General features: G+C 58.1%; 3 protein-coding genes and 2 long non-coding RNA genes across 6 annotated transcripts; 2 read left to right on the top strand and 3 right to left on the bottom strand.

The window, feature by feature from the left end:
* Window positions 1–222: 222 nt before the first annotated feature.
* Window positions 223–2,065, top strand: LY6H (lymphocyte antigen 6 family member H). Its single transcript, XM_038555729.1, has 4 exons — window positions 223–242; window positions 360–483; window positions 1,138–1,257; window positions 1,555–2,065. The coding sequence occupies exons 1-4, from the start codon at window positions 240–242 to the stop codon at window positions 1,788–1,790; spliced, it is 483 nt and encodes a 160-aa protein (XP_038411657.1). The 5' UTR covers window positions 223–239; the 3' UTR covers window positions 1,791–2,065.
* A 10,555-nt stretch (window positions 2,066–12,620) lies between these two features.
* On the top strand, window positions 12,621–17,636 carry LOC106559659. The gene is made up of 4 exons (XR_005368345.1): window positions 12,621–14,438; window positions 15,310–15,900; window positions 16,007–16,062; window positions 16,184–17,636. It is a non-coding gene; the product is annotated as an uncharacterized LOC106559659 (long non-coding RNA).
* Window positions 17,637–22,259: 4,623 nt separating this feature from the next.
* On the bottom strand, window positions 22,260–25,296 carry LY6L (lymphocyte antigen 6 family member L). Its single transcript, XM_038555067.1, has 2 exons — window positions 25,035–25,296; window positions 22,260–22,994 (listed from the first exon to the last, which is right to left on the bottom strand). Exons 1-2 carry the CDS (start codon window positions 25,294–25,296, stop codon window positions 22,774–22,776), a joined length of 483 nt encoding a protein of 160 aa, XP_038410995.1. The 3' UTR covers window positions 22,260–22,773.
* Window positions 25,297–43,420: 18,124 nt separating this feature from the next.
* Window positions 43,421–46,666, bottom strand: LOC119864622. The gene is made up of 2 exons (XR_005368344.1): window positions 46,197–46,666; window positions 43,421–43,902 (listed from the first exon to the last, which is right to left on the bottom strand). It is a non-coding gene; the product is annotated as an uncharacterized LOC119864622 (long non-coding RNA).
* Window positions 46,667–56,688: 10,022 nt separating this feature from the next.
* Window positions 56,689–60,178, bottom strand: LY6E (lymphocyte antigen 6 family member E). 2 transcript variants are annotated; one of them, XM_038555714.1, is made up of 4 exons: window positions 60,067–60,178; window positions 58,194–58,299; window positions 57,685–57,804; window positions 56,689–57,595 (listed from the first exon to the last, which is right to left on the bottom strand). In XM_038555714.1, the coding sequence occupies exons 2-4, from the start codon at window positions 58,243–58,245 to the stop codon at window positions 57,375–57,377; spliced, it is 393 nt and encodes a 130-aa protein (XP_038411642.1). In that variant the 5' UTR covers window positions 58,246–58,299; window positions 60,067–60,178; the 3' UTR covers window positions 56,689–57,374. The 2 variants fall into 2 exon arrangements, with proteins under 2 accessions (XP_038411642.1, XP_038411643.1); XM_038555715.1 differs by having other exon boundaries at window positions 58,194–58,387; window positions 60,067–60,161.
* Window positions 60,179–60,948: the final 770 nt, after the last annotated feature.

Here is a 60,948-nt window from a genome sequence, read left to right as displayed (position 1 = left end):
CCGGGCCCCCAGCCCAGGGGTGGCGGGGGGGGGGGGGCCGCGGCGGCGCCCCTCCCCCACCGGCAGGTACCGCGCGCTCGCACCTGGCCGTGCCCCTTTCTCTCCGGACGCGCCTCCCGCTCCCCAGGGAGGAGGAGACGCGCCCTCCCCCCGCACCCACAGGTGCCAGGAGCGGCTTGGGGCCGTTCGAGCTGTCACCCCGCCCGAGGCGGCGGACCTCTCCCCGGAGGGAGGCGGTGATGGTGGGCGCTGTGGGGAGGGGCTGGGGGAGGGGCCTTGCGATCCCGAGGGGGCGCTCGGGGGCCGCGGGGGGGCTTGGCCGGGCGGCTGGGCTCCTGACCGCGGCTTCTCCTTGCCAGGCCCGCGCCCCAGGACCTGCGCCAGCAAGCCCGCGCCCTCCCGAGCCCGCCTGGAGCATGCTGCCCGCGGCCGTGAAGGGCCTCGGCCTGGTGCTGCTGGCCACCCTCCTGTGCTCGGCGCCCGGTGAGTCTGGGGGTGGCCCGCGGGGCTGCTGAGCCACCGGCCTCCGACGGGGCCGTCACATGCACACCTGCGCCCGGACCCCAGCGACCGCAGCCGCCCCGCGCCGGTCGCCTTCACTCGTGACGCTCCAGCACCCGCCCAGGCCACGCGGGGCCCTCCTGGCTCCAAAGGGCACTGAGCGAGCAAGCGATTTCCAGCGACTTCCCTCGGGGGCTCCCAGCGCCGCCGGTCCTGCCGGGCGCCCCTTCCCTCCCTGGCTTCTGGAGCCCCAGCTGGCCTCCCATCAAGTCCTGCCTCGTCCTTTCTAGCTTGGAACTACCTGAACTCTGCAGGAGGGGTGGGGGGTGGGGGTGTGCCGGAGAGCACCGCAGGTGTGAGCTGCGTGGCTGGCATGTGTGTGCGTGTGTGCGTGTGCGTGGGGCCACAGAGGGTGCTGGGGGCTCCCAGAGTTCCAGCGGTGGGCTCCTCCCCCCAAACCGCCTGGAAGGCAGAGGTTCTCCCAAGGCCTGACCTCCAGGTGCCAGTCTGGCCTGGTCACTCCTGGCCAGGGGCCTGGTTGTCCTAGCAGTGCCTGCAGCAGGCGGGTGGAAGGGGGCAAGAGGGACGGCTGGTCCCCAGTTCCTCTGGTCATGCTCATCTTTGTGCCCTGCCCAGCTCATGGCTTGTGGTGCCAGGACTGCACACTGACCACCAACTCAAGCCATTGCACCCCAAAGCAGTGCCAGCCATCGGACACAGTGTGTGCCAGCGTCCGGATCACCGATCCCAGTAGCAGTGAGTCAGGACCTGGGCCTGGGTGGGGAGAGGTTGGGGGTATATCTGAGCCCCTCTGTCCTTGGCCAAGAGCACAGGTCTGTGCGCAGGACACTGCCCTGCTGTGTGAAGGTGAGCAGGTGCCTGTCCTGCCTCGGCCCCTGTGTGGCTCTTTCTGTATAGTTGAGATGGCATGGGTGGGTTGGAAAACATGGCTCTGCTGTTCAGGGGTCCTGAGCTGGGTCCTGGGCTGGGCCCTGAGGCCGAGAGGGCTCCGGTGTGGGTCCCGCCGTCTCAGCTCTGCTACCTCTTCCCCAGGCAGGAAGGACCATTCCGTGAACAAGATGTGTGCCTCGTCCTGTGACTTCGTTAAGCGGCACTTCTTCTCAGACTATCTGATGGGCTTCATTAACTCGGGGATCTTAAAAGTGGATGTGGACTGTTGCGGGGGAGACTTGTGCAACGGCGGCCCGGGGGCGGGGGGCAGTCCCTGGGCCCTGGCTGGGGGGCTCCTGCTCAGCCTGGGGCCTGCCCTCCTCGGGGCTGGGCCCTGAGGCCCTCCCCCTCACCCCCCTGCCCCAGCAGGGCTCCGAGCTTACTGGCCCTGGCCCCTCCCTGAGACGTGAGGCCTCCCTCTCTCCACCAGCTCTGAGTCCCGGCCAGTAGGATGCCTCCAGGGAACCCAGTGTCTGCAGGAGGCCCCAGGGGAGCGGGCTGGGGGCTGGGACCCCCAGGTCTCTGAGGGGAAGCCAGGCAGATCCAGGCTGAGCCCAACAGCTTGGCTGCAAGGGCATCTTCCGCAGAGAAATAAACTCACTTTTGGTCCAGAGACCCGGGTCTGAGCCTGGGTGTGGGGTGGGGCTCTGAGGAAGCCCAGGCTGCGGGCTGGAGGTGCGGGGTGCTGGGACTGGGGGTTTGTGGGTGTGCGGGGCTGCCTGGGGTGCCTCAGACCTGGCAGGCGGTGGGGAGGCGGAGGGGGTTAGAGTGGACGGAATCATGGGGCCGGGATAGGAGGTGAGGCCATGCACACAGACAGCAGACGTGCAGATATGCACACTTGCACGTGCACAGATCCACATGCTCGCTCCTGCAGACTCCGCCCGTGTGGACACTGAAACACGGACATCACAGCAGCTCCTGAACTGGCATGCCCCCACACGAGCACATCTGTGTGCACACTACTCTTGGCCCTCGGTGTCCTGCACTTTCAGGAGCACACATGCACCCACACTTTGCGTGTCCTGCTCTCACCTGCTCTTTCGTACAGCCCTGGGGTGATCGAACTCGGGGGCCAGCTCCCCAGAGTGTTGGGAGCGCTCTTGTGCCCAGACTCTGCCTCTTAACGGGATTCCCCTGCCTCCCCCACACAAGGGCGCCTCCTTGGCAGGCCCTGGAGGCGGGCCCTGTGGGGAAGCGCAGAGGGACTGGGTGCTTCGGGTGGGGGAGGCAGGGGAGGATACACAGGTAAATCTTAGGGTGCCCCTCTGGCCTCTCCTGCTCCAGCGGTGGGTCTCTGGAGTTGTCCCTACGGCCCTGGGTGCAGCCCAGTCACCGCACTCCACGGCCACGTGGGTCGTCTCTGGCCCAGGCTCACAGTGAGGTCAGCAGCCCCTCCAGGCCTCTCTGGGGTCTGGTCTTTGGCCAGCTCTTCCTCGTCCTCCTGTGGCTGACCCAGACCATGGTCGCTCCTGGGTCCTGGACTCCTGGGCAAGGCCAGTGGCTTCGCTGAAGAGCCGGCCTTGGCGTTCCCAGTGGGGCTCCTCTGCTGACACCCGGGGTGAACAGAGAGGAGAGGGGTCGCTGGAGACCGCGTCCTCTCCCCACTGGTGGAAACGGCTGGGGACTTGTCCCCCCTGACATTTCAAGTTTGCTCTGCGATGTACCCCGTCGCCGCCCCACCCCGACCTCTGTAAAGTGTGCTGCCCACCGCTTGTGTCTGCCGTTTGGGGAGCGTAGGGACCGGGCACTGTCACCTAAGGCAAGGGCGAAGAGCGGCTTGAGGATTCAGAGGCGGGAAGCTGGCGCCAGCGAGGATGCGGCGCAGTGGAGGCCCCGGGGGGTCCCTGAGGACGAGGGGCCACCCACGGGCACCAGCTTCAAACCAACTTCTAGGTCCCCCCGTGTGTGCTGAATTTATTATTTGAGAGAAATGTATAAAACAAACCGGGAGCTCTCCCAGCCGTGGGATCGAGGTGAAGAGGGCCCGGGGGGTGGGCAGCGAGGCCGGGAGAGCCTGCCCTGACCTCCGCGCTCTGCTCCCCAGCTGCCTCATCTCCCCCGAAGCGCGGTCATTGGCGGCGGCGCCCCACCGTGCGTGCGGCCTTCGGGGTCCGGCTGGCGCATGGACAGTGCGAATAAACCGTGTGCCGCTGGGTTATTTCCCGGAAGTAGCCTCCAAGGGCATCCTTCCTGGTCCACACGGACCTTTTGTTTTTCAGCGTCTGCTTGTTGTTCTCCTGAGCGAGCCAACCGCGCTTTTCCTAATCACCTCTCACCTGAGGGCACAGGGGTCCCCCTGCGTCTCTGGTCACACGCTGCCGTGACCACCCTCGTCCTCGTGTCCTTATGGGCTCAAGTGCTTCTCCATCTCCGGCGGGCTTGGGGAGCATGCGGCTGAGCCAGGAGGATGTCCCCTCAGCAGGAGCAGATGTCCCCAAAGGACGGCCGCGGCTGGTCCCTCCCCGGCTCCCCCTGGCTTTGCTGTGGGCGCGGGGGCTTCCGTCAGCCTGGCACACAAGGGTAGAACCTTCTCCCGACCTCCATTGGGAAACGTAGCATGAGATCAGACATGGCACGAGTGTGTCACGACTAGGAGTGTGTCTTCTGTAATTGCAGGTCCCACCCTTGGCTCGAATTGCCGTCGTGGCTTTTGTCTTTTCTTGCAGATGCGAGCGAGGCTTCCTGGGGCCCCTGCTTGCCACGCAGCTGCAGCTTCGTGCTTGGCGTTTCCCTGGTACGTACGTGCGCGTCCTCAAGTCCGCGGGCTTGAGTCCCAGTGTTCTTTTACATTTCTGGGTTTCAGATCTTAGGAGAACCTCCCCTGCCCTTATCTTAGGAAACAATCTTGTATTCTAATCCGGTTACAGATGTGGCTACGACCTCAGGTGTCCGGTCCACCCGGAGCCCGTTCGCCACTTGGGCAGGTGTCAGAACCTCCTTGCGCCATTCATGACGTCACCCGCCCTTCCTGGTGACTCCAAGATCCGCCTTGGAAACGGAGTGCTCCGCGCGCGAGGCTGCGTGTGCCCCTGGGTGTGCCTCCAGCAGCGTCCGTGCAGGTTCACCAGCCGGTGAGGCCAGGCCCCCCTGCGCGTCTGTAAAAGCTGACCACCACTTCTTGAGATTTATTCTGACAGATGGATGTTGGAATCCATTTGTCCAGTTGCAGAATAACACCGGGTGTGTTGACCGCAATTCTGCGCATCTGGGTGTGACGCTGGGGACAGAGGCTGGCTCCGCCGTGCCAGGGCTTCCCACGCGACAGCACTGCGCACCTCCCGGTCCGCCCGGGCCCTGATAGCGCCCCGTGCCATCTCATCTCCCTCCTGCGGGGCCTGTACTTCCGTGGGCGTCTCAGTGCTGGGTCACGTGTGGTTTTGCTGGTTGTAATTGGGACTTTCTCCTTTTCTTTAAACGAAAGTGGGGTCGTGAGGTGATGCTTTTTGTTTTCTTCGTGCCCTTCCCTCCAGGAGCACCCACCCCCACTTGGCCTTTGCCTAAGCAGGACGGGGTGGGGGGCAGACAAGCCGCGGGGCCCGTGGGTCACTGGCCTCCATGTCTGCAGGGGCCCCACCCACGGTGTGCGGGCCTCTCTGAGACAGAAGCGCGTCTGCAGAGAAGCCGGTGGACACTTCAGGACAGGGAGGGGGTGAGGGCCCATCCTCAAACCAGGCAGACGTGCCCCTGGCTGAGAGGGCAGGGGGCTGGAAGGAGCGGGGTGGGGTGGGCCCGGAGCGAGGCTCCCGGGGCAGGACGTCCGCGTGGTAGCAGCTGGCGGTGTGTGCGGAGGGGGTTGCCCACACCTGGCACCTCCATGCTGCACATGGCCTGCGCACGAGGGGCTGGGCAAGGCCACGGGGACTGAGTGAGGCTGTCTCGGCACAGCCTGTGTGCGCCCTGGGGCGGTGCAGGGTCGGGGTGTCGGGGGTGAGGGTGAGGCGGTGGGCCCCTCACGGCTCGAAGCCCTAGGGCTGTGCTCCCACGCGTCAGGGCGCCAGCCCTGCGGCCCCAGAGCCCAAGGAGGGCTTTCAGGGGGGATCTCTGCTGCCAGGGCCATGGGGGGGCCGCCCCGGGCGCCAGAGAGCAGCCTCTCGCCCCCCCCAGCCCTTCTTGGTGGGGCCCCCGGCAGAAGCAGTCACCTAGGGACACCCAGGGGCTGGGAGGCTGCCGAGTGGCTCCTGAACTCCAGAAAAGGGGCTCACAGCCGCGCGGGTGCAGAGGGCATTGGGGTGACGTGGGGCAGCCGTGGGAGCACAGGCGCGGAAGAGCTACCGTCCAGCCCCGCACCCCATGATATTCCCTTGTCGGCACCATCTCCTAGCTTTTCAGGCTTTACAAGCGGGCAGTCTGCGAGTGGGGACAGCTCCAGCCTGCTTTCCCGGTACTTCAGGGCTTATTCTGGTTGTTTCCGTCGCGTTAGCTGGGCCCCGCGAGGTGCTGAGCGGTGACCCGGGCCCTGGGCGTGTCTGTGTTCACGAGGGTGTTCCCTGCGGTGCCTTGAATTGACACCGGGTCTTGGAGTTGAAAATGGGTCTTTATTCACGTACACCTTTCACTTATTCACATTTCCATTAGATTTTTTTCATGACGAACGGCTGATGAATTTGAGAGAAATACCCTTTCACTACGTGCTGATCCTCGACGTAGCCCCTCGTTTAATTACTAGTTGCTGCGGCGGGTTCTCTTGTGCCGTCTCCTGGTGGTGACAAACCCGGTGGGTCGCGGCGTGTCCCGCAGCGCCGCCAGACCCCGGGGCCGCTGTTGGGTCAGCACAGCCGCATCAGAGGACTCAGGCATCTGCTTCACAGTGAGATGGGTCTCTGGTCCTTCGGTGTCCTCGCTGGAGGTGAGCTCGGGATTGTGGCGGCCTGACAGGGGGTTGGGCACCCCCTGGAGTAGTCTGGCCCTTGGGGGGTCTGGAGGGCTCAGGAAGCTGCAGGATCAGTGGGTGGGGACGCCCTACTGATCTGCACGCCCCCCACCTCCTTGCCCGGTGGGTGCTGGGCACCCTCCCGTGGGGCTGGGGCCTGTCCCTCTCGGAGTATCTGCCCATCTCCTCGTTTGCACCTGACCTCCGCCCGGTTAGAGGTCTTATTGTGCCCACTTGACCCCTAAGAAGCAGACCTGGAAAAGAGAAGACCTTGACGCTCTGAGATCTTTACTGTGTTTGCAGGAAACGCCTGGACCCCAATGTCTTGCTGTTTGATCGTGACCCAGCTCTGCGTCCCCTGGATACACGCAGCTCAAGGGGGCATGGTGGGCAGGGCTTGCAGGCAGAGGAACCCGGTTCCAGCGGCCCGGCAATGACTTGGTGGAAGGCAGTGGGGAGGGGGTGGTTAGGGGGTGGGAGGGTGGACGCCTTTCCTTTCTCGGGGCTTGAGGCTTGCCCTCCAGCCATCCTCCCAGACTCTGGCACAGCATCTCCTGGGGCACCTTCCCTGGGGTCTTTCTCCCCCCTTCCCCGGGGCTTGTGTCCCCAGCCCTCCGGGATGCCCCTGTCTGATCCCATCTGTGTCTGGCGTCTCTCCACACCTCCAGCCCTGCCCCCCACTCCCTCAGCCCCAGCTGCTTCCATCTCCTCCTTGTGGGGCGGGGGGGGGGGGGGCCCTGCACACGACGCAGGTCATGGTAACGGCAGGTGGGTGGAGCCGAGCTGGACAAAGGTCCTCCCGGCACCCGGCTTCCTCAGGTTCTATAGAAAGGACATGTACGTGGATGCCTCAGGGATCTCCCACCTTCACCCAACATCCACACGCTAGAGACCCACAGGCCCTTGAGTTTTGCAGGAAAGTGGACGTTTCCCTGACGCAAGTGAGGGAGTCGCTGCTCCCTGCTAGCTCCTCGGTGGCTGGGAGGTCCCAGCAGATGAGGGCTTGAGTGCATAGGCCCAGGCCCTGCACCCGGATCCCGACTCAGAGGGTGCGGTCTGGGATCCAGAATCTGCACCGCTCACAGCCCATGGCAAGCAGAGGGTGGCCACCAGGAGAGATGGGAAGAGCAAGCTCATGATTTTATGTGCTATGGATTCATTTTCCACTTTCTAGAAGCTAAGTCCTAGGCTCCAGGTCCTGGGGATGGAGCACTGGGCAGGCAGGTGAGGGTACCAGGAGAGGCCAGACCTTCTTCCCCCCCTGGGCTTCTGGAGGGGGCTGCTGGGGCAGGGGTGCAGGGACCCCAGGTCTGGGAAGTAGCTGAGGGACTTCTCCATTTTCTTTTAACTGTTCAAAGACTGGCGCCACATTCCCGTCGGGTGAAGTGAGAAGAGCGCCTCCCGCCCTAGCCCCACCACCACCCGGCCGGGGCCCCTGTACTCAGGGTGTCTGCAGGAACCGGGAGATGCAGGTCTGTCCACAATGGTGCAGAGGGGCTTCCCATCCTCTCACTGTCCAGCTCGGGTTCTCAGGCTCTACTCCCTGCGTGTTGGGGCTGCTTCACTGTCCCGTGCGTCTCCCAGCAGGTGATCTGGGGAGCAAGTGCCCTGACTGGCCTTGCTGAGCCACAGGATCTGGTGCATCCCGGTCCCCGCAGGGATGTGCGAGACATCCAGGCTCTCAGAAGGAGCAGTGGGTCACTAGGTGGAGGCGAGGGAGGGCCTGGAGGGTCGGGGCCTGGGGCATGCGACAGGGTGGCTGGTGCCTGTCAAGGGCAGGAGAACTCAGGATGCTGGGAGAGCACGGCTGGGTGGTGGTGAGGGCTGGTGGCCTGGCGGAGGGTCGCCCTGGTGAAGGCACAGGTGAGGAGCAGTTTGGGGTGGGTGGAACCGGTGACAAGCTCAGGGCTGTATGGGGTGAGCACGGGACACCAAGAGGGACATCCTGGAGGATGGAGAGACAGAGGATGGGTCCTTGTGTAGAGACGAGGCAGAGAGACTGTGGCCAAGGTGGTGTCGTATCACCTGCCTTTCCTGCCCTTCCAGAATCCCCAGGCTGGAGGCACGTCTCCCCCCTTTACCTCCCCCCAAGTCCCCCTGTCTCACACTCTCCAGGCGCTGGTCGGTTGGCTGGGAGCAGCCCGGGAGTGTCCGCTGGGCGAGGGCTGGGGGAGGGTTTGGAAAGACCTGTCGATTGTCTGTCCGGTCAGGCGACTCAGTGACTGTGTGGGAGGGTCTGGAGGCAGAAGCGAGGCTGGGGGCTGCTCTGCCCTGGGAGCTGTCTGGCTCGTGTGGGGGGCGGGGGTTGAGGTGGGCAGGGTGTCAGGGTCAGGCTCCACCCCGCCTCCCTCACCCCTTCCTCCCAGGTGGGGAGGTTGTTGGGAGGTTGCTCATCTGGAGCCGAGAACCCCGGGCCTTCCCTGGACAGAGACCCCCGGAACTCGCCTCCCAGGCCAGCTGCCTGGCGGGCAGTTGGCAATTTTGCTGAATGAATGAACAAGTGAAATAAAAGATGAATGAGTGAGGGGTGGAGAACAGCAGTTGGGTAAGTCTTGAGTCCTGGGTTACTGAGGAGGGGGCTGGCGGGGAGGTGCATGTCCACGCAGCTGTGAAGGCTGGAGCCCCCAGAGTTAGCACTGCCCTTGGCCCCGGCTTCCTTCAACTGACTGTCTCCCCAAGTCTCCTGTTCTGAAGGGAAAACCTGGGGCCCCTGATCCAACCCCTGTAGAGCACTGGCCTTTGTCCCCTAACCTGGGACCAGGCAACACGTGGGCCCAGTTGGGCAAGGAGACGCACAGAGGGTCAGAAAGACAAGCGTTCATCTTCCTGAGGCAACACGATGGGGGGTCCTGATCCGGGGAGGCCTTGGCGGGGAGAGCTGGTCTACCTAGGAGCGTAGCTGGACAGACCTAAAGATTAGCTGATCAGAAATGAGATCATTCCTTGGAGAGTGTCCCATGCAGTGATCACCATGGTTACCATGCCTTCAAATCCTCTGGGTTTCCTTGAGCCCTCCTGCTCAAGCCAAGACTCATGCCTACTCTGTGGAGGTTTAGTAGAGCCCAGGGGACCCCCCGGAACCTGCGGGGGAATGCGCAGTGTGTCATGGAGCGTGCACGCGGCAGCGGAGTGTCCACATTCGCTAGTTACCAGGGAAATGCGAGTCACGAGCAGAGTCAGCCGTACCCGTAGGTTAGCAAACGTTCACAAGTCCGATGAGGCCACGTCATGGAGACCACGTGCAACGCCAGGGCCTCTCGCACCCTGCACCTTGGCCCCGCCATGGTACAGCCACCTGGTGGAACAGGTGGGGTGTGGGGTGCTCTCTGATAGTTTGTTCCCCATGACCAAGCAGTCTCTCCCTGGCACACCATCCAGTGAAACGTGTCACATGCGTATACAGGAGACGTGTGTGAGGATGTGTATGGCTGCACTGTCTGAAAGCAGCCAAAACGACCATCGTGGGTTAATGAGAGGTGTGCAGTCACGGGGCGGAGGGCTCGGTAGCAGCTGCAGTGAGTGAGCTGGTCACGAAACAGCACGGACGAAGGCTGGGAGCACGAGACTGGGAAGGTGAGTCCCAACAAATGACGGAAGCACCTACCATACACTGTTGTGTCTGATGGGACAATGAAGCTCTGTGTCATCTGTGTGTGTGTGTCACCTAACATCTGTCTGTCCATCTGCCTGTCTGTGTGTCCACCCATCTGTCCATCTGCCCACCCATCCCTCCATCCATCCATCTGTCCGTCCATCCAAAGACACTTAGCTTCTTTCCACGTCTTGGCTGTTGTGCGTACTCCCTCATGGGTACAGCCACCTCTTCACGGTCCTCTTCTCATTTCTGTGGATGTGTACCCAGACGGAATCGGTGGATCATACGGTAGTTCTGTATTTAATTTTGGGGGGCACCGTGCATACTGTTCTCCACAGCGGCTGCAGCAGTTTACATTCCCACCAACAACGCACGAGGCTCCCCCTTCTCCACACGCTCTCTCGCCAACACTTATTAGCTCTTGTCTTTTTGGTACTAGCCAACCTGACAGGTGTGAGGTGGTGTCTCACTGGGTTTTCATTTGCATTTCATTTCCCTGATGACGGGGGTACTGGGCACCTTTTCATGTAGTAGCTGTTAGCTATTTGCTTAGTTTTGGGAAAATGTCTGTAACTGGATGATTTGGTTTTTTTTGCTTTTGAGTTGTAGGAGTTCTCTATACTAGGTGCGGGGTTTGCACAGATTTACTTGTTGGTTGGTTGATGAAAACACGCAGCCAGGGGCTTGCGGGGAGCCTAACTCTGCGCTTCCCCTCAGAGCAGTGTTGAGCGTTGGCTAAGTCAGTGTTTGCCGTGACGCCGTGGAACAAAACCATCTCGGATAATGAGAACTGACTCTATTTGCGGCCTAGGAGGGTCGTTGGAAACATTGCCTTAGGTGATCGGGGCTCAAGACCGGGATGGAGGGTTCGGGGTTCGTGCAGGCCCCCCATTGCCTGCCCCTTGGTTGGAGCCTCGAGCAGCTAGATGTTACTTTCTTCCGTGGCCAGGAGGGGACACTTCAAGAGATTCCTCTGTTTTGTAACAGTTGCCCAAAGATGATCAGAACTTCCAGTGAGAAATGGAATATTTAGTAGGGGAGAGTTCCTGCCACTATCACTGACGGTGTGAGCGTGTGGGCATTGTTCTGTTCCAGCTCCGGTTGGGAAGGCTGGTTCAGAGAGGCGGTTTGGGGAGTCCCTGAGAAGCCAGAGGGGAGCAAAGGGACTGGTTCCTTCCTGCGGGCACAGGGGAGGGAGCGGGGCTGGGGCTCAGGCCAGGTCTGCCCCCCCCCCCCTCCATCCCACTACGTCCTCTGCCTCAACACCACCCTGAACGTTTTCTCCTCCTGGCATCATGGTTGGCATCTGCCTGCTTTTTTTTCTTTTTAATTTAATTCTATCAGTATATTTATAAGCCCTTTGTTATTCCACACGCCTGTGGCAGAGGAATGAAAATGATGTCTGCTACATGACACTTGAAAGTACAGCATCATTTCCTGTTCCTTCGTGGCAGGAGTGATCTTCGCTCACGTTCCAGCTCCCAGGATGTGGGAGCTGCCGAGAGGTGGTCATTCAGCAGCACAGATGTTTGCAGGTTCAGGCTTCCAGCTGTCATTATGCAATGGTGGACGGTGACACCTGCCCTTCGCGGGGAGGGGCCATGCTCGGCCCAGCCGGCTGAGCCGTAACAGAGTCCGGCTTCTGTTTAGGTTGTGGCCCACGCTGACCAGCAACGTCCTCCCGTGACTCAGCCTTGCTGTAGTCTCCTACGAGACCTCCTGCCCCGACCCCTGCCCGGCCACTGACCGTTAGAGGCATCAGGGGTCCCAGAGGTTAGAGCGCCCTGCACGCCCTCCTGGGTGGGGAAGGAGGCAAGCCCCCTCCTCAGGGTGCCGATGGGGTGACCATTTGCTGATGGCCCCTGGTGGCCTCCCCCGCTAATTTCCAGCCAAGGTCCTCTTGGTCATGAGGAGCTTCTAGGGTCATTTTCGCTGGACTCAGTAGCCTCAACACCACATCCTAAAACCCCACAGGACTTCCGGCAGGACGGGGTCAGCACACGTGTTTCTGCCATCGAATATGGTGGAGTCAGCTCAGTTTGGGAAGCTGGCATACTTCCAAAGCTGTGTTGTCCGTGAGGGTAAACCGAGTTGGGCGTGCTCTACCCCTGGCCTCGCCTGCCAGAGGCTCCCGCACAGGCCCGGCCGTCCCTGCAGCGGCAGGAGGGGGGGCCTGTCCGTGCCATCGGGCCACCGAAGCCGTGCATCCTCGGAGTTCATCCACACCCGCAGCTGGCACACTCGGGGGACGGGATTTGCTCCCACACTGCAGGGGAGGCAGCAACCCGGCCCACCTCCCCCAGGCAGCTGCCAGGCCACTGGAGGCCGCCCCGAGGGCACGCAGGTCATCTGCAAAAATAAGCAGATGGTCAGTACCGCCAGGGAGGGTGGGCAGCCAGCAGGGGCACCGAGGACGTGCTGTCTCCCTTGCGCTCTAGGGTGACTCCGGGGTGCTGCGAGGCGGCGGGACTCCTATCCTCCCTGGCCACCACCTCAGGGAGAGGTAGGAGGGTGTTACTGGGGTGCTGGGGGCTCGGGGATGCAGCAGGCTGCTCCCTCCCAAGGATCGTGGCCCCTGCCTCAGCATCACGGCAGGGACATCAGGGCCTGGGGGACCAGGGCCCGGGACAAGGTATGGGGTGTGTACCGCCCCCCACCCCCCGCAATCCTGGAGGTGCCCCCGGGCCCCCACCTGCCTCATCCTCCGCTCATACCAGTAACTGGCTCGGCCACCCTCTCCCACCTCCACCCCGGTGTCCGTGGGAGCCCTGCTGGGATTGGGGTGCTCCTGGACCCCTGTGGCCCCTGCAGGCAGTGATGGGCGTGCCTGCGTCAGAAGAGACACGTCGGGGTTGCCGAACCGGCAGAGAATCGTGTTCTGCACGGTTGCTTGTCGCCCAGGAGCGACTCAGCACAGCACCAGCTCTTGCTCAGGCTCGCTTAGCTCCGGGGCTTCTGCTGGGGCAGAGGGGCCCTGCCTGCAGTGGCCCTGCCACCCGGAGCCCTGTCTCTCCCCACCGGGCGGCCTCATTGGCACCCACCTGCTGGCTCGTCCGGGGCCCCCGGGGCTCCGGCCAAGGTACCAGGCTGGCCCCCGAGATGCCGGTGGCGGTCTTCGGTGGGCGGGCGTCCATGAGGGGCAGGTGGGCTCTTCCCCTGCGGCCTCCAGGGACTTACATGCTTTACTGTCCCATCGTCAGGGACCCACCTGCCCGACTACCCTGTGGTGCTAATGCGACGGCCGGAGCTGTAAAACCCAAACAGCCCCCGAGCATACACACCTCCCTCGTTTTTCACCGAGAAAACCCCCGGATCTCAGAGTAAACCTGGGGCAAATTCGCTGCCAGCTATGTCCCCACGGCCTTCGCTGCCCACCTGCTGTCCTGAAGCAGACGTACACTCTGGCACCTGCCTCTGCTGGGAGGAAACCGCAGGATCCGGCCACACCGCACAGGCCGGGACTCCTCAGAGGCCACCATCAGGTCGGGGCTCCTGGGGCCCTGCCACCTGCCGAGCGACGCACGGTGACACACATCCAGTGGGGAAGCTGGCAGCTGCTCCCTCTCTGGTCTCGGGTCCATGGCCTCTGTCGTCACCCAAGACGTGGTCAGCATTTTGCTCCCAGAATTATCTGACGCCTTCCACCGTCGGGGTGGTGGTGTGCAGAACTCACAGCCCCCCACTAAGATTCTTTTTTTTTTCTAAAGATTTTAAGTAATCTCTGCACCCAGTGTGGGGCTTGAACTCACAACCCTGAGATCAACAGTCATGTACTGAAAAAAAAAGAGAGAGTCATGTGCTTCACAGACAGAGCCAGCCAGGCGCCCCCAAGTCCCTCCAAGATTCTTGTCCCTGTTGCTGAGCTGGCACTTACTCAGGTGCTGCTGTGCAGGGATTTGCAGATGAGCAGCCGAGGCCCTTGGATCCCGGGTGTGGGCAAGCGGGGCAGGAGGGCAGGGAGACTGAGGCCTGAGGAGGACTTGCTCAGGAGAGGGAATGGGGGTCCTGTAGGGCAGAGAGGGCGTGCCAGCTGGGCCCCCACCTACGACAAGCCCTCAGCCCCACAAGAATTCTGCGCCGGGTTGGAGGATCCCCGGGGCCCTGGCGGGGAGCCCAGCCTGGCCGGCACCTCGACTGCAGTCTGTAGGGACAGGCCTCCCAGGCCTCCGAGGGGCTGATGGTGCGGCAGCTCCAGGGGTTGGGTGGGTGGCAGTGCGCAGGCAGCCGTGGGTGGCCCCCAAGCGGCCTCACGGGCCCAGCCAGCGGGGTCTCCAGGGCACTGGCGGCAGGCGGGGGGCAGTGTCCTCTGCCGAGGGGACCGCAGGACCACACTCCCTGCGAATCCTCACACTCGTGTCTGCAACGGCCGTTCAGGTTCTGGCCTCTTCCTGCCGACCGGGCCCAGGGGTCACGGCGTTCCTAGGGTGAGGGCTGTGACTTCCCGCAAACCCGAGAGTCTCCCACGTTGTGGCAGTGCAAAGACAGAAGTCCCAGCCGCATGTGAAGGGGATGCTTCAGGTAAAGAGAGGTTCTAGCCACACAGAGGGGTGAAGTGGGCCCTGCAGGGAACAGGCCCTACTACTCCCGGGGGCGGCAAGTGAACCCCCCGGGACCAGGGGCCGCCGCTGGGGGCACAGCTAGATGGCGGGCAGGTGCACACGGAGCCACGTCTGCCTGCCTCTAACTCCCCCTCCTCATAACTGGGGGAAAGCAGCCAGATGGGGCCCCTCCGAGGGGCGATGGGCCCGCACAGGCCCCTGATGCCCGGACAGTGATGCTACGTGAGCAGCGCCCTGGGGCTGGCCGGCCTGGGGCCCCACCTTCCATCCCGTTCCTTAGCAGGTAGCGGGCAATCGACCTGGTTTTAGCCCCCATGTTCCATCCTCTGCCCGTCACCCCCCTTCAGTCAGCACGGGCCCTTCCCACCGCGGCCCCCAGGACTGGGGCCGGCAAGTGACCAGAAGGGGAAGCCTCTGCCCCAGCGCCTGCCACACGCCCCCGGGAGGCCATGTGCCCCGTCCGTCCCCCTGTGGCAGGAGCGCACCATTTGCGGGTCGGGCGCCAGCGACAGCAAGTTGGCCGTCAAATGTTGGGAAGCATCCGCTTGGGGTGGGTCAGGGACCCGCAGCCATAGGACCCCCTCCAAGTAGTCGCTTCCTGTCGCAGGACCTACGAGGGGTGCACCCGCCGTCTCAGGGCTGGTTTAAGAACCCACGCAAAAAACAAGTCCTCCGACTCCTGCTGCCCCCGAGGCAGCCCAGCTCCCCGACCCAGCCCTCTGGGGCTCCGCGCCTCCCTGGCTCGGTCCTCAGCATCGGCTTCTGTGTAATCAATGTTCTTAATTGAGTGACTTTCCAAGTGACTGTAGCATCTGTTTAATTGGTCACAGGAGAAAGAAGACTTTCCCCCGAGCGGAGAAACGGACTTCTCCTCGTTATCCCAGCTGCTCCCGAAGCCCTGGCTCCTTCCTGGGCCTTCCCTGCGCAGCCGAAGGATGAGCCCCGTTTCCTAGCACCTCACCCCGCAGGCCCTGCTGCCCACCCCCACCCACCACCACCCCCCAGTCCCCGGGGTCCAGGCCCACCCTCTTCTCAAGGCTTTCACGGTCTCACGTGGAGGGCGGGGAGACAGGTGCCCTGGCACCCGAGCCCCAGGTTTGCCTTGGCTCCTTCCTCTCACCCCAGAGTCACAGTCCTTAGAAAGAAAGCAGCGTGGCTCCCGCACAAGTGATGCACAGGGAGCTGCGACCGCCCAGCCGGGTGCCCCCGCGGCCCCTCCTCCGACACCGCACACGCCCTGGGAGCCACGTGTAGGGAGAAAGCCCCCAGTGTGCACGAGGCCATCGCTTCCCGAAGAGGTGTTGCCATCATAAGACACGCTCCTCCTCAACTCCCAGGAATCACTTGGGAGATGCTGGGGTTTGCCAGGGGCCGCGCCCTGTGAACCCTGGTATATTTGTGATGAGCCTACGCAGGCCAAGGTGAGAGCACCTCTTTCTCTGTCCCCAGGAGATACCAACTGGTTACAAGTTGACGAGGAAATGTGCCTGGTACCTTTGCCATTCTCCTTATTTTTCTCTCTCCAAGGGCATCCCCGGGGGAGGCAGGAGGAGCTGTGTCAGCTGCTGCCCTGTCCTTTCCAGGTGCATGTGAGTGTGTGTGTCGTGGTTGCATGTGTGTGACTGTGTGCTGGTGACAGTGAGTTTGTGCCTGTGTGTGTGTCTGTACACCCACATACGGTATCCTTTTTTTTTTTTTTTTAAGATTTTATGTATTTATTCATGAGACACAGAGAGAGGCAGAGACCCAGGCAGAGGGAGAAGCAGGCTTCCTGCGGGGAGTCCGAGGCAGGACTCGATCTCAGGACCCAGGGTCACGCCCTGAGCCAAAGGCAGATGCTGGATCGCTGAGCCCCCCGGGGCCCTGTACTGTATTTCTCACATGGGTCGTGGCCGTGGACTGTCCACTCACTGGCTTACAGGACCGAACTCAACTCATTTTCCTGAAGGGACTTCCGGATCAACCCAGGTCGCCGAGGCGGGTGCAGCGTGACATCACTGTTGCCAACTGCCAGTCCATAGGGTAAACAAGCACAGAAGACGCAGTGGACCTCTGGTCGCTCAGATGGGCCACCCGTGATGTCACGAGGCCTGTGCTGTGTGGGTCAGGACGGAGCCCTGCCTCTTGGCACCGTCTCCTCAGTGAGGACCCTGGGTTGGAACTTGGCCACCTGGGGACCTCGCTCGGCTTCACTGACAGGTGGGAGGAGGGTGCACCTGCCCTGTTTTCTCACATTGGACTCCGGTGGCCGTCCCCAGCATTCCCGCAAAGGGCCCACGAGGGCCTTGTGTTCGCCCCTCCATCACGCATGAATGTCACACCTTTGGCTGCTTCCCCCGTCCGTGTCTCCCTCCAAGGCCTGGAGTGTCTGACAACCCGCTTCCGCGGCCCTCCACGCTGGGTCTGCACCAGAGGTGTTGGGGGCCTGGCCCTCCACCGCCCCACCTCGGGAGCCCCGCGCATGGCAGCTCCTGCGAACCCTGCCCCAGCTCTGCCTCTGCTTCCCAATCCATCGAACGTCTCTCTCCGAGTCCTTTCAGCTCTCTGGGGATGAAACAAAGAATAAACTTAGGTACGGATGGATCCCAGGGTTGATTCGACACCCAGGCAGTGGTGAGCACGCTCGAGCGCCGTGGGAAGGTCCCAAACGCTCCCGCGCCACGGGCACAGCCTCGACATGTCACCAGCTTCCGGGGCTCGGGGGCCGTCGATGTCTTCCCCGGACTCTCGAGGAACGCAGTTTAGTCTTCCAACTTCCTGTCTCACAAATGACAGGGTCGGTGTCTCTTCCTCACCCCCTGCCCTCGGCAAAATTAATGCATCTCAAGACAGGAACAAGTGGGCATTTGCTGCGGAGCCTTAAACACTACATTTGAAAACGTAAATTTCATCCTCAAGGTCCGAATTTCCCCTAAGGGTCTTGTTTATCACAACGGCCACACTCTCCAGTCACCACCCACCTAAGCTAAGTGTTAATACAAGCAAGTAAGTACAAATTTATTTGTGCTAGTAAATTTAAGCTCTTCTTCTGATATATTTGTGGATTAAAAATAAAATCACAATGACAACGCAAAACTATCTTCACATACTAATGAAAAAACTAGGAGAGGAGGGAAGGGGGATGGGGTGACTGGATGACGGGCACTAAGGAGGACACTGGATGGGATGAGCACCGGGGGTTATACTATAAGTTGGCAAATTGAATTTAAATAAAATATTTTTTAAAAAGTAAAAAGCAAACCCCCAGAAAAGAAAAGAAAAAACTACATATCAAAAATTTGAAGTTGCAAGGAAGTGGTGATTTCTATCCTTAACCACTTACAACAGAGAATAAGAGAAGCTAAAATGGTCCAACTTTGAACTTAAGAAATGAACAACGCAGTGAGGATGTGTCCTGGGAGGCTCAGTGGTTGAGCATCTGGCCTCGGCTCATGTCCCGGGATCCAGGGATCGAGTCCCACATCGGGCTCCCTGCTCCACAGGGAATCTGCTCCTCCCTCTGCCTCTGCCTCTCCCCACTACTGATGACCTCTCTCTCTCTCTTGCAAATGAATGCATAAAAAAGTCTTAAAAAAATAATTCAAGATGACCAAGGTAGGTTTAATGCAGGATTGCAAAGAATGCTTGAAATTAGAAAATGTATTAAAAGAGTATCACTTTAGGAACAGATGAAATGGGAAAATCACCTGATTATTTCAAGAAAAAAGCTTTTGAAAAAAATTTAACACAAATTCATGAAAAACTTCTCATAAGTAGGGCTAGAAGAGGATTAGCTTAACCTGGTAACGATTGTCTGTAAAAAACCTACCGCGCATTGAAAGAGGGCAACATTCGCATTCCCTATAACATCAGAAACAATATATAGATATTGACTTTCACCTTTTATTCAATGATGGAATAAGACATACTTATTTTTTTTTAATTTTTTAAAAATTTATTCACAATAAACATAGACACAGAGAGAGAGGCAAAGACACAGGCAGAGGGAGAAGCAGGCTCCATGCGGGGAACCCAATGCAGGACTCGATCCCAGGACCCCGGGGCAGATGCTCAGCCACTGAGCACCCAAGGTCCCCACAACTCTCCTTTTTCCCAGAGTATTTCTAACTGGTCTTGAGAAGTTTTTGTTTATGTATATTTCAACTTGTCCAGTTTAGGAAGAAAACCAGTCATAATTGTTATGGAAATAACATTAAATTGAAAAATCTATGTTAGAACAGACATTTCAATGCTGTTTAGAGTCGTCACGTCTGAGAACGAGAGGTGTCTTTACAATTGTTCGGGGTTGCTGTTGTGTCTCTCAGAAGCGTACTAAGTTTTCGTCCTTTAGATTTTGCACATTTGGGGGCAGATTTAATTCCAAGGATAAGTCTTCTTTCCCCCAATCGTACGTGAGGTTTTCTGTCCCATTATGCCCTCTAGGTGGCTCTTGCTTGTTTATAAAAGGCTGTGGGTTTTCATGTGAGTGTTTTAGCAGACACTCAACCTTGTTTTGATTTCATATTCTACAGCCTTACTCAACGATTTTATTGATTTTTCTAGCTTTAACATTGATCCCTTAGGGTCTCTGAAACACACTGCGAGGTTGGCTGCACATGGGATTGTATTTTCTTTAATTCTCAGGCCTCCAATTGTTTTCTCTTGCTCGCGCCTGCAGGACGATGCCGGGAAGCAGCGGGCCAGGCTGCTTCCTCCCTTCCCTTGGGCCTGGGGCTTCCTGCAGCAGGTCCCCCGCGCCCGCAGGGTGTCAGGCGACGGGCCACGGATTGGGGTTTGCAATATTCTGAGGTTGCACCGAAGCACAGAAACACTAGAACCGCCCTCCCTGCGTCATCACCAGCATCAGCTGGAGAACGGGTCCAGCCCAAGGCCCTTGTCGCGCTTGCTTTGTAGAAGAAACCTGGAAATTTGACTTCTGGGGTTAAATGGAGTAAGCTGTGTTTTTACCAGGAAAGACTCCGTTTCCTCTGAATTTTCTACCTTATTCCATAGAGGTTTGCAAAGAATCTCTTGTGATAGTTCAGTGGACTTTGCTGGAGTGTGACTTACACGCAGTCCAAGGAGCGCCCTTTGTAAGCGGACGGTGAGTGACGGGTTTACACAGCTCACGACTACGTCAGAGCAGATTCAGAGCAGCCGCTCGGCCAGTAAGTGCCCAGCTCCCGGATCCGAAGCCCCAGAGCCCTGGCCACGTGGACGCCTGCGCAGGATTAAACACACGGCTTACTGATTTCAGCCCCCACCCCTTCCTGTGAGGCCTCAGTTTACCTTTTCCTCAAAAAGCCACTCTCGTGTTAAAATGTAAATTTGCACTGATCTCTATTCCTGTTCAGTGCAAGGAACTAAAGAGTGCTGATGGCTTCTTCTTCGACAGATGAACTGATGGAAGTGCGATCATCCAGTTTTCAAATATTTGGGATGTTCAACTTTACCTTCCTTGTATTTCCATTTAGTTTGGTCGGAGAATGGCCCCCGGGATAATTTATTGTTCAATGAGAAAATCTGGACACGGAGGGCAAAGTGGGGACACTGGCCACCGTGCTCCAGGCTCAGCGGGGCCGACCCGCGGGTGGGGGCCACAAGGGCCCGGAGCCTGCAGAGGCCACTGGACGTGTCGATTCCCCGGCACGTGAAGTGGGCATGTGAGCCAGTGCACGGCCCGAGACGGCACACACGGCGGCCTTGGCCTGTGGATGTTTGGGTCCCCTCTCCACACTGGGCCACCCTCACCGGCCGCTTTTCCATCCTGGATCCACAAACCCGTGCTGCCCCCGCGCCGCTTGGCAAGCATCTCCTGAGACCCCCTCGTCACGCAGGACGTCCGGGCGGAGACAGCCGAGGCCCGTCGGTGCCATCAAGACCCACTACCGACAGGGACTCCCCGGGTAGCGCCCTGCGCACAGCACCAAGGACCGCCGTCGAAAAGAGAGAGATTATGATCGCTGAGTCCCCAAATCCGTTTCATAGTTAGAGCTATGGGGGTGCAAAGCAGAATCAGAAACTCAGTTATTTGTGAAGGAGGTGGGTGGAAGACCAGCATGGACGGGGACGGGCGGTGGGCCACCCCGGCGTCCCCACAAGGGAAGGTGGGCTCTCGCCAGGGTTAGAGTTTTCCAGCCTCGAGTGTCGGGGAAGTGGCCCCTGGAGAGTCGACAGCTAAACTTCCGGCACTCGTGCACGACTAGCACACTCACCGCCCCCCCCCCCCCCCCCCCCCCGTCACCCTGCACTTGCCCCCCGTGGGCCGGGTCGGAGGGCGGCCGTCCCCTCGCCACCGGGTGCCCCTGCTGAGGGCCCTGAGCCCCCGGCCGGGCCTCCAGCCTTGCTAAACGCTTGTCACCACTCTCCCTGTCCGCTCCTCTCACTAATTCTTTAGTGACTCATTTGCCCATTTATTCAACAAAAGTTCTGATTTCCAGTTGAGACGCTACCCTGAGGTCCTGCGACCCCTGTTCCCCTGTCCAAAGGAGGGAGCAGAGCCCCCAGTTCCAGAGGCTCCCATCTTCATGGAGAGGGAAGCACGGTGGCCCCTGACCCAATCGCACACACACTTCCTAGCTAAATGCAGCTCTGCAGGAGGACCTCTGACCCTTTGCACCCGTGGCCATTTCCCCTCTGCATGTGCTTTCCAGCTGGCCCAGAGCTCAGGGAACCAGACACTCTTGATGCCCCCATGTGCCCGGGCCCCCGCATGGGGAGATTCAGGCCATAGATGGTGACAGGCCTGCCCGGACGGCCCAGGTTATGAGGTGAGGCTCAAATCCAGCAGGAAAACTCACAAGCACAGTGAAAGGGAGGTCTTGCTCCAGGCTGGGAATCCCAGGGCATCTTACCTGAGATGCAGCTTAACTCCAGTGGCCTCCAGAGGTGAGCCAGGGCCCAGGGTTGTCCTGAACCTGCAAAGGTCCTGGGACACCAAGGAGCAGCCAAGTCCACCTGAGCCCACAGGGGAAATGACAAGTAGTTGGAGATTGGGGGTACGTGTGCCATGGAAGGCAGGTGTAAGGACCTAGAGCCAGGCTGGTGCAGACCCTGCTGAGGTGTGAAGATGAGGGGAGTGGAGAGCAACTAGAGGGGCATGGGGGGTGGAGGTGTGCAGACTTGGGCCCGGGCAGGCCTGAGGAGCTGGGCATGGGGGCAGGTGCGTGGATTCAGCACTCTCCCGTGTTCTGGGGGATGTGCTGCCTGTTGATGCCACCCTTGCCCACATGCCCTCCTCCTCCTCCTCCACTACACAAGGGCCCTACTCTCAGCCCCGTCCTCCAGGACATCCCTGGGGTGTCCTGTGGTGCCCCAGCTCAGCCTGCACAGCCCTGAGCTTCTCATTGGTTCTCCTCATCTCTAAGTGCTCCTCACCTGTGCCCCCACCTTGCGGGGGGCTGTCCTAGGCACCTCCAGCCCTTCCACCAGCCCTCCTGTCTCCAACCCAGCTGCCCACCACACATGGGTTTCGACGGCCCCACTGCCCAGCCGTCCCTTCCCAGCGTCTCTGCACACCAGTGCCTCGCATGGGCACCACCCACATTCCCCAGGCTCCGACCCTCCAGGGTCTCCCCCACGTCCACGCAGTGGCCTACTGGCCTCCTGCTAACCCAGCGTTAGGCCCAGAACCCAGGGGCCACCCAGGAGCCATCCTGCGCTTGGCTGGCCCAGCTGGATGGTTTTGTCCAGATCTGACCACTCCTGTCCTGGACAGTGCCCAGCCACACGGGTAGAGAAGGAGGCTGGAGGGACGTGGTCCGGGGGTGACAGGCGGAAGCAGCTGAAGGAACAGGGGCACAGTGCGATCAGGCAATGAGTTTATTGTCTCCAGAAGGAGTGATGGCTGTGGTCTCCATGCACAGGTGGGCACCCACAGCATGACTCCACCTGGGCTCCTGTGGACAGATGGGGCCAGGCCAGGGGGAGGGGATGGGCCACATCAGAACCAGAGCAAGGCAGGGCCAGAGTCAGGGCTGCAGCCACCCTCTGGCCTTGCCCAGACTCTTCCTGCCCCCTTCGGGGCCCTGGACAGTGTGTTCAGGGCAAGCAATCTTATATTGGAAGCCGAGTCATTACCCCATACTGGGAAATGCCCTTTCTCCTTCAGTGGGATGGGGCTGCATTCTCCGGGCTGTCTGAGCAAGGGGCCCATGACAGCGATGGGAGAAGCAGCCAGGGCCGGGCGGAGGCAATGGCATTTTCCTACCACCTCAGAGGGCGGTGGTCCCACCCAGTGTCTTGAAAGGGATGGAGGCAGGGCAGAGGCAGGAGGGGGAGGATACAGTGGGTCTGGGGGGCAGGAAGGCAGGTGCTCACAGCAGGACCCAGATGAGGCCCACTCCAAGCAGGAACCCCCTTGGAAGGGCCCAGGGACCCTCCAGTGTGGCAGGCGCCCTGTTGCAGAGACATCCAGAGCAGCACTGCCTGATGATGCTGCCAAGTATCCTGGGTCCCAATATCCAGTCATACTTCATGTTGGTGTTGGGACACCTGGGGGCACAGCGCTTGCTGAGCATAGTTGTCACCTTTGTTTCTGCAAAACAGAGGAGGTGGCAGGTGGCCGCCAGCCTGCAGGGAGCAAGGCGGGTGGTCACAGGAGGAGGCATGGAGGCAGGGGAGGGGTGCTTCCCAGTGACGGCAAAAGCCCGAAGTTAGCCTGAGAATCAGAGAATGTGTGGGTCCCGCAAGGGCTACCAGGACCCCCCACCACAGGCCCCGCAGGGCAGTGGGAACGTGGCTCCCCAGGGTCACCTTCGAGGTCACAACAAAATCAGAGTTGGGGACTGCTGCCCCGGGGGGGGGCTCTTCCTTGGACCACGCAGGGCCTGGACTCCCCCCCGGGCCACTCTCGGGGTGTGCAGGGGAGCATCTCAGGGAAAGCAGGAGAGGCTGGCCTGGGCTGTGCCGGCGGCTATTCGCTCTGTCCCGGCCTCAGCCCTGTGCTCCAGAGGCTCAGGCTCCTGGAGACATGCGGCAGAAGCCTGGGAAGGGACCATCGGAAGGAAGGAAAACACTCGAAACAACTCCAGCTGCAGAGGAGGAGACCCCCCCCCCCCTTTATTACGGGGTAGTACGTTATGTTGTGGGTCGTGCTGAGTTGTGCTGGTTTCATCGTGTTGAATTCTGTGAGGTTCTATGAGTGACAATGGTGTGACATCGTGTCAGGGCAGGTGGTGGGCTGCCAGAATGCTGCTGGGGCTCCCTGGTTAGGGGTACCTGATGGTGGGCAACAGGCCTCCTCCCCCTCCCGGAGTCCCCAGCGCTCTCTCCCCACTGCTCAGGTGGAGGTGTGGGGGCAAAGGGGCCCCTGAGGAGAGCCCAGAGAGATGGTCCAGTTCCTGCAGGGAGGGCCACTAACAGGCCGCCCCCCTCCAGGCCACAAAACCAGAAGCAGAAGCCCAGGGAGGAGCCCAGGTCAAGGAAACTGCTTAGGGAAAATGAAAACCAGTGGAAGAGGTTCCAACAACGCGCAGTCACAGTACTGATGTCCTCCGCAAGCGCACATTCCCGCCCTCGATAAGGAAACGCTAGGCCGGACAGGGCACAGCCAGGGCCACAGGGGGCACAGCCAGGGCCAGGGGGCACAGCCAGGCCCGGAGGGGGCGCAGCCAGGCCCGGGGGGTGCAGCCAGGCCCGGAGGGGGTGCAGCCAGGCCCAAGGGGGGTGCAGCCAGGCCCGGAGGGGGTGCAGCCAGAACAAGGGGGTGCAGCTTGGGCAAGGCACTCTGTGCTCCTGCCCAGGTGCCAGAAGCACAGGCAGCGGCTGGGTCTGTCTTGAAATGTTATTTTAAGCCTTCTAGGAGGTGAAGGTGAAAGGAACCAAGGGCCTTAATGCTGGTCCCCCAAGGTCCCAGTGGTCCCCCAAGGGCCCAACACCAGCCACATGCCTGTGCCTCTCACCCGCTCAGCCCAGTTGTGCAACATGGATTTTCTTGCATCGTTACTGGAAAGGCCAGCAACAAGACACCTCCTGTGGTTCATTATGGGGAGCTGAGCACCGCTGCTCCAGGCAGGCCCAAGGCCTGGAACCGGAGTGGGGGGTGGGGCTCCGTTGGTGTTGGCAGGTGCCCAGGGATCTGGAACCTTCTGGCCGGAATCCGCAGCCACCCGCTGGCTTTCTCAGAACAGATGGGTCTCCCCACGTCCAGTTCTCTCTGGGTATTTTTATAATTTTATAAAGGAGTATTTCTGGTGGTTTGCTCTGTGACATTTCAGGAGGGCAGGGAGGGTGTTCCCGTCCCACTTTATAGTCTCCTCTAAAGCTGGTTTTGAAAGCCGCCCAGCAGCGGGGGCGACGCTGGGGGCGACGCTGGGGGGCGGCGGCGGGCAGCGCCTTCCCGGCTCACCCTCCCCCGCTCGGCCTAGCTCCGCGCAGTCAGCCGTCTGGGCGACCGGCCTCCCTCCGCGGTCCATCGCGCCGGCGCCCCTGCCCGCGGACAGTCCCCGGGGGAGCAGCGTGGAGGCGCCGCTGCCGCGGGGGGAGGGGAACACCGGGGCGTGTGCACCCCCAGGCCGGGGGAAGCGGAGAGCCGGGCGCTGCCGGGACGCCCGCCCGCTCCGGGCCCGGGACCTACGGCTGCGGAGGATCACCGCGTGCGACACGCACACCCGGTCCGCGGGGTGGCAGGCGGCGGGCGCGCAGCGGGCCGGGCCGGAGACCTTGAAGCACTGGTAGCAGCTCAGGTTCCCGCCTGCCCGCAGCCCGGGCGGCGCGGGGGGGGCGGCTGCGCTCGGGCCCGCGCCCCCGCCCCCCGCCCCCCTACTCCGCGGCTGCTCGCCGCCGCCGAGCCCCGCGGACAGCAGCAGCGCCCACAGCACCGCCGCCCGGGTCCGCATGGCGCCCACCCTCCGCCTCGCCCAGGCCCGGCCTCTCCCGGCCCCGCGCTCCGTGGCCCCACCCCGCCCCGCCCGCCCGCCCGCCCGCCCTGTCTCCCGCCCCTCCCCCTCCGTGCCCCGGCCTCCCCCGCCCCGCGCTCCGTGCCCCCCGACGCCCTGCCCGGCCCCGCCCCGGCCCTGCCCCGGCCCTGTCCTCCCCCAGCCCCACCCCTCCGTGCCCCCGGCACCGCCCCCCACCCCGCGCTCCGCGCCCCCAGCCCTGCCCGGTCCCGCCCCGGCACCGCCCCTTGTCCTCCTCCCCCCGCCCCCGTGCCTTCCGCCCCCCTCGACCCCTCCCCCACCTGCCCCCGTTCCCCCCGCCCCCCTCTGTGTCCCCCGACCCTCCCCCGCCCCTGTTCCCCCCGTCCCTCCTCCGCGCCCGCCCCCCCTTCCCCGCGTCAGGCCGCGCCGCCCCCCCATCGCGGCCCAGCACCCTCCCGGCACCCCGTCCAGCACGCGGCAGGTTGCTGGCCTTTGGAGGACGGGCGCTGGGTGGGGGGCCGTGGGGACCCGCCAGCCCCTCTTGGGCAGCAGGGCCCGCCCGCCCAGGGAGGGCCTCCCCGTCCCAAGGACCGCAGCCTCCGCTGCTGAGCAGGAGGGGGGCCGGCGGGGTGTCCCCTGCGGTCCATGCCACGGGGACCTCAGCCCCATCGTCCTTCCGTCTGTCAGTCCGCTGGCTCCGGGAGCAGGGCCTCAGGGCCTCGGGCCCACTGGGTCCCTGTCCCCCACCCCGGGGTGTCACAGGCCCAGGGGGAGGTGGAGGCTGCACCTGGGGAGGGAAGGGGGAGGGAGAAGAGGGGGGGGGAGACCGGAGAGGACCAGACACAGGCTCCAAGTCTAACTTCTCCTTGGAGTGCTGTGAGGGGGGCCTGGGGGCAGGGAGGGGAGGGGGGCTGTCAGGTCCCAGCACCCAGAGCCTGAGGCCACCTCCCCAGGGCCCAGGGCCAGCGCTGCCCCCATCCCCACCCCCACCCCTAAAGCCCCGGCTGCAGCCACTGGAGCCTGTGAGAGCCAGAGCAGGGGTCTCTCCAGGGAGGGGTGAGGCAAAGTGCGTCCCCGCAGAGTAGGACTGACCGGTGCTGTCCTGGCTGCACAGTGAGCCCGTGAGCAGCAGGTGGCCATCTCCAGGGCGGCTGTTTCCTCTCAATCGCTGGGCAAGGGCGGTCAGGGTGGGGCCAAGAGCTGCCATCGCTGACCGTCAGCTGCCCTCCTGGCCGCCGGTCTGATCCCGGGGGAAGGGGTTTCTGGGAGGCAGCAGTGGCTGGGGGACACAAAGAAGGCAAAGGCAGACGTGAGAGAAGAGCCAGGAGGCCAGCCTGCCATCAGCAGGACCCTTTCCACGACCTCAGTTCCTAGTTGCCCTTGCTTCCCTGCGGGGGGTGCAGGAGCGCTGGTCGCCTTCCACAGAGAGCCCTGTTTTGGGGGGACACAGGGGAGGGCCCCGAGGCCCAGATCTCTTGGCTTTCAGAAGCCAAGAGCCGGAGTGGGGCCTACAGCCCTTGGTCACCAGGAGGCTCAGGAGGCCCTGCTGAGGTTCAGGTGCAGCAGGAGGGAAAGAGAATTCTGCTTCTGGGACCTCCTAGCCGCCGCGGCGCTGCTCCCCCCACAGGACGTGTCACTGACGCTGGTGTGCTGTCCTGCACACCTGCCAGCCTTTGCCCGGGCCCCCCAAGGATTGCTCAGGTAGGGCCGCCCCTGGGGGCACTTATAGGGCTCCCGACTCATGGGCTGTGAGTGGGCCCCTGGCCAGCTCCACGCTGGCCTACACCAAGCCCCACCCCCCGTGGGGACAGGCATTGGGCTCACAAGCAATTCTCCCAATAAGCATTTTGTGACTATGTGGCCGCCCACTGGAGAGGCCCGTCCACAACCCTCATTTGTCAGCTGAACACAGAGAAAAAGTGTCCTCCATCCCAGAGCAGGTGCCCAGTGGGTCACCTCCTGCTCCCCCAGAGGATGGCCCGTGGCAATTCAGACACCATCCCAGGCTGGACGTTGTGTGCACTATGTCCCTCCAGGGTGGAAACCACAGGGCCGACCCCACCAAGGCACTGAGCTGAGGGGCAGAGGGTGCCTCTGGGGGGATCCCACGGGCGTCTTGCCCCTTGTCCGTTGGACCCTGGCTGCCTTGATACTCTGTCTAGGTTCAGCCCAGTGTGTCCTGCTGCCCCGGGCCACACTCTCTGGGGCCTCCGTGCCTGTGTTTGGTTTCTGCTCAGGTTCCAGCACAGCAGTGGGGTGCAGCCAATCGGGCCCAGTCCTAGGGCAGGTGAGGGGCTCCCGGGCTCCTTGTCTCCCCAGGCCACAGTGCGGACTGAGCATGCTAATGGACAGGTGGGGGACAGGCTGAGGCAGCTGATGGGAGGGGACAAGATAGCCCCAGAGGGACCACACGTCTGGAGCAGCAGTCTGGGGTCTCGATGCACCAGGTCCCAGAAAGGCACTTCCCACTGACCCTCGGCCCAGCGGTACGCACTGCTTTGCCATGAATGAGCTGCCGTCTGCACGGGGGACCCCTTGAGGGCCCCCCACCCTTATGCCCCTGTCTGAAGGCTCCTATAAACTGGTTGCTGAGCAACCTCTATAAACCTATTTTAAAATAGTGAAAAAATCCAGGACCTGTGCTCACCAACTCCTGAATGTTTTTCCGTAATAATACTTTTGTCCCTCTTGTATCCAATGGCGCCAGACTAAAGTTCTAGGTGAAAATGGGGAATAATTTTTCTTTTAATGTAAATTTTGGTTACTGAACAGGACATGCAGATGACAGCAGTCGACACAGAGGACCTGACCCCGGGAGAGGCCTGGGCCAGGGGACCGTTGTTCCTAGTTGGTGATCTCCATTTCCCAGACTTGCTCCAGAAAGCTTTTTTCTCCCCCTAAACAAAACAAAGCAAAACAAAGACAGAATCTTCTGGGTGCTGTCTTTCGAAGCGACAGTGAGTGACAGTGATCCTGGGTCACACCCGACATGGCAGAGGGAGTCAGCTCCTGGCCGGAGTGCGCAGAAGCCCTCCTGATGTGGCCCAGCCTGTGGGGGGTACTTGATGTCGTGGACAAGCAGAGCGGAGCACCTCGAAGTACCGCAGAGCCCCAGGGCTGCACGGAGCCCCCCAACTGGACGGGAGACCCCAGGACAGAGGCCACACTGGGGGCCCATTATCCTCACGGACCTTGAGCCGCTTACACGTGCCCTGACCGTCGTGACACTGCCCCAGCCCCGCAAGGCTCCAGTGAGCTTCGGGGTACCGGCCAGGGCTGTGGGTGCCCGAGCCGCTGCCAGGTCTCTGCCACCCTCAGGAGGAAGCTTCCCGGGCCTCTCGTGTACACCCGCTACGCTGAGGCGTCACCTCCGCTCGGCAAGCCACAGCCTCCCCGCCAGGCCACCCGGCACCACCCCGGGCAGTGCTCGGGTCCATGATGGGGCAGCCCACGGTTCTCCCCCAGGTCCCCAGGAGAGCCAGCTCCTGGCTGAAACCTCAAGTGTGGTCAGCCCCCCGCAGGCCGGGACCAGGCTCCCCGCGCCCGCCTCGTGGGGCACCGCCTGTGCTCCGCAGCCCGGGGTCCCTGCCCTTACACAGTCCCGAGTCCAGCCCAGGTGCCTCTAGCTTTCTCACCGGGACCCCCTGGTGCTCCCCCTCCCCCTCTCTGATCCCCGGGTCGTCAACCGCACCACCCAAGCCTCATCAGTGAGGCTGGCCCCTGGGCCCTGACAGGCACACGTCCCACAGAGGCAAAGGGAACAGGGCCGGTGGCACTTTGTCCTGGCGTTAGCCCTTTGCTCACGGCGTTGGGGGAGAGGACGGGTAGCAGGGCTCCTTCCACCGTGGCTCTTGCTCCAAGCAGCTGCTCTGACCCCTGGCAGCTCAGCGGGGCTCCTGGCATCTCACAGCTCTAATGGGGGCTAGGGGGTGCTTTGGGGCTCTGGGCAGGAATGTCACCTCCCGACCTGCATCCCACACCTCTTGAGATGTCTGGGTATGCCCTTGCCCCACCGACACCTCACTTGATGGAATGGTAAATGGTACAGCCACCCTGGAAAGAGTTTGAAATATCGTATAAAACCAGATATGAAATTGCCGTGGAATCCGGCAACTGCACTGTTGGCCGTTTATCTCAGAGCAGTGGAAATGTGTGTGTAGACAGAAAACCCGCGTGTGCATGTGCGTGCTTACAGCAGCTTCAGTTGTGATGGCAAGAACGGCAACAGCCCAGATGTCCTTCAACAGGTGAAACTGTGGCCCGTGCACACCTGAACACTCCTTGACAGTCAACGGAGCCCACTGTGGATACGCACAACTTGGATGAATCTGCAGGGAGTTAAGTGGAGTCAAACAAGCCAATACCAGAAAGAAACATAGTGTACGACTCCACTTCCGTAAAATTTTTGAAATGACAAATTTCTAGAAATGGAGAGCAGGTTAGCGGTTGCCAGAGGTTAGGAGAGGAAGGGGTGAGAGGCAGGGAGGTAGTGCAGTTGTAGAGGGTCAGGAGGGAGGTGCTGGTGCTGATGGGCATCCTGACCATGGTGGTGGACACAGGAATCCTCCCAGGTGCTAAGATCGTAGCACTAACACACACAAGGGAGTGCCTGGGGAGTGGGCCTGGGGGACTGCATCCGTGTAGGCATCTTAGTTGTGATATTACATCCAGTTTTGCAAACGTAACCATCAGCAGACAGTGGTAAAATGTACACGGATCACTCTGTTATTTCTTAAAACTCCATGTGAATCTACAATTACTCCAATAAAAAATTTTTAAATTAAATTACAAAAGGGACGCCTGGGGGGCTTAGTGGCTGAGTGCCTTTGGCTCAGGTCATGACCCTGGGGTTCTGGGATCAAGTCCTGCATCGGGAACCCCGCAGGGAGCCTGCTTCTCCCTCTTCCTGTGTCTCTGCTTCTCTCTGTGTCTCTCATGAATAAATAAATAAAATCTTTTAAAAGGGGGGGCACCTAGGTGGCTCAGTCGGTTGAGCAACCAACTCTTTTTTTTTTTTTTTTTGAGCAACCAACTCTTGATTTTGGCTGAGGGTCATGAGATCAAGCCCTGCTTTGCGCTGAGTGTGAAATCTGTTTAAGAGTCTCTCTCTCTGGGGCAGCCCTGGTGGCGCAGTGGTTTGGCGCCGCCTGCAGCCTGGGGTGTGATCCTGGGGACCCTGGATCGAGTCCCACATCGGGCTCCCTGCACGGAGCCTGCTTCTCCCTCTGCCTGTGTCTCTGCCTCTCTCACTCTGTGTCTATGAATAAATAAATAAAATATTTAAAAAAAAAAAGAGTCTCTCTCTCTCTCGCGCTCCCTCTGTGTCTCTAATCCACTCCCCCATGCACACGTGCTCTCTCTCAAAAAAAAATCATTACAAAATATTTTAAAAATCAATGTCATTCAGAATATCATCAAAACATGACATACTTAGCAATAAATTCAACAAAATATGTCAGAAGAAATTAAAGAAGACTCAAAAAAAATGAAAAAAAAAATAAAGAGGACTTGAATGTAGGGAGATCTCTTGTGAGCTCCAAACCTCCCCAGACTGGTCTGGTGCTCCATGCAACCTCAGTCAGCCCCCAGCTGGCTTCTGGGAGAGACGAATAGAAAAATTACATGAAAATGTAAAGTAGCTACAGCAGCCAAAAACACTTTGAAAAGGAAGAACAACATTACCTGGCTTTAAGTCAGACTGGAAGACTACAGTAATTAAGAAAGTTTTGCTTTAGGCCTCAGGGTGGACACATGGATCAATGAAATAGAACAGCACGTTCAGAAATAAACCCACACATATATGGTCAATTGATTTTTATAAAGTCATCAAGGTAATTCAGTGGGGGAAAGGGCTGTGTCTCCAGTCAGCGGCGCTGGAAGAGTTAGACTTCCACATGACAAAAGTGAATCTGAACCACATCTCTAGCCGTGGTTACTCAAGCACTGGGTGCAATTATCGGTCATTTATCTATGGGATGGCACTAATATGTAAACAAAAGAGCTTACACTTCTAGAAACAAGTGCAGGAGGTAATTTGTGTGACTTTGGCTGGATAAAGGTTTCTTAGGCAACGGCCTGATCTGTAAAGGGAAAAACATAAATTAGACTTCATCAGAATTAAAACTTCTGCTTTCAGAAAGGTGCTTTTGATGCAGGAAAAGACATTAGGGTTCGAAGCCAACGGCCAAGAAAGAACTCTTGAAACGTCTTTGGTGCAAAAAGGTGATTAAAAAAATTTTTTTTTTAAATTTATTTGAGAGACAGAGACAGCATGAGCCAGGGGGAGGGGCAGAAAGAGAAGGAGAAGCAGACTCTTCACTGAGCAGGGACCCTGATGTGGGGCTCGATCCCAGGACTCTGGGATCATGACCTGAGCTGAAGGCAGATGCTTAACTGACTGCGCACCAGGTGTCCCAGTAAAGTGGTTTTATTAAAGCGCAGAAGCAGGACCCAAGGGCGGAAAGGGCTGCTCCGGGGTCCCCGGAGCGCCCATCACGGACTCTCAGGCTGGGGCGGGGTGAGGGCCAGCACAGGCTTCCCAGGTGCTTTGGAAGCAAGGTCTCCGGGCCCGAGGGGGCTGCCTGTTGTTGGGAGAAGCTCTGTTAGCCTGAGTCAGGAGACCCTTCAGGTGTGTATCTGTGGTACCTCAGGGTTTAGAGATAGAAGTTTCCAAAGGAATTTTTATATGTTCAAGTAGACTCCTAGGGGCCTGGGGTCAGGCTGGAATTACCGGCGGCCCTCGCAGGGTGCTACCACTGAGGCAGCTGAGCTCCGAGGGGAAGGTCCCTGCCTGTTTCAGGGACGTGCGGATGGGCTGTGAGTTGAAAGGAAATTTATTTTATATTTTTATTTTTAAAAAATCTTTTATTTATTCATGAGACACACACAGAGAGAGAGGCAGAGAGAGGCAGAGACACAGGTAGAGGGAGAAGCAGGCTCCATGCAGGGAGCCCGACGTGGGACTCGATCCCAGGACTCCAGCATCACGCCCTGGGCCGAAGGCAGGTGCTAAACCCCTGAGCCACCCAGGGATTCCCCTTGAAAGGAAATTTGACAATTTTCCTTCTGTCTTTGTTTTCCACATCACTTTAAGGAAATAAAATTGAAATCCAAAGACAGGAGTAAATATTTGTGTATATTAAAGTAGTGCATATGATGAAATAAAAAAAAAAAACAACTCTATGATAAATGGGCAAAAAAGGGTCTGAACTGACACTTCACCCAAGAAGGAGTTCAGATGGCAAAGAGCTGAGGACAAGACGTTCAGCCTCTTTAGCCATTAGAACGTCCTTTGAGACCACACCGACGGCAGCGCCAGCGCCGGGGAGCAACCGAAGCCCACTCGTGGCCAGAGCTGCTGTTTGGGAAAATGTTTGGCAGCTTCTTATAAAGTCTAACATACCCCTAGCTCGTGACCCAGCAGTCCCGCTCCTGGGCTTTTACCCCAAGGGGATAAGAAGACAGGTCCAAACGGACCTGGATGCACGCGTTCACAGAGGCTCGTCCATGCGTCTGCACAGCCACCTGGCAAGGTGCTCCATGCGAGACGACAGCCCCCATGGGGTCTCCAGGCCCAGCCCCGGGCACCAACCCCTGCTGGCAGCTCTCCTGGCAGTGGAAGCTTAAACCAGTCAGTCTGGAATTACCTGCTCCGCTCCTGGGAGCTGATCTGCCCGGGGCACCCCTGGCGAGCACCCCCACTGCCTGCGGGAAGGGGACTGCTGGCTTCTCCCACTGCCTTTTGCCCGGAAAGGTCTTGTATTTCATGAAGCTCCACAGGACCCTTCTATCAGCTGGATGGGATGCCGACTCATGAGTTGGTGAATAAAGCCAAAAAAATATTTAGATTTACTCAGTGGAACTTTGTTTTCCAACAAATGTAAAGGGATAAACTACAGATGGATGCAGTGACAGGAATGAGTCTCAAAAGCATTATGCTAAGAGGGAAGACAGAAAAAATCATACACACACGGTGATTCTGATGAGGGAGCAGAAGGCCAGCTGAGGCCCAGGCCACCATGCCCACCCCCACCCCCACTCCCACCCCCACCCCGCCGGTGGGGTGTGTGGGTCGTGCCTCAGACTCCTGGCTGCCCTAAAGCTAAGGGAGGGAAAAACAAATATTAACTTCTAGAGGGCACAGTCCTGCAAGAACGGAGTCTCCCTCAGTTTACAAATGTCTTACTGATTTCCAAGAGCAAAGCATACTTATCAATAACAAGTAACTTCCAGAAGGAAATGTAGGTACGATCAAATGTCCTTATAGCCTGCAGCCCACTGACAGATACTCGGGGTGGGCCGAGTACAGCGCTCCTCCAGGACGCCCCCAACTGTCTTCACGCTCGTGCTACAGGGAGAAACAACCTTGGTCTGACACTAGCAAGGCCTCCAGTATCCTGTGGGTCTTGTCAGCCGCTGAAAGTCCTATAGAAACTTCCCTTATCTCTAGTTCACCCAACCCCAGGTATATAATCAGCCACCACTCACTGTCCCAGGCCAGCAGCTCTTCCTGCCCTCAGGTCCTGTCCCAGGGTTTTAATAAAACCACCATTTTGGGGACGCCTGGGTGGCTCAGCGGTTGAACGTCTGCCTTCAGCCCAGGGTGTGATCCTGGAGACCTGGGATCGAGTCCCACGTCGGGCTCCCTGCATGGAGCCTGCTTCTCCCTCTGTCTGTGTCTCTGCCTCTCAATGTGTGTCTCATGAATAAATAAATTAAATAAATTTAAAAAAGAAAGTCCAATAGGAGATACAGAGCAACTATTGGAATCAATGTACAAATTTAGCAAGGTCACTGGCTGTAAAATCAATATATGAAACCCAATTGTTTTCCTCGCACTACCGCTACATTTAGAATCTCACACTGAATTCTGGAGACCCCAGGGTAACTTCTGCTACTTACTCGTTTCTAGCAAGAAAGGGGGTGCGGGTCATCAGAGAAGCAGCAGAACCCCACCCTCACAGTGGCCTGGGCAGGCCCCGGAGACAGGGGCAGCCCCCAGGCTGGCCCCGGGGCACCTGCAGGGGCGTCAGGGTAGAGACGAGAGGCAGGAGGGAACCGAGGGGGGTCCGAGGGGTGTCCGAGGGGTGTCCAAGGGGTGTCGGAGGGTGGCGGAGTCAGCGAGGTTCCGGCTCCTGGGCGGCCCTGGTGGACGCGGGGCTCGGACCCGGGGCCGGAGTGCGCACCGCGGCGCGGAGACCCGGCGCAGCCCTCGGAGGCTCGGCGGCAAGCGGAAGGGCTGAGGGGGAGGGGAAGTCCTTGCGGCCCCGGGGCGGGACCCACGGTCGGAGCGGACGGGCCGACGGGGCAGGGCGCTGCACTTCGCCGCGCCGCCGGCAGAGGGCAGCCGTGTTCGCGGTCCGCGCGCCCGCAGGTGGGGGTCAGGGAGGCGCGGCGGGGCGCGGATCGAGGGTCGCAGGGCGGACGCGGCGGAAACCCCGGAAGACGGGACGACACCGCAGCAGCGATCGGAGCCTCCTACCGGGGGCCCGCGGGGAGGAAGTGAGGACGGAGGAAACGGAGCGAAGACAAGAAGCGGAAGGGCAGCGTAGACACCTAGACACCGGCCTGCGGATGGGGGGGGCGGCGCAGGTGAGGGCGGGGGGAGGGGGGGCGCAGGTGCGGGCACGGGGGCAGGGGTGACTGGGGTCACCTGGGGCTGGCGGCTTGGGGGGTGTCGGAGCAGCTGGGGGCACAGCCAGGGGCGGGGTGGGTGCAGCCTGGGGTCGCCGAATCAGGCACAGGTGCGAGCCGGGGGCGGGGCAGCCAGGGGGCCTTGAGACAGCTGTGGGGGGAAGCGGTGGGGAGGGCGGGGCCCCGAGACAGCTGGGGGCGGAGGAGGGGGTAGTGGGGCGGAGGGGGCAGCCTGGGGTGTTGGGGGCAATCCTGGGGGCCCGGGGACAGCTGGGGGTGCAGCCTGGGGTGGGCATCAGGGGCAGGTGCGAGTGGGAGGGGGGCGGGGGCAGCCACGGGTGCAGACAAGACCGGCTGGGTGGAAATGGTGGCTTAGAGGATCCAGAAATAGTGCTTTGTACTTACGGCGCCCAAATATATGTAAAGAAAAAATAGCTCGGTATCAGACTTCTCTACAGCAAGCAAGACACACTGAAGCTGAAATAATAAAAAGAAAAACTCAAAAAAATAAAGTTTGAAGTGAGTATTTCCTTATGTAGTCATGGAGTCCTTCGAGTGTCAGTGCTACAGACAAAGATTTGAAAGCCTGAATTTCAGTTTCATTGAGAAGGAAGAGAATTGGCAATACACAAGTCAAATCTCAGCTCAAACTGGAGGAGAAACAAGTCCGCAGAAAGCAGAGGGAAGGAAGTTGTAAGGTAAGAGAAAGTGAGAAGCGTATCCAGCAAACCAGACTCAGTACATTAAAACCTTGGTTCTCCAAGAAATTACAATAGCCAGACAAGCAGCTAACTGAATCAATGAAAGAGAAACAGTAGACATACACAAAATAATAAACACCAAGAGCAAAGTTATTATTGAAACAGGAAAAAATTTAAATTGTAAGAGACTACATCATATACCTTTACATAAATAACTGCGGAGAAAAATATACAACCCGAAGGTACCCCGGGAGAGACAGAAAGCTTGAAGATCTCAAATTCAGTAGAAAATAGAAATAGCAAGAAAGTACCCCAGGAGCAAAAAAAGAAAAAAGTACCCCAGCAAAGAAGGCTGGGCATGGATTTCACACAAAAATTCTTTTTTTTTTTAAGAGTTTATTTATTTATTCATGAGAGACACACAGAGAGAGAGAGAGAGAGAGAGAGGCAGAGACACAGGCAGAGGGAGGAGCAGGCTCCATACAGGGAGCCCGACGTGGGACTTGATCCTGGGACCCCAGGATCAGGCCCTGGGTTGAAGGCAGTGCTAAACCGCTGCCACCCAGGCTGCCCTGAACATCCTTTCTCATTTAAAAGTATTTAAGAGGGGGAATCCCTGGATGGCTCAACGGTTTAGCACCTGCCTTTGGCCCAGAGCGTGATCCTGGGGTCCTGGGATCGAGTCCCACGTCGGGCTCCCTGCATGGCGCCTGCTTCTCCCTCTGCCTGTGTCTCTGCCTCTCTCTCTCTCTCTCTCTCTCTGTGTCTTTCATGAATAAATAAATAAAAATTTAAAAAATAAAAGTATTTAAGAAAAATATTATCTGGGATGCCTGGGTGGCTCAGCTTCCTATAATCTCCCAAAGTCATCGTCTTACATTATAGTATATGTGCTGCTGAAGCGAGCACATCGTCTTACATTGTAAGAAAAATACCAGAAGTGTTCCCATCACAATCTGGCGTGCAATCAGAAGTACCCACTGAGGCAATTAGCAACTACTGAAAAATAATAGGCATTAGAATGGAAAGAAGGGGCGCCTGCGGGGTTCATTCGGTTGAGCATTAGACTCTTTTTATTTCTGTTCAGGTCATGATCTCAGGGTCATGAGATGCAGCCCCGTGCTGGGCGTGGAGCCTGCTTGAGATTCTCTCTCCTTCTACCTTTATTTCTCCCACACACACACACTCTCTCTCTCAAATAAATGTTTAAGAAAAAAAAAAAAAAGAATAGAAGTAAAATCAGTTCCATTGGTAGATGATAGAGTACCCGGAAATCCCAGAGAATAAGTAATAAAAACCGCCAACGTGGAAAATAATCCCAATGAATCGGGATGCAGAGCAAACCCACAACAGCAGAGCCATCAGCCTCCCCTGTGTGAGAGGAGGGAGACCAGGCCCTCAAATGCTTCCGCTGGACCACGGAGAAAAAGCCAGGCGGACTGCAAACGTGGTATTTAAAACATGCTGGAGAGCTGTGGCAGGAGCGAGGGCTGAGGGGCCCGGGAACCAGTGGAGGGAAGCCCGCCCAGGGCGCCTGATGCAGGGGCCCTTCCCTTCCCATGGCCATGTGCCACCTCCAGGCACCAGGGGACGCGTGTGGTCCACACGGCCTCGGCTCTGGGCAAGGGAAACGTGTGCAGATCTTACCACCAGTTCTACAAGCGCATTCTCCCACTTGGAATGCATGCAGAGTTGTGGGTGCAAGAGACCGAGCCCTAGAAGGGACAGCTGCAAGAAGTGTGACACCTCCAGGGGTCTCCTAACTGCAAGGCAGCAAAGCCCCACAGAGGAAGAGGCCTGCTTCAGTCCCATGTCTGAACATGCTCTGAACGGTGTTGTCAGATTGGTAAACCATACGGGAGGGTGGCAGGGCATAAAGACGCCCGTGAGTGGGGAGGGTGGGATCTCTCACACCATCCAGGGCCAGGGAGACAGGCCACCGAAGCCTCAGCCAGAGGCAGGGGGGTCAATAGGAGGTCATGTGCGTCTTTCTCAAACTGCAGTCCAGCCACAACCAAGCTCAGCTTGTGATGGAGTTGGTGTGACTAGTACCTCACACCCACTGATCTGGTAAGGAGGACACGCGGGACCCCGCCCTGTGGATGTATGGATATACGCAGCCTCTATGGTTCGGGTTTGTACAATGCCCAGCACACGATAAAAAGTTCGTAGATCTCGGGAGGCAGGGAAATGCAACCAGTAACAATAGGGGGGAAAGACACACACAGACCAATGGATGGGCCACATAATGGAGTTAGCAGGAAAGGATTTTATTTGTGTGTGTGTGTGTGTGTGTGTTTAACATTTTATTTCTTTATTTGAGAGAAAGAGAGCACCAGCAGGGGGAGCAGCAGAGGAAGAGAAAGAAGCAGGCTCCCCGCAGGACAGGGAGCGGGGAATGGGGCTCCATCCCAGGACCCTGAGATCATGACCTGAGCCAAAGGCAGAGACTTCACAGACTGAGCCACCCAGGTGGCCCTGGAAAAGGATTTAAAAATAACAATGACAACTGTGTTCAGTAAAATAGAGGAAAGGAAGAAAAAAAAATTTAAAGACAGAGTTTTGATGGAGAATGGGATGCTATAAAACAAATTAAATGGATATTCTGTGTATTAGTTAGGATTCTCTAGAGAAACAGAACCAACACAATGTTTCTACATACAGACCAAGATTTCTTAGAAGGGCCTGACTATGGAGGCCGGCAGGTCCAGTCTTCAGGGAAGAGCCAACGTCCTGGAGGCTGTTTGCTCCTCTCACCTGGGGGAGGTCCGTCTTTTGTGCTATTCAGACCTTCAGCTGATTGGAGAGCCCCCAATTCCCCACATTCCAGAGGGCAACCTGCTTCACTAAAGTGTCACCAGTTGAAATGTTAATCTTATTAACAAACACCCTCCCAGAAACATCCAACAGTGTTGGGCCATATATCAGGGTACCGGGGCCCAGTGCAGACAACACATCGCATTAACCACTATATTCTGGAATTGAAAAATAAAATATCTGGGACGCCTGGGTGGCTCAGTGGTTGAGCATCTGCCTTTGTTTTTTTAAATTTTTTTTTTAATTTTTATTTATTTATGATAGTCACAGAGAGAGAGAGAGAGAGAGAGAGGCAGAGACACAGGCAGAGGGAGAAGCAGGCTCCATGCACCAGGAGCCCGACGTGGGACTCGATCCCGGGTCTCCAGGATCGCGCCCTGGGCCAAAGGCAGGCGCCAAACCGCTGCGCCACCCAGGGATCCCTAGCATCTGCCTTTGGCTCAGCGTGTGATCCTGGGATCTGGGATCGAGTCCTGCATCCAGCTCCCCGCATGGAGCCTGCTTCTCCCTCTGCCTGTGTCTCTGCTTCTGTGTGTGTGTGTGTGTGTGTCTCACGAATACATAAAACATTTAAAAGAAAAAATATCTGGGACGCCTGCGTGGCTCAGCGGTTGGGTGTCTGCCTTTGGCTCGGGTCGTGATCCTGGGACCCAGGATCGAGTCCCGCATCAATCTCTCTCTGCCTGTGTCTCTGCCTCTCTCAGTCTGTGTCTCTCATGAATAAATCAGTAAATCTTCAAAAGAAAAAAGAAAAGAAAAAATATCTGAAGAATTCATTTGGGAGAATTCAAGAGCAGAAGACAATATGAAAGGAGGGAGGGGCAGGACAGCACAAATAGCCAAAGCAAAGCTTTCAGAGAACAAAATGCTAGAAAGAACAACTCAGCACCAGCGCCCAGGAGGCACAGCCAAAGGGTCGAACTCACGGGAGCCTGGAATAGCAGGAAGAGGGGCGGAGGATGGTGGGAAAGAAATACTTGAAGAGGCAACATTTTTCAAAACGATGAAAGGTAAACCACAGATTCGCGAATCCCAAAAACTCTAAGCAGAATAAATGCAAAGGACGTCGCCGCGCGAGCCCGCTGTACTCGACAGGCTGGGAACAAGACACTTCCGTTAGCAGACAGGGAAGGGACATGGCCAAGGAAAAGCAACTAGGGTCTAAAGCTGACTTTTCACAAAGATTATGGAAGCCGTCCGAAAATGAAACTGCATCTTTAAAAGGATAAATGACAAAATCTGGCGACCCTGAATTCTGTGCCAAGCAAAGGTAGTATTCAGAGACACAGAAAACAAAAGTTTTTATACAGAAGGGCAGCTAATTCCTTGCCAGCAGACTTAGATGACAAGAAATAAAAAAGGGAGTTCTTCAAGGTAAATAAAATGACCACACATGGGAGTAAGAAGCTTTAGGAAGAAGGTCAGAGGAGCAGAAGTGAGAGGTATTTGGATTCAACACAAAGGTGGGTTTACGGTGTGCGTGGTGCGGTCAGTAACACGGAGCAGTGAATAGTAAGGATAAATGGACCGGTGTAGACCAAGTCCTCCTGTGACTGCGCCTGAGCTCTGGGGGCTGGGGCGGCCGCGCGGAGTCAAGGCCAACTACAGTATGGCAAAGACGCGTGCTGTCACCTCGGAAGGATCGTATATGAAATATGTCTATAAAAGAGAAAAGGAAATATGGAAAATATTTCATAAACCCAGAAGGATGCAGGACAAAGAGAAGAGACACTTGGGAAGAATGAAAGCACGAGGCACAGGCCTTCAAGCTGACAGCACGTCGTGCGAGCCTGCTGTGCGTGGACCGACCCTCCCCATGAAAAGGCCAAAACGTGCAGGCCGGGTAAAAAATAATAAACTGGTTATAACCGTCATTTAAAAAATAAGGGCACGGAGCAGCCAAAAGACAAAGAATGGAAGTGGATGCCCCACGGTGAGAGGAACCCGGAGACATCCCAGGGACCGCATAAGGGGTGCGTCCTACACCTGGTCACATCTCATACCAGCTCCGAGTGTTTAAGGAAACACAGCAGGTCTGAGATTTGAAGCAAGTCCAAATCACACTTAGATATTTTTTCCTTATTAAAAAAAATATTTTACATATTTATTTGACACAGAGAGTGAGCACAAGTGGGGGAGCGGCAGGCAGAGGCAGAGGGAGAAGCAGGCTCCCCGAGGACCAGGGAGCCCGCTGCGGGACTCGGTCCCAGGACCCTGGGATCACACCCTGGGCCACAGACAGACGCTCAGCCGCTGAGCTCCCCAGGCGCCCCCCCCTCCCCCCTCAATCAGGGCCCTTAATGCACCTGCCCAGTCACTTCACCTTCTCTGTGTTCGGTGGGAAGCAAGTCTCACTGTCACTCACACGGAGGGGGACACGTGGGCTCACATGGAGGTGGTCTTCCAATTTTCATCTCTAATGGCTGGGGCCAGGATGGACTTTGTCACAGGACAGCCAGGCAGGGTTTGGGGACTGGGAGAATCAGATCTCTCACTAGTCACGAGAACACGCGGCGGGTGGATCGGGACGCAGACCTGAAGGTCTGAAATAGGGCAGCTCCAGGGAAAGTGGGGGCCGCGCTTTTTTTTTTTTTTTAAAGATTTTATTTATTTATTTGAGAGAGAGAGAGAGAGAGAAGCAGGCTCCCTGCTGAACAGAAAGCCTGATGTGGGGCTCGATCACAGGACCCCAGGATCACGACCTGAGTGGAAGACAGGCGCTAACTGACTGAGCCACTCAGGGACCCCTGGCAAGACTTTCTAACTAGGACTCAAAATCCACATACGCGGAAGATCGATGAGGCTGAGGGCGGTAAAATACAAATTAAACTTTCTGAATGCCGAAGTGTTCCAAAAACAAAATGAGAAGCCACCAACAAACTGAGACAGTATTTGCTACATGAATACAGCTGGACGGCTAATCTCCTAAATGCATCGAGAGAGATCTCCAAGACTGGAGGACAAAGCAACATGGGGGGTGCGGGACAGCTCCCAGGGCCCGCTCCTTGGCAGAAACACGGGGAGAACTGATGGAAACACCGTCAGGGCCAACGTTTCTGAACTCTGAACAATAGCCAAAGGTGACCAGCAAGCAAGCAAAGGCCTCATTAAGAAAAAGGATTTGAGGGACACCTGGTGGCTCAGCGGTGGAGTGTCTGCCTTCAGCTCAGGTCGTGACCCTGGGGTCCCAGGATGGAGTCCGGCATCGGGCTCCCTACAGGGAGCCTGCTTCTCCTTCTGCCTGTGTCTCTGCCTCTCTCTGTGTGTCTAAAAAACAAAACAAAACAAAAAAAAACAAAAAAACAAAAAACAAAAAAAACAAAGAAAGAATGAAAAGATTTGAATCCAGTATCAGCTTTGGGATTTTCTTATCTCACCCTGGCCCGGAGCCCCTTTAGGAGTTGGTGGGAGTTTTTGTTTTGTTCTGTTGAGAGAGAGCGCGCAGGAGCAGGGGGAGAGGGGGGCAGATCTCCAAGCAGACTCCCCACCCAGCGTGGGGCCCAATGTGGGGCTCGAGCTCACGACCGACCCTGAGACTGAGAGCTGAGACAAAATCGGGGGCGGATGCTCCACCGACAGAACCCCCAGGCGCCCCCAGGAGCGTCCTCCTGTTCCTGCTGTGGGCTCCTCGTGCCAGGAGGAGCAGAGAGAGATCGTTCTCATGGAATGGTGGTCGTTTTAATCCATCGAGTGGCTCCCCAAAACACTAGCACAAAAGGGTTGCCTTTATGCGGGCTAAGTCACGACCCTGTGCCCAAAGCAAGGAAGGGCCCCGGTCTCCCTGGGGGTCCTGCAGGCCTGTACTCAGGCTGAGACACCCCTCCTGTCCCCGGGTACAAAGGGCCCACGACCTGGGGGGTCTGTCACCCCAAGATGATTCCTTGCAGCAGGTAAGGGGACAGGAGAGAGCCCTCGGAGCACGGAGTCATTTCGGGGTGAGAGTGGGAAGCTTTTATTGGCTGTGCTGGGAGCAGGGGCAAGGACCCGAAACCTTAAGGAACATGCACATAGCTTGGTCACTTGCACGGAACCTGCTGCGTCCAGTATGTCAGTGTGCTGGCACATCCACTGTCGGCCCCCCGCATGGGGGAGACCTTGGCATCACGTGAGCACAGGCACCCGCCCTCCCCGGCCCCACCCTCTCCACCACCCCACGGGGGTGGCTTCTCCAAAGCCAGCAAGAGGGAGCATCTACCTCTGGGTGGGGCTTCGGTCTGTGGAGCATCATCACACACAAGCCGTCACCTCCACCACGTTAACAGTTGGAAGCAGGCCTCAGGCCCGCCTGCTGTCCGGGAGGGTGCAAGGAGCAGGGAGCAGGACCATGGGCCGCCTCGGAGTCTGTGTCCCACATAAGGCACCGGCAGCTCCTCTCTGCCAAAGCCTCCTGCCCCAGTCCTAGGAAGGGCCCCACAGCTGCAAGCCAGAGTCAGGGGTTGGGAGAAACTGGAGGATCGGGGGTGGGGGTGGGCAGCCTGGGCAGTCCCGACCAAAGGTGGAGAGGCTCCGGGGCCCCTCTGTCAGCCCTGGGGGCTCTGTTAGTTGTGGGGTATGGATGGACAGCATCCCAAGTCCAGGTCAACCTAAGGTCTCTGCTCCCAGAACCCCAGAGCTGATGATGTAGGCAAGGCGCGGGTTCAGGAGCGGACAGTCAAGGAAGAACTCTTGAGACGTCTCGGGTGCAAAATGGTGGTTTTATTAAAGCGCAGAAGCAGGACCCGAGGGCGGGAAGGGCTGCCCCGGGGTCCCCAGAGCGCCCATCACAGACTCTCAGGCTGGGGCGGGGTGAGGGCCAGCACAGGCCTCCCAGGTGCTTTGGAAGCAAGGTCTCCGGACCTTGAGGGGGCTGCCTATTGTTGGGAGAAGTTCTTTGTTAGTCTGAGTCAGGAGACCCTTGGGGTATGTATCTGCCGTACTGGGGGGGGGGGGGTGACACAGAGAAGTTTCCAAAGGAATTTTTATTTTTTTAATTTTTATTTATTTATATTTTTTTTCCAAAGGAATTTTTATATGTTCAAGTAGACTCCCAGGGGCCTGGGGTCGGGCTGGAATTGCCGGCGGCCCTCGCAGGGTGCTACCACCGAGGCAGCTGAGCTCCGAGGGGAAGGTCCCTGCCTGTTTTGGGGACGAGTCAGTGCGCTGGAGGCGGTGAGGACATTTCATTGCTCTTCTGCCTTTGTTTCCCACATCATTCTCCCCTGAACAGCTTTGACCCTTAAATCTTTGAGCTTGCCGAGGCTGGAAGGTCTGGTCTTCTGTAACTTCCGCTCCTGCACGGGGTCGTCCGGGGGGGGGCCCATCTGTGGTCAAGGCGGGGCAGCAGGGCCCACACCTGTACGAGTGGCGAGAGGCCGGGGAGACCACATGTGTGGTCCAAAGGAACCTGCGTTGACTGGAAGTCCTGGCAGCAAAAGGCGTCTCCAGGGGGTGGGACCTGCGAGAAGACAGCAAAACGTGAGGAGAATAACAAAAAGGAAAACCCAAGTAAGCATCCTCTGGTAGTTGCCAAAAATCCTCTTCCAGTCCAGGACTTTAACCAGTGAAGGAAAGAGAGGGGTCTTCTTTTTTTTTTTTTTTTTTTAATTTTTATTTATTTATGATAGTCACAGAGAGAGAGAGAGAGGCAGAGACATAGGCAGAGGGAGGAGCAGGCTCCATGCACCGGGAGCCTGATGTGGGATTCGATCCCGGGTCTCCAGGATCGTGCCCTGGGCCAAAGGCAGGCGCCAAACCGCTGCGCCACCCAGGGATCGAGAGGGGTCTTCTAAAGCGCCGGGTGAGCATTCATGCCAGCTGGAAACCCAGAGATGACTTTGCGGAAGCCTGGGGCGTGGCCACAGCATGGCATGCGGAGACGGAGAGGACAGAGAGGACCGAGAGGACGGAGAGCATGGAGAGCATGCAGAGGACGGAGAGGACGGAGAGGATGGAGAGCATGGAGAGCATGCAGAGGACGGAGAGGACGGAGAGGATGGAGAGCATGGAGAGCATGCAGAGGACGGAGAGGACGGAGAGGATGGAGAGCGTAGAGAGTGGGGAGAGGACTGAGAGGATGGACAGCGCAGAGAGGACGGAGAGCGCGGAGAGCATGGAGAACACGCAGAGAACGGAGAGCACAGAGAGTGCAGAGAGCACGGAGAGGACGGAGAGGATGGAGAGGATGGAGAGCGCGGAGAGTGGGGAGAGGACTGAGAGGATGGACAGTGCAGAGAGGACAGAGAGGACGGAGAGCGCGGAGAGCGCGGAGAGGACAGAGAGCATGGAGAGCACGGAGAGCACCCGAGCCCGAGCCCGGTAGCCGGCCCGGCCCCAGGGCCTTCCTGGCTGGCAACCCGCTTCGCGCCTTTGTGTTACTGCAGCACCTCGGAGAGAACTGCTCTTCGGGGGTCACTTTGGGCTTTGACTGGACCCTTCAGAGCGGCCACGTGCCAGACCACATCCCCCAAAGAGGGAGCAGAGGTGGGTGCGGGTGGTCGCGGCCGGAGACGCACAACGTGCCCACCCTTGTTTTACGTTTGGAAGGTTGGCTGGGCAGGCAGTGGCTTAGTGCCGAGTCCGTGTGCAGCCAAGAAGCTGGGTCCCACGGCCGCTCCAGCCCGGGGGGCCGTGGACGTGGTGACAGCCTCGCAGCCCCGGTCCTGTCAGCAGCCAGTTGTGGGATTCCGGGCGTCCTGGGCCCGTAGCCGGCGTGTCCCGGGCCACCTGGCCTTGGAGGGCCCACTTGTGCATGTGTGGGTGACAGTGCGAAAGCTTAGTGAAAGGCGGTCGCCCTGTGCTTGGCAGAAGTCCCTACTTGCAGGGGACTTCTAGCATAAATACGACTGAGGAATAAAAGCATCCAGAAGCCCTCTTTGTTCGAGGTCCAGCCTGGACTGTATCCTAGTTAGGAGGAATCGTCCAAGGCAATCATAAAGAGAGTGGGGTCCTCCCTGTCTCTACAAGCCCCATGGGGGGGTATGCTCCGGCTTTGGAGGAGGGCCGCTGTCATCCCAGCCATGCAGGGTCGGTCGGGGTGCTAGCCGGGTTACACCACTGTTGGGGAATCAATCCCATTTTCCAGCTGTTTCACCACATGCCCATGGGGTCTTGGTATCACCCCCACAGGGTAACAAGCAAGACTGTACGTGAGCTGCTGTGGTCATTTCTCTGCAGTTTACCTCCAGTTTTCTGCTCAGGCAAACAACATTCAAAGACAATCAGAACTGGAATTTAGGGCAGCCCGGGAGGGGGGTGCTCAGCGATTGAGCATCTGCCTTGGGCTCGGGGCGTGATCCTGGAGACCCGAGATCGAGTCCTGCATCGGGCTCCCTGCATGGAGCCTGCTTCTCCTTCAGCCTGTGTTTCTGTGTCTGTCATGAATAAATAAATAAAATCTTGAAAGAAAGAAAGAAAGAAAAAGAAAGAAAGAAAGAAAGAAAGAAAGAAAGAAAGAAAGAAAGAAAGAAAGAAAGAAAGAAATGGAATTTAACATCTGTGAAGGTGGGTTATTGAAAACAATTTTCTCACAAAAATCACCCTTATTTCAGAGATAGCCAAATCAAGACTAATTTGTTTGTAAAATAAGTTCAATTGTTAGCAAACTTGGCCTATTATTTATATAAGCCCCATAACAACGGTGATGGGCCATATAGATCTCGTAAAACGTACTTTGCTGGAAACTTGTATAAGGACTCTCTAGATTGAACTCTGAGTAGCCTCTCCGGGCTAGAAGCCAAGCCAAGTGCTTACCATCAGACTTGCCTGTAATACCTGTGGATTTGGGGGAGTTCCTTTTCACGAGGTCCCCAAAGCGTCCTGAGTTTCCTGCACCTGCCAAGAAGTGACAGTCTTTACTCACTGGTGAGGCTGCTGGGAACTCTAACCAGGCATCGGGCCAGCAGTTCCAAGGGGCTTTGTGGCGGCAGGTTTCATAAGTCAGCCTTAGTCCTTACAGCTGTTAGGTCATATCTGAGTTTCATAAATCCAACCTTATTTCCTCAAAGCTGTTACGTCATATCTGAGTTTCATAAATCCAACCTTAGTTCTTCAAAGCTGTTTGGCCATATCCGAGTTTCATAAATCCAACCTTAGTTCCTCAAAGGTGTTTGGTCATATCTGAGTTTCACAAATTCAACCTTAGTCCTTAGAGCGGTTTGGTCATACCTGAATCTATGCATGTCCCTCAAATACGACTTTCCACTCAAAGTCTTTCCACTCAAAGACTTTTACTCAAAGTCTTGGTAAAATAACCAATGTTTCCAGTGATGTCCTGTCACAAGGAGAACAGATTCTTACTAAACTTATGCAAATGACCATGGTTGCCATGGAAGAAAGAATACTCTTGGACACCTCTTGAATTTCAGAGGGTCCAGGTACGGAGAATAGTGAAATGTGTCAGTTTGTTCACAAATGCATATTTTATCATGTTTCTGTAAAGTCATAGATATCGTAAGAGTAATTTCCTTAATCTGGGAAAGCAAACAGAGCAATGTGTCAGGTAAGAGTCATAAAAACTATAATCAATAATCATCTTCTTCAGTTCATTGAGTCCCATGTTACTAATTCTTGTTCCCTGGGGATCCCGGGTGGCTCAGTGGTTTGGCGCCTGCCTTCGGCCTAGGGCATGATCCCGAGGTCCTGCGATCGAGTCCCACATCGGGCTCCCCGCATGGAGCCTGCTTCTCCCTCCTCCTGTGTCTCTGCCTCTCTCATGAATAAATGAATAAAATCTTTAAAAAAGCCCATCTAATTCTTGTTCCCTTTGAATGCAGCTTTGTAGCTAGTTCTGGAAATTCATACCCATTTGAGCTTTATAACCTAAAGATATCAAATACCTTTATTTGTCCTAAACCTCCTTCTTTACGAATCTCCTTGAAGATGAAACTTGTTTCACAAGAGAATAAGAACGACTAGAAATGACAAAAACTCAGAAAAGGACCTTCTAACAGTGTGACACGAGCGCTCATTATGATGTAATTGACAAGTAAATTCAGTTATTTCTGTGACACATAACACTTCAATAATCAGAATATCCAGTGGTGACATTATACCAGAACACGACATACCATATAAACAAGACTAATGAGTCAAAGAGGCTTTGTTTACAATTTAAATATCAAGGAAGTCTGGTAGAACGTTAGAAAGTTCTACAGCACATGCCTAAGTAGGATTACGGATCATTAAAGACCTGCTAAAGACACAATGTAGAAACCGGTTTTCCTGGACAAAGGAAAGAGAAAGCAATTTTGTTTATATTTTCTTATCAAGAGCAGACCAACAATCCAAGAAAAGTTTGTCATTTAACAGAGAGAAAACACACTTTCAATTTTATAGCAGTGTACTTTTATTTTTTTTAAAGATTTTATTTATTTATCCATGAGACACACACACAGAGAAGCAGAGACCCAGGCAGAGGGAGAAGCAGACTCCATGCGGGGGAGCCCTGGAAGGCAGACCCTCCACCACTGAGTCCCTGGGGGTCCCCCTAATGGTGTACTTTTAAAATCCACTCCATCCTGACCATGCATAGAATTGCTTTCCAAAGATTTCCCTTCACAAACTTTCTACCACTTTCTTTTTCCTTCAACAAAAATGTATTCCCATTTCTTAGGTCTTTCTTACACATACTGAGATAGTTCCCTTTTTCCCATCAGTCTTCATTATATTTATATATATATATATATATAATTTTTTTAAAGATTCATTCATTTATTTTTATTTATGATAGACACACAGAGAGAGAGAAAGAGGCAGAGACACAGGAGGAGGGAGAAGCAGGCTCCATGCACTGGGAGCCCGACGTGGGACTCGATCCCGGGACTCCAGGATCGCACCCTGGGCCAAAGGCAGGTGCCAAACCGCTGAGCCACCCAGGGATCCCCCAGTCTTCATTATATTTAGCAGGATTTTAACTCTTAGAAACCTTAGTCTCCAGTGAGAACTAACTAGTAGTAACCACTGGTGAACTGTCACACCAGAATTCTTTGGACGGCATATTTATGAATCTATTTAGCACAAAGCACGTTTTCCGACAGACCCAAATATCCTTAGTTTCTTTGCAGTAAGAAGTCAAAGGTGCAAACCTATGTTCAGTGGCACTTTATCTTATTTGGAAAAGTCCTAGACGTCCAATGAATTCAATCCCAATTTGTCATCGGAGTAAGATTTTAAAGTTTCAGGTCACCAAAGACTTTGAAAGCTATTTTAACAATTACCCGTGAAAAACTGAGGCAGACAAAATTAACCATCCTTTTTTTTTTTTTTTAAAGGTTTTTATTTATTCATAGAGACACAGAGAGAAAGGCACAGACACACACAGGCAGAGGGAGAAGCAAGCTCCATGCAGAGAGCCCAATGTGGGACTCGATCCTCGGTCTCCAGGATCACACCCTGGGCTGCAGGCGGCGCTAAACCGCTGCGCCACTGGGGCTGCCCCTTAACCATCCTTTTAAGTCATCTTTTTGCTAACAAATTGCAACAGAGGTCATGAGGTTATTTGACCTTCAGCAAATCTTGGTAGAATAATAACGAAGGATTGCCCGAAGAAAGGCAGGCAGGGACACGGGGCTCTGTCCCAAGTGCAAAACTACCTTTAAATGGGAAAAATGGGAAAAGACCCCATCCTGTTATTCTAGGCTTTACTCAGGGAGGACCTACAATTGTATGTAAGATTTGTATGATAGAAAGGAAGGGTGTCCTTACCCAGGCCAGGGGTGCGGGGCAGCTCGACAGCCAGTGAGATTTGTAAACAAAGAGCTTGAGCTGGTGGCCTGTGGCTGGCAGGCATGCCTTAGGGCGGCGGCCCTCTGGATCCCCGAGGCTGGGAACACCACCCTGGAAGGAGCCTCCCACCCTTTCCCACATGAATAACTACCCAATATGATAGATGAGCAGTGGATGGAAAACCTGATTGTGTGGCAGGTGTAGGGAGGGTTCATCATATTAAAACAGCCCACTTAGAATTCCATCAATTTGTTCCTCACTGTCAATTTTTTCCTTGGACCCTGGCAGGGAAATCGAGTGGGCGGTGTTAAGTCCAGGGGGTGCTCTTAGCTCCTTCACAGCGAGGGGTGGGGGAGGAGCCACAGAGCACTGCAGAGGAGGCCCCAGGATGGTCTAGGAACCAGTTATGCAGGCCTTGCCTGGGTGGTGCAGAGGCAGGAGGTGGAGGGGGCTGGGGTGGGGGCCAAAGCGGTGAGGTACCACCAGAAGGCAGAGAAAAAGGGTTCTTGGTTCTAAACCTCCTTGGCAAAAATAAACAAACAAACAAACAAACAAACAAACAAACAAACCTCCTTGGCTCAGACAGATGGACAGATACCAGCTTGATTTTTTTCCACAAGAGTGAAAATATGCAGTCCATGTCCCGGGGCTAGAGAAGACAGGAACCTTCCCTGAAACAAAGGAACTTTCCGCAGCTGTTTGGGATTATTCCTTAAAGTTCCCGCGGCACCCAACCCAATCAGTTGGCTCTGATTATAGCCATTCAGCCCCCACATCTATTATTAGGAGTAACAGCGAGAGTGTCGAGTGTCAGGGTCCCCTCCGTCAGGGATGGCCTGTGTTTCCTCCAATAACCTGGATTCTATCAGGAGGAGGCCCATTTAGTTAATTATCATCCTTTCTGTCAGGAAGGAGTTTACTGGCCTGGTTACTGACCAGACACGTTCTGCAAGAGGCCTCTTAGGCCCAGGTCCTAATTTAGAGTCCCCGAAGGCCTGGATGGACCTACGGTACCTCCATCTATTTGCCCTGCTTCCTGCTCCAGAGATGTAACTGGCAGTTCCCCCTGAGGCCAGGTAGTGTTGCAGGAGCTCAGTCATTTCCTAGATTTTGCAAGTTGAATTGTTTCCTGTGGGTTAAAAGGCATCCCAAGGGGGAGTCCTTGGGAACTGAAGGAGAGGGAGAAGGTCCTTCACCAAGAAAATCCCAACCCAACACCCCAGGACTCCTGGGTAGTGTCCCAGGGGGGATATGTTTCTGGTGTCAAAGCAGCTCCAGGGGTCCCTGAAAAAAATCGCTATGGTCACCGCAGCTGTTGAAGGCCCTGGAGGAGGGATGCTACAGTCCCCCCATCCCCCGCTTCCCCATCGCATTCTATTATTTTTTAAAGATTCATGAGAGACACATACACAGAGAGAGACAGACAGAGACACAGGCAGAGGGAGAAGCAGGCTCCATGCAGGATGCCGGATGCGGGACTCGATCCTGGGACTCCAGGCAGGTGCTAAACCTGAGCCACCCAGGCGTCCCTCCCCATCGCATTCTAGACCGCAAATGGGCACTGGCGTATAGACCAGGATACTTTGCCTTGTCCTGCCTTGCCGCACCGTGAAGAACCGACTGTTTTCAACCCTTGGAAAACACTAGAAAAGTTTTACAGAGGGGGATTACCCAATTTTGTAGTTTAAGTAGTTAGAGGACATTGACAGAAACCAGTGAAGACAGCAATTCATCCTGCTCTAAGCCACATTGCCACACGGGTGGTCCTTAGGGCCAACCTCCTAGCAAACGGTCCTGCGTTGGGTTTTGATTCCATCGGGCACTGGTTTTGGCCGGCTCCCAGTGGAGGCCCCACCACCAGAAGCGGCTGGACCAGGGATGGAGGGGATCACCTTAGAATAACTGGAGGGAAGCTCACACAGGTGGCTTAGATCACCAGATGAGTCACCTGGTGACTCAGATGGCTATCCCGTGCCCAAGACAGACAACTTGGTACAAGGACAGGATACAGAGAGGGCATTGAGTTTCTGGACTTTACTACCATCCAGGCCACGGTACTAACTTCCAGCCCAAAGGCAGGCTTTCTGCATCCCACGGATTAGCCCCGGGGTTGGGGGATTGCAGCCTGAACAACTAGCAGGAAAGTGTTCCAGTAAGACCACACTCCTTCAGAAGCCTCTGCAATGAGCGTGAAGGAAGAGGAGAGAAAGTTCTCACCAAGTTTGTACCGCAGCTCAGAGTCCAGATGGAGAGATTCAAAACCCCACTTTGGGCACCAAGGGATGTAGTTTTGGAATGTTGCTGAGGTCCAGAGCCCACGGCCCAAGAAAGAATTCTTGAGACATCTTGGTGTAAAAAGGTGGTCTTATTAAGGTAGGGGGACAGGACCCGAGGGCGGGAAGGGCGGCCCCGGGGTCCCCGGAGTGCCCATCACGGACTCTCAGGCTGGGGTAGGGTGAGGGCCAGCACAGGCCTCCCAGGTGCTTTGGAAGCAAGGTGTCCAGGGCCCTGAGGGGGCTGCCTGTTGTTGGGAGAAGCTCTGTTGGCCTGAGTCAGGAGACCCTTGGGGTGTGTATCCGTGGGCCGAGTGCCTAACCCTAACCCTAAACCTAACCCTAACCCTAACCCTAACCCCCAACCCCTAACCCTAACCCTAACCCCTAACCCTAACCCTAACCCCTAACCCTAACCAACCCGTATCTTGGGGTTTAGAGATAGAGGAAGTTTCCAAAGGAATTTTTGGGGATCCCTGGGGGGCTCAGTGGTTGACAGCCTGCCTTCGGCCCAGGGCATGATCCTGGGGTCCTGGGATCGAGTCCCACTTCGGGCTCCCTGCAGGGAGCCTGCTTCTCCCTCTGCCTGTGTCTCTGCCTCCGTGTGTGTGTCTCTCATGAATAATTTTTTAAAAATTAAAAAACAAAAGAATTTTTATACATTCAAGTAGACTCACAGGGTCCTGGGGGTCGGGCTGCATAGCCTGTTGCCCTCAGCACAGTGCTAACACCGAGGCAGCTAAGCTCTAGGGGAACAGGGAACATCACTCGGTCCGTTTCCAGGACGCGTCTGCCAATGGGCTGTAAGTAGCAAAGAGATTTTTTTAAAAAGATTTTATTTATTCATGAGAGACACATGGAGAGAGGCAGAGACGCCCCTGAGCCACCCAGGCATCCCAATAGCAAAGAGATTTAGTTTTTCTTTTGCTTTTGTCTCCCTCATCAGCTGAGGCCCATCAGCTACTTCCAGTTGGCCCCCCTGAACCCAGGCCAGCCAGGGCAGGCTGCTGGGTCATTGGGTTTCCAGGGTCCAGCTCTGCTCTACTCCCCAAGAACTCTCGGAGGAGAGGGTCAGTTTATCCTCTGCCTGGGGACAGGGTCAAAGGGGTGCCGGGCAGCCTGAGTCCCTCCCGGCCATGAGCCTCGGGCCCGGCTCAGCCAAATTCCCGGCGGAGAACAGATGGCACATCCCAGTCAGAAACGTGGGAAGAGAGGGGCCTGAGGTGCTCTTCGGAGAGGGGTGGGCAGGCTCAGGGAAGCCACACAGGGTCCCCCCAGGGCGAGAGGGTAGCATTTTAGGAGAAGTGACCAGCCGGTCCCAGGAGAGCCTGCAGGAGGCAGCTCAAGGGATCCTGTGGAGGCCGAGAAAATTGAGGCCATTCCACTCTAAGTTCAGCGTTAGCACAGGTCCAACCATCCCAGGCCCCTGGGAATTAGGGCTGAGATTTACCTTACTTCAGTTACAGGAAGAAAACAGCTTACAGCTTAACGCCCTAGAAAGCCCCATATTAGAATAAAAACAGAGCCCAAACCGGTGGCAGGAAGCCACCGTATTAGAATGAGAACAGAGCTCAATGCCCTTGAAGGCCCCATATCAAAATGTAAACAGAACTTGAGGAATTGCTCCGCCCCTCCTGGAGGTCCCCGAGACCAGCCCTTAAAACTCTGCTGAAACCCCAAGCTCGAGCTTGTAAATAAACCCTCGTGTTTGCATCGGTGTCTTGCATCGGTGTCGGCTCCTCGGTGGTTTCTCGGATTCGCGATCTTGGGCGCAACAATCGACACCCACCTGGGCTCCTGGTGGTCACCCCCAACGTGAGAACCCTTGGTGGGTGTAGGGGTCAAGCAGGCTGCAGTGAGGGGGTGTCCACAGCCACCCGCAAGCTTGCCGGCACTCCCCAGCCCCTCTTGGGTGCCTCCCCCGTCCCCCTGAATCCGTTTCTTCTGCCTTTTCCTGAGAGGCTCCCATCTTCCCATCTCACCCCCTCCCAACGAGCGCAGCTAAGGGGCCTCCAGAAAAACAGAACAAGGTGAAAACCTGGGGCCCCTCCCCTGAGGAAGACAGGGTTCTCGGCCCTTTCCAACGAGCGCCCGTGGGGACACTAGGCAGGCTCTGTCCACAGGAGACATCCTCACAGGCTGAGCACAGCAGAGCAGCCCCCCCGACAGCCGGCCTGCCCCCAAGGCCCCTCTGCCCCAGCGTCCGGGGCTGCGGGGTGACAGCCCGGGGGCGGGGGAGGGGGGGTGCAGCTCTCTGTGGGCCTGAGTCCTGCCCGCAGCTGCCTTGTTGGCCCTAGATCTTCCGTTCATCTGTGTTCTGCTCACTTATCAGCTCTCCTCCATCCCACCCGGGTCGCCGCCTGCTGGCGAGCAGGAGCAGGGCAATGTGGCCTGATGCCAAGGGCTGGGGAGGAGGAGGCGCCACGCCCGCCACGCCTGGCCTGCGCCTCGGGCACCACGGGAGGAGCACCTGGAGGAGTGCCCTGCCAGGACCCCAGACCTGGGGCGGGATGGCTAACCCCCTCCCCGGCCCGTGGGACCCCGGCAGACCCAGCAGCCTGGGAGGCACAGGCCAGGGGCAGGGGCCCCCCACGCCCACTCCCTCCCCAGAGGGAGACCCCCTCCGCGGGTGGAGGCCGGGAGACCTGGGCCAGGGCGCAGAGCTGACTTTGGCCACTGAGAAAGGCAGCGGCACCCGGGCACCTGGCGCTGAGACCTGGGAGTCCGGGGTCCTGACCTAGGGTGCCTGGCCCCTCAGCAGCCTGGGCAGGGGCCAGGGCGGAGCCAGAGTCTGGGGGCTAAGGCCCCTTCCGCCCGCCCCGCCAGGCCCCTTCCACCCGCCCCACCGCCCGCCCAGCCGCACCTGTGCTCGCCCAAGCTGCAGGAAATGGAAACTCAGGGCCCTGGGCTCCTCCTCCTCCCCCTCCACCCCCCCTCTCCAGCTCCACCCAGCCTCCCTCTGCCCCCGGGGGCAGCCTGCACCCTCCCCTGGCCTCCCTGGAGGCAGACGCTCAACCACTGAGCCACCCAGGTGCCCTCTTCTTATTTAAAAAATTATTTATTTGGGGACAGCCTGGGTGGTTCAGTGGTTGAGCGTCTGCCTCCGGCCCAGGGCGAGATCCTGGAGACCTGGGATCCAGTCCCACGTTGGGCTCCCTGCAGGGAGCCTGTTTCCCCTCTGCCTGGGTCTCTGCCTCTCTCTCTCTGGGTCTCATGAATAAATAAATAAAATCTTTAAAAAAATATTTATTTTTTAAGTGATCTTTGCACCCAACATGGGGCTCGAACTTACAACTCTGAGATCAAGAGTCCCATGCTCCACTGACCGATCCAGCTGAGTGCCCCTTCTTTTGTTTTAATGCTGGTCTGACCCACTCGGGTGAATCACATGCTTACTGCTCACCGAGTCTCAATGAGGCTGCTGTGATATGTTTCTGGATCCTTCCACAAGGCACTGGTTGGGCCTGGGTCTCCTTCTTCTGTTGCACTATTGGAGACCAATAGAGCCTCCCTTGGGCTCAATCACTGCATTGTCACCTGGTTATGTGTGTTGGCTGGCTGTCCCCCTCTCGTGGCTGTGACGGTAAGGACCCCACATTTCCGTGCTTCAGTGCCCACGTCTGACCTGGACATCCCTGGACATGGGCCGGGACCCTGAGCCCCACACTGATCACCGTCCCATCCTGCTGGCCAATGCTCCTTGGGACTCTGGACATGGGCACGTAGAGCCTCAGGCCAGCCGGGGTGTGCGAGGCAGAGAAGAGGAACCGCACTTTGCACAGGCTCCGTCTCCGGTCTCTGCCATTTTCCTGCTTGGTCCCGGGGACTCGGGCTCCGGAGCTCCCTGTGCCTCTGAGTCAACCAAAGAAGCTCCTTTTCCGCTCCAGTGGGGAGGCAAGAAAATTAACCACTGTGAGTTCCTCCTAAGCTCCTAAACAGCTGGTAACATCTGAAAGAACAGGATCCCAAACATGTTCAGGGCATTAGCTTCCAATAACCTGGGCCAACGCTGGCGTCAACATCCCCACCTTCCATGAATCACCGACAAACATCCATTGTTCACCTGATTCTTGCCTTCGATGGGACTCTACCTGAGGTTTTTTTTTTTTTTTTTTTTTTTTTTAAGACTTTTTATTTACTCCTTTGAGAGAGAGAGAGAGCAGGAGGGGCAGAGGGAGAGGGAGAAGCAGGCTCCCTGAGGATCAGGGTGCCCCATGCAGAACTCGATCTCAGGACTCTGGGATCATGACCTGAGCCGAAGGCAGAAACTCAACCCTCCGAACCACACCGGGTGCCCCACTATCCTGGATTCCTGAAGCAACAGTACGCCAGACTTCTATCCAATAGGACTCCTAACCCCAAGTGACGGGGAGTCAATCAGACCCTCCACCTGCTATACTCGATCACTTACACTATTCTGGCTCGTTTTTCTATCCTGCACGAAGCCATCCATGGCCCCTCTTGGCTGGTCCTTAGGGGGCCCCTCTGGGTCCACAGACCTGGCCTGCCAGCATCTAGTGGACACGGACAGCCACACCTTCCAGGCCCTGACGCGTGGTAGGGCCCTCATTCACGGCTCCTCTTCTGGCAGCCCCACAGCCCGGGGCTGTGGACACAGAGCCTTCCCCGGCAGCAGCCCCTGCAGACCGCCTCCTTGGTCACCATGGACACCATGTGGCTTGCAGAGGGGAAGTGGGCACAGGGCAGGGATGGCCCCCTCCTCTCCAGCCAGGGTCAAAGGCCCTCTCCAGGGGAAATCCCACTTGCTCCTGCCTCAGGCCCAGGGGGCAGGTGTCTCGCTCACCCATTCACTGGGCCCCGGCCTGTCCAGTCAGGCTTTCCTATATCCCCTCAGCTTTCCAGGCCCTGGCATCCCATTCTCGGGTCCCAGAGCCCACCCCACGTGTGCTCCAGCAGGCCCTCGACCTTCTCCCCAGTCTAAACCCATTCCTCTCCCTGCAGGGTGCTGCCTTCCCCCCAGAAGCAGACTGACCTCCCTCTCTGCTTCCTGTCCTGTCCTGCCCTGCCCTGCCCCCTGTGGCCTGTGGCAGGAGCAAGTGGGGCTTGCTCCTTGGGCTCCTGTGAGGCAGGAGCAAGCCTGGCACAGGAAACGGGGTGGGAGTTTCCTTCTAGCCTCAGGGGGCCCCCCTCCCCCGTGTGGGCCTCAGCAGAGTCCCCCCAACATTAGGCCCCTGCTGGGAGGGGGCTCCCCCACGAGCAGCCACAGGCCATCACACCCAGAGCAGGAGGGTTGGGAACATGTGTTTATTTGAGGCACCAAAGCAGCAGGCCGACTCTGATGCGGGGGAGGGGTGGGGGCGGCAGCTGGGGGGTGGCTGACTCCTGGGTCCAGCAGTCCGAACCCAGATGCAGTGGAACCCCGTCTTCCAAAAGGGGTTTGTGAGTGAGCGTGGGCCGCATGAATGCCAGGGAAGAGCAGCTTTGTTGTTGGGGCCCCGGGAGCTCAGCCGCTGCCAACGTAGGTCTCCTGACGCCCGCGCTCTGGCTCCCACACGGCCGGACACTTGCACAGGCACTTGCACAGGGGCACACAGACACCCTGTCCACACAGCTGAGCTACACCACTGCCTGAGACAGCAGCATGCCGTCCTTCTGGGACATAGTGGCCGTCAGCACGTTTCCACCCCACCTGAGGGCCAGACCTGGGGGTCCATGGCCCCTCCCGGTGTGTCCCCAGGCCTCGGCTCTGACTCGGGGACCCTCGGCCCTTCCCGGGTTCCCTGAGGAAGCTCACATCACTGCCTGAGAAGGGAGGGTGGTGGCGGGGCCGGGGGCCGGCGTGACTGTGGGGACCAGGGGCGGAAGGGCCGGGATCGAGCAGGGTGACGGGTCGCAGGAAAAGGCTTCCGTCTGGTGTTGGGGTCGGGGAGGGGCCGGCCTCCCTTCCCGAGCTGCGGGAGTGGGCGCCCCGTCAGGGCCGGAGCCGCGGCAGGGCAGACAGCAGGCTGAGCAGGAGCCCGAGGCCCAGCAGCGCAGCGCTGGCCCGCAGCCCCCGGCCCGCCGTGCTGATGTTGCACAGGAAGCTCTGGCAGCAGTAGGTGCCCACGGACGCCACGCCGAGGTTGACGCTGGGGCTGGGGCAGATCGGGGAGCAGCCCTTGTTCAGGGTGTGGCCGAAGTCCACCAGGTTCCCTGCAGGGGGCACAGGGCAGTGAGGGCAGGGCGGGCGGGCCCCGGGGGGGGGGGCAGGCGGGTGCTCACCGGGAGGGGTGGGTGCTCACCGATGCCGGCGGATGCGGACACCGTCACACAGTAGTTGTCCGAGTCGGAGCAGACGGTCGGCTTCAGGCAGTAGAAGTTGCTGTTCTGATTCGTACATGAGAAGCACACCAGGCAGTGGGCTGCAGAACAAGGGGACACCTGTCTCAGGGCCCGGGAACCTTCAGGGGTGACCCCTCCGCCGCTCCTCCCCTTCCGGCCCCCCCTCACTTCCCAATCATCTGCAGATGTTAATGGAGCAATTATCATGCCCCAGGACTTGGCCCTGGAGGAGGAACTCCCGTGACATCCAAATGCACAGGGATAAGTGTGCCAGGGGCAGAACTGGGGCCTCCAGTGGGAGCAGGAAGGAGTGACCCGCTTTGCTGGGGGAGAGGACCTGTAGGGCCGTACAGAACAGTCACCCGGGAACAGGCCTGAAGGCCCCCGGGCACAGCTAGGGAGAAGGGAGAGAGAGAGTCCAGGAGGACAGCGGCTCACCCCACAGCCAGGGACCTCCGGGCCATCTCACCTTGCTCCGCGCCCAGAAGGGCCGCCAGCAGCACAGGGAGAAACACCTTCATTCTGGACGAGGCAGGGGCCTGGTCCGGGGTCTCACAAAGCCAGAGATGCTGGTCCTGCTTGGAGAACACTCACTGGAGGACCGCGCTGCTGCCCCGCATCCCCCTCCTCCCAGTGGGAGCCCAGCTGCCTCCGTTTCACAGCCTGCACACACAGGGCCCTCCTGCTCCACCTCTGAACCTGCCCCTCGCTGGGGGCACACTCCTCCTCGGGAGGCCCCTCCCCAAGCCTGTGGTGCCAGCTGTTGTGGCTGGATGAGGGAGCCCATTAAAGGTCTCAGGATCACACAGGGAGGGAGGCCAAGACAGTGGCCTTTCCTGGTGGTCTGAGGGGCCGGGGGGAATAGTGACCAGTGATATAAGCTGGCCAGCATCCAGAACTTTCCATGAGCCAGCTCCATTCCTGACAAGACTCAGGGGCTGGGCTGGGTGCACGAGGCACATCTAGCTGAGCACCCGCCTCCAGCAGCTTCTGTGCTGTGGAGACAAGGGGTGCTTCCCATTCTGTATGTTATTCAATGCTGACGACAGCGAGCCTATAAATATCTGCCATTCCCCCATTTTGTGCCTGAAAAAGAGGTTCGGTGAGCCTCGGCTAGGAAGATACGAGTCTATGGGGGCTGCCTGGTTCCCTACCCCAGGACCCTCTCCCGGGCAGAGACCCAGACCAGGGAGGTGAGTGCAGAAAGCACTCTGAGGTGACCAGCTGGGTTCCACCTCCCTGTTCAGGAGGCACGGTGTGGGAGGAGCAGTCTGGTGCCTTCTGCTGGGGACAGCCACGAGTGGGGGAAGGGCATCCCGGGCCGTGGAGCACGTTCCCAGACTCTGGGAAGAAGAATGCCAGGGAGAGAACAGGCTTTCCCCACCCTGGGCCTGGGCTGACCTCTTGGGGGCAGGGGCAGGAGCTGTAGATGCCCAAGAATGGTGCCCAGCCCAGGAGGAGCCTGCACACCAGATCCAGGTAGTTCAGGAAGAAAGGAGCCTCAGTTTCCTCCTCTGTAAAGTGAGGCTTGGACATGGAGAAGCCCTGAGCGTCCTCAAGGAAGCTCTGGGATGCCCGATCACCAGTCACAGATGGTGTCGTCGTCGTCGTCCCCCCTCCTCCCCCCTGCCAGGCACCCAACCAAACAGCCCCCACTGGGCTGGGCTGAGCTGAGGCACTGGATGGGTCAGGCAAAGGGAGCCCTGAGGGGACCCAGTGGGCCTGGGGACACTGCTGTTTGGGACCCAGAGGCCCACTCCTCCCCCAGGCTCCCGGGACTGATTTCTGACAAAGCCAGGCATCTGCTGACTGAGGGCCAATGGAGAGGTAGGAGCCTGGTCCTTGTCCCGGAAGATGGGAAGCAGCCAGGTGGCTCCGCAGGGGGTAGGGCGAGGGGGCCTTGGGAGGAGGGCCCCGGCACCGCCGCTTGCATAATCCTTGGCAAACAAGGACCTCTCGCCCCCTCCCGGGTAGGCTCGTCCCCAGGGCGGCCCACCAGGGCTGATTCTTCCCACCCTGCGGGCCCCTCAAGATGCCAGCTCCGTTCTGAAGTCAGCAAGGCTGCCCCTCGCCCCACGGGAGACGCGACGGGGAGCCCAGAGCTGGGTGGTGGGCCCCACGCCCGCGCGGCTCTGGGTCACCCGGCCGGGGAGCGCGCCGCTCCCGCCCGGTCCTGGGAAATACTGGGACAGGCCGGGAGGCCGGGGGTGGGGGTGAGGCTCAGCCCGGGGCCGGGCCCACCCGCCAGGCCCGAGCCTCCCCGCCCCCTCGCGTCCCCCCGCACCGCGCGCGCACCCCTCCGCCCTGCCCCGCTGCCCGCCCGCCCCCCGCCCGCGACTCACGCGGGGCGACGCGTCCACGGCCTCGCCGAGCTGCCCAAGCCTGGCGCCCGAGCGCACGACAGCCCGGGACTCCCGGCAGCCGAGGGGGCGGGGGCGGCGGGCGGAGTCGGCGCTCCGCGGGGGGGCGGGGGGCGGAGTCGGCGCCCCGGGGTTGGGGGCGCTGGGGCGAGCTGGGGGCGGGGCGGAGTCGGAATGCCGAGACCCGGGCGGGGCTGGCGGCAGCCCCAGGGAGGTGTCGGTGCCTGTCCGGCCGGTCCTTCTCGTCCCCCCGCGGGCCTGCGCGACATCACGGGGCAGCCCGGCGGCCGTGGCGAGGTGTGGCGGCGGGGGCGGCCCTACAGAGCGAGCTGGGGGCCTCGCGTCCCTTCCGCCTAGTGGGGTGCAGTGGGAGCATCTCTGACACGTGGGCCGGGCCCTCGGCTGGGCCAGGCCGCCGCCTCTGCCCGGGGCCCTCTGTGATCCTGCAGGTCCTGGTCCGGGGTCTGAGCCGTTGGACCCCCTGTGCGGGGGGGGGGGGGGGGGGGGGGGGGGGGGGGAGGGGTGTCGCAGGGGCAGGGGTCGTGGCCTCGGGGGATCCCCAGCGGGAGGTCCACCTTTGCTGGTTCTGGACCCCTTTTTACTCTGGGGTCCCTGTTACGTGGCTGCCCCACCTGGCCCAGTGCCTTGGCAGGATGCTCCCAGGCCCCCAGCTCAGGGCAGCCAGGGGATCCTTCCCAGAGCCAGGGGGTTGGGCACCTCCCAGGGCAGAGTCTGGAGGCCTCACAATAAAGCCAGCGTCCCCAGTCTGGAGGCAAGCCTTCCGGCCTCTCCCCAGTAGCCCTGCCTGGACCCGCCCCACCCGCCGTGGGCAGAGAGGCCGCCCTGGGCTGTGGGCAGAGGGGA

This window comes from Canis lupus, chromosome 13, assembly GCF_011100685.1.
Source record: "Canis lupus familiaris isolate Mischka breed German Shepherd chromosome 13, alternate assembly UU_Cfam_GSD_1.0, whole genome shotgun sequence".
In the NCBI taxonomy this organism is placed as follows: Eukaryota; Metazoa; Chordata; class Mammalia; order Carnivora; family Canidae; genus Canis; species Canis lupus.
The sequence above is the reverse complement of the archived record's forward strand: the minus strand, read 5'-3'. Positions and strand labels throughout refer to the sequence as shown.

Bases quoted from the DNA above. Each gene is read 5' to 3' on its own strand.
- LY6H (XM_038555729.1), top strand. The intron at 484-1,137 runs GTGAGTCTGGGG...TGCCCTGCCCAG, and splicing joins CCTCCTGTGCTCGGCGCCCG to CTCATGGCTTGTGGTGCCAG. The intron at 1,258-1,554 runs GTGAGTCAGGAC...CCTCTTCCCCAG, and splicing joins GATCACCGATCCCAGTAGCA to GCAGGAAGGACCATTCCGTG.
- LY6L (XM_038555067.1), bottom strand. From the start codon at position 25,296: ATGCGGACCCGGGCGGCGGTGCTGTGGGCGCTGCTGCTGTCCGCGGGG. The intron at 22,995-25,034 runs GTAGGTCCCGGG...TCTGTTTTGCAG, and splicing joins CGCGGTGATCCTCCGCAGCC to AAACAAAGGTGACAACTATG.
- LY6E (XM_038555714.1), bottom strand. From the start codon at position 58,245: ATGAAGGTGTTTCTCCCTGTGCTGCTGGCGGCCCTTCTGGGCGCGGAG. The intron at 57,805-58,193 runs GTGAGATGGCCC...CTTGTTCTGCAG, and splicing joins CCTTCTGGGCGCGGAGCAAG to CCCACTGCCTGGTGTGCTTC. The intron at 57,596-57,684 runs GTGAGCACCCAC...TGCCCCCTGCAG, and splicing joins GTCCGCATCCGCCGGCATCG to GGAACCTGGTGGACTTCGGC.